This window comes from Fundulus heteroclitus, chromosome 15 (genome assembly GCF_011125445.2).
Source record: "Fundulus heteroclitus isolate FHET01 chromosome 15, MU-UCD_Fhet_4.1, whole genome shotgun sequence".
NCBI lineage: Eukaryota > Metazoa > Chordata > Actinopteri > Cyprinodontiformes > Fundulidae > Fundulus > Fundulus heteroclitus.
This window is the reverse complement of record NC_046375.1, coordinates 16997945-17070033: the sequence shown is the minus strand read 5'-3', so window position 1 is coordinate 17070033 and position 72089 is coordinate 16997945. Positions and strand designations below refer to the sequence as shown.

Here is a 72089-nt window from a genome sequence, read left to right as displayed (position 1 = left end):
GAGAGCACAAACACACAGTTGCGGACATCCATTCCAGTCTTCGTGTATTCATGCACAAGACACTCAAATCACTGTTTCTCACAGTCTCATCTTGCTGTTGTTTGACTTACTCCGTGGCTTCTGACCCCAGTTTGGCTAAGTTGAATGGACTCTTGGACCCGGCTGCTGCTCCGACTAGTCCATCTCCGGAGCAATCCTGCAAGACCCCGATGTTTACTTGTATGTTTGTACATCTTGACCCACAGAGTCATTTTTTTCCAGTTTAGAAAAAACATACATGATTTTCAAAAGTATTTTGAAAAATAAAATGTGTCATGTGCATTTGTGTTAAGCTCTTTTTACTCTGATACACATAAATCAAATCCAGTGCAACAAAAGGTACTCAGACGGCAACCAATCCATAAATAGAGTCCATGTGTGCCATAAAAAGCAGTCAAGGTGCCAATGGCAGCTCTGAAGGAATGAATATGTTGACAGGACATTGTCATGTACCACACAAATCTGCTCTTTATGAAAGGCTGGCAAGAATAAAGCCAAAAGAAATTCCATTTACAGTGTGTCAAAAGCCGAGCAGGAGACACTGCAAACAGGAACACAAATGTACTTTGCTCAGATGAGACTAAAACAAAACTTTTCTACTTTTATATAAAAAGCTATGTAACATTTCACATTAACCTGAACACACAATCTCCATTTCAATCTGAAAAACTCACACAGAAAGAAGAGACAATTAGAAAAATTTATTGATACAATATTTTAAGACTTTGGCGCTCAGACCTCGGCAGGAAACATTCACGCTGAATTATACTTCAATATGCATAAGCAGGTGTATGAGAATAGGAATGATCCCCCAGGCCTGAAACTGGTGGTGGAGTAGAGATAGAAGAAGTTTGTTCAGTCCATATGATGATCTGTTTGAGCTAGATGTCCAATTTGATAAACACGGGTTTGCATGACTGTCCATGATGAGCAAGCTTGAAGCGACTGTGGAGAGGAAAAACTCCCCTTTGGGAAGAAACCTCTGGCAGAACCAGGCTCAGCATGGCGGTCTCTGCCGGACCGATTGAGATATGACAGCGAATTCTGTAGAGTCCAGGAGGAATTACACTCTAATAGGAACAAGGTTGTAGGAGCACATAGGGAAGCCAGATGGAGCTGCTATGACGGTGGAGAAGGGGATGGAGGTGGGTTGAATCCGGTCATCAGAGTCCAGATCAGACATCGCACAGCGACTGCTTGCTTGCTGGGTAGAAGTTGAGCTGGATTTAAAGTTCTTTTAAGACGGATCCAGGACACTGATTGGCTTTGAGGAGGAGCAGTTCAAAGCTGATTGGCTTGCGTCGGAGGCGAATGAGTCCCTGATTGATGGAGGTAAGCAATGAGTTTCTTCAGTCTGAATTTCCGCATTTAGCTCCATTATGAAACATGGTAGTGGCAGCATCATTCTATGATGATATCCTTCAGCAGAGCCAGGTAAGCTGGTCCGAGTTGATGAGAATATGGATGGAGCCATGCACAAGGCATTCCTGAAAGGAGACCTGTAGATGCTGCAGAATATTTGAGACAGGGGAGGATGTTCAACTTCCAGCAGGACAAGGACTATAAACCAGGTGCTACCAGACTTTTAAGCAGAGTCGGGGAGTAATAAGCCACATTTACTCAGTTACATTTACTTAATAACTTTGTGAAAACATACTTCAAGTAGTTTTACAGCACCATTCCTTTTACTTCTACTTGAATGGTTTTATTTTGCTACTCTTGTATAAAATTCACATTCACCCTGTCCACCTGTAATTACTTCACTAAATGATGAACAAGCAAAATTCAATACTTGAGCAGTCCTTTTAGCAAATACTTTGTTTACTCTTACCTTGATCAGGTTTTTTGGATGACTACTTTTTATTTCTGTGTGTGAAAATGTGTTGAAGTAAAGCTACTCTTACTTGAGTTAAATTTTTGGCTACTCTAACCATCTCTACTTTTAAAGCCCCCCCCCCCCCCATATTGGCTTTTCATAACCATAGTTAAACAGATAAAAAAGAAGCTACTAATTGATGTGTATTGTGAAGAGTAATGTTTTTGAATATAATGCTAATACAAAAATACTAGTTTTAGTATTTTTTTATGAACTATTTACAATCTCTGTATTTCCACAGCTGAAAGAAACTAGTGATACTATGAAATTTTTTTTTCTTCCGTCATTATTTGTCTCCTTAGGTTGCAAAATGTAATAACCGTCTTACATTATTTTCAATAAAAAATTATAGTTTGATGTTTTCTTTTCTTTTTTCTAAAAAAAAAAAAAAACTAAACAAATTTGGCTGTTTTAACTATACAGGAAAACAGTTTTTAGTTGTAGGTTTTTAAAACCAAAGTGTATATCTTTTGTCAAAGGGTCATGCAGCTTTTACTGTTATAGACAAATTTTACTTAGCAGGTCCAAGGGCAAAGATAAGTTAAGAAATACCTTTATTGTTCCACAACGGGGAAATTTGGGCGCGACAGTGGTAAAAAACACATAGACTAAATCAAACCCTAAATCCGTGATGAAAAAACAAGCTAATCTAATCTAAAAGTTAGTTCAAAAGCAACAGAGAATGAATTTATCAAAAAGATATAAATAAAAGTAAAAATATGGCTCTTTGGAGTGTATAGCCTGATGGTCCCTGTATAAACATACTGCTATACAACTACATTGCTACGGTTTAAATCAAAGCCTATGTATTTTTTTTAGAATGGCCAAGCTTAAATTAAGATGACAATCTGTGTCAAGACTAATATCAGTCAAATACATTGTCAAATTTCATGTCAGACAGTGAAAAACTCACCTGTTTTAATACAATAAATGTAATATCTGATCTCAATAGTACATGCACACTTTTCCTGATTTTTCTTTGAAAAATTACTTTTGATAGCTATGCATGTGTTTTCTTCAATTTCACAATTATGCACTACTTTGTCTTGGCATATCACATATGATCCCCATAAAAATATGTTAAATTTGAGGTTGTGATATCTGAAAATGTGAACAAGTTTCGCAAAGCTGTAGCCTTCTGTATTCTTGCACCTTCTTATCTCTTTTCTAAAAATGTTATTTATCTAGCACTGTTTCCAAAAGCTGCAAAAAACTCTTCCTCAGCTAACCCCGCACGTCAAGGTTCTCAAATTAAAGAGGCACAACGGCGCATTTCTAGTGCTTAAAGTTAAACTGTGTTAATGGGTTTGCGGTTCTCTCTTGCACATTGCTCTGAAGGCTTCAATCCCTCTCTGTCAATTCCTCGTGAAGCCTTTAAAGATGTGGAAAGATTTTCTTCTTTTTCAGCTTTTTCTGCTGACGACAGCCTGAAAGGCGGCAGGAGGTGGGACAGGTATGTGTTATAGGACAATAGCAAGCAAATCCCCCCACTGAAACCACTCTCTAGCTGCGAGTACATACCTGCACAGAGAAGATAATCAGCTTTTTGTAGATGGGCTAATGTCCTTACACTGGCTGGGAGGGGGGCATATATTCAAAGACTCTCTCTCCGTCTTAACACGGGATAACACTAGAGCTGTTGTTCGCCCCAGTAAATCATTCTCTCTGCTTAAACTCATCAAGAGGCCCCTATGAGGACAAATTAAATGGAAACTAATTCGGACAGGTAACAGAGATGCTATAAAACACCATCCTGATCTCAGAAAAAATATGAAAACTATATCCATCCATCCATTTTCTAACACATATATCCCTTGTGGGGTCACGAGGGGTTCTGGTGCCTATCTCCAGCTGTCAATGGGCGAGAGGCCCTGGACAGGTCAGCAATATATTGCAAGGCATGAAAATTATATTGTAGTTAAACATCACTAACTGTAAATAAATAAAGGAACATATTAAAACGATGCGCATATTAAATGACATTGTCAGTCCTGAAGGTGAAAGAGGCTAAGACTCTAATTGCAAAAAAAGTCTCAGCGTCAGCAGCGAAAGTGACATGCTGAGGCCGAGGCTTGGGACAGGGCATTAGATTATGCAGACCTGGATCCGATCCACTCAGCAGGCAAACATGTGTTCCCGTAGGCCAGGGCTCCGCTGGTAGTAACGTCTTAGCATAAACGTGCCCTCCACCTGCTGTTTGCGATTCAGTCAAAGCTAACGAAGTTGGCAAACGGCTCTATGACGCCTGCTGACGCTCGTCTGTGACGTCCTGTGGAGGGGAAATCCTTCCCGCTCAGCTGTCACTAGCTGGCAGTGAAAGTCATGCCCCAATGGGATTTCACGGGCACTCGAGAGCGTTGACCTATTGTAGACTTTTCCGCTTTCTAATTGCAACCAAGGAAACCGAATCTACGAATAAAAACAGTCAAACAGATGGAAAAAAGAAAACAATAGACTTCAAATGAAACAACTCTTTTCTGATATTTTTGCATTTAATGATCAAGTCAATCAACCTGACACTTGAACAACTGTCAGATCGTCATTGTCCCATCCAAATGGCATCACTGCCGAAATCACTAAGAAACAATCTCTTAAGAGCAAAGTAAAACCACACGAAACACATGAGCCCACTCACACACACAATCTCACACATGATAAAATGTACCTTTACACAATAAAACCTGTGCTGCTCTTCATGAGCCGAAATGCATACACACGCAGCGAAACACGTATATACATCACACAGCTTTGAATCTTCCTGCTACACCAGCCCTGACATGTTCTGTATAAAAGTAGAGATCGCAACTTATGATTATTATTATCAATTAACAATTATTATTATCATAACAAAATATGAGTTTTGACATGTTTGTGAAAATTTGCAGGCTTTTTTTCCCTGACTGTGCGCACCTTTTTTTTTTCCTCTCTAGTGTCCCAACAATCCAGCACAAGACATAAGCCAGTTATATTGTCCATTAAAACTCCAAGTCCCTGTGCATGCTGTTTCTTTTTCCCCGTTTACAAAGATTCTCTTTGTCATTCAAAGCGCTTAAATTGTGATATCACTATGTCTTTTTCAGAGCATTAATATGTTGTTAGGCCTTTTTTTAAACAAATTTTCACCTCAGTTCATCTGATGTATCAGGGGAAAAACTGGTGTCAGGAGATAATAAGGATTTCCTGGAGACAAGATGCAAACAGGTGAATTTATTTAGCCATATCCATCATTTAGCACCTGCTTTCAGTAAATTAACAGCAGGTGTTTTGGTAGCTAGTCTTATATAGCCGGTCACATTTTTGCAGGAACTGGTTTGCAGTTTAGCTAACTTCTTCTTCTTTGTCTGTTTTAATAATTTCAAACTTGTAGACACTTCCTTGCGAAGCCTGGAAATGTTTGAATATGACTGCTTGTTGCACTGTTTACTAAGCTGCTTTGTTCCTCCAATCATAAAATTATAAAAAAAGTGATTTATCGTGATAATGATAAACAATGATGCTGTTAGCAAACCCTATAAATAGATATGATCATAAAAATTTTAGCTTTGGACTATATTCCCCGTTGGTTCCTAAAGAGAGAAAACAATATATCAATGTTTAATAATATGTCTTAATATCATCATTGTGTGCTAACAGCAGTATTCTAATGTAACAATTGTACTGAATTTGCCTATTTAATAATGGGCAGGTTTTATTTTAAAACAGTATTTGTGCCTGTGAGACTGACCGTATGCAGTGATAGATGTATCGGAAAAAACAGACTGTGATGGGTTTCGAAATACTTTTTATCATGAGTTATTAGCGTTATTGCAAAAACAAATAACCCATATCATGGTGAAACTTTAGTTTCATATCACATATCACTAATTTCCACACATTTTAAACATGATCAAATTCATAGTTGAATCCATATTTGCTCTTTGAATTACCAAATATGTAAGGATGCTGGTTATAAAGTTGCCAATGAAATTCAGGTAAAGCATCATTGGCTAAAAGGAATTAGATGCATGTGGCTGAATAAATGCATTTATTTGCACTTAGCAGTCTCCAAAAGAACATTTTTACATCCCAACTCTAGTTTTTCCGCTGATTAAGATGAATCATAGTTTTTAAGTATTTTCCATGTCTAGATTGTTCCTGAAGCCCTGATATACTGAGATGTACAAGAGCAAAATTGTAAAATTCTTACAGCCATTTAATGTTAAAAAAATAGTTAAAAAAATCAAAAGGATTAATACGTTTATCTGAATTCATACTGTTTTACAACTTCCCAGAGTATTTTCTGTGTAATATGGATTCGCCTTATTTGCTTTATCTCCAGATAAAAACAGCATGTTAGGAAATGGCATTAGTTACTTTTTGATATTTTGCTTGATTGCTTTTTAAAAAAAAAAAAAAAAAACAACCTTTGGTCTTCCTGGTGTACATTTCCACTTGTAAACATGTTTTTTTTTATTTGCTTTTTTCTTTAAAAAAATCAACATGGTGACTTATTTATTCAAATACATTCTCATTATAAAGTATCAATAAGAGAAGTGCACTGATGAAACTGTTAACAAATGGGCATGTAATACTTCTTGTAACATTTCGTGTCCCTTTTCGTGGCCATTCAATCATCTCATTTGCATTTAAATGCACTGATCCCATTTATTTTGGAATTTAAATGCTTATTAGATTCTCCTAATAATTGCCATCTTGCATCCAAGCCCCTTTCTAAAATCAATATTTTTATTGAAACTATTTTACAAATATTTTTGATACAACTCACCCCCCCCCCCCCATCCCCATTAAGCAAGTTCTACAGAAAATGAGATCATGCTGTTACTTCCTCTTTCGTAATCACAATGCAACCACGCTGCAGAAGTGCTGATAAGCGCAGTATTTGACAAGTCACTGTTTAATAAAAGGGGTTGCTCCACGTACTACTACTACTACCTCAGTGCAGGAGACCTTACATAGCATTGGAGCATTTTTCATTTCTACAAATACATTCAGCATCATGTTAAAAATACCAATGCAGTGCAACGATAATTAATCCCAAAAACAAATTTTCATTTTAGGCTTGGTGTAGGCACTTGAACATTATTCCTGTACAGAAATAAAACATGCATTGTTGTGTCTTCATTTATTTTATTTTTACTGTTTGGAGTTAAAAAAAAAACAAAACTCGAGTATTAAAGCAGATCTTTGGATTTGTAAACAGTATTCAGTTCCTCTTTTTTTTTTGCATTGTCTGTGAATATACTCACACACACACACACACAAACACACACAATCACAAGCACACCCAAACAAGGACAGAGCAGAAGAAACCACGTGAATGAATCTGCATCTTCACCACCGTTCTCTGGCGCTTTTCGTTTCAGTATTGTGAATGTTCTGGTTTGTAACGATCAAATGTGCATGTAAGTTCTTTTACGCTGTGGAAAATGTAGAAAATGATTTTATCTAGGACGGCGTTGTGGCTCATCAGATGTTTGATCTACCAAACCCACAAACCAATCAGTTTTATCTTCTCTCTTTGCACCAAACACAGGAAGCAGCTTCTTTCAAGCTCAGCTCCTTGATCAAATCTCCTTCTCCTTATTATTTCTTTCATTTCTCAACTTCTCTCAACTTTCCTGAACTTCCCATCTCAAACAAGGGTCAAGAAGATGCATTTTTTTTTGTGTGTGCGCAAGACATGAGTTCCACAAAAGTACATGGGCATACAGAAAGTTTAGTTACAGGGCATCCAGGCAGCATACCATGAATTTTGCAAAGGAGCAAAGTACTGCTGGGGATGTGAAGGTGGACAAGAGTAGACAGGCTGAACCTGTGCCACATAATAGTTGCTGAAGTTGCCATCTGACACGTAAGGAGCTGGCTGGTAAAAGCAGGTGACATTTGCAGCGTTGAGGATGGCGTTCTGCTCGGCTAACACTCGAAGTGCCAGCGACGAAATGAGGCTGAGCGTCTGACGTCTCTCGTGTCCCATCAAGCACACCGTGCTCTCCTGCACGACATTGTACAGCGTGGCCAAATAGTCATACTTCCTCTCCTCCAGGTCAACGAAGTGGTTCTGCAGGTAGGATTCCAGCTTCCTCCGCTGCTCGCCCACGTCGGGGAAATCTATGAAGAAGCGGGAGCACATGTACCGCTGCAGCAGTTTCATCTCGCTGTCCGACGCCGCGCTAAAACCGCGTACCAGCAGGTGGCAGTACTTGAGCAAGCCACCGCCGCGGATCTCCTCCGGGCTCCGGGTGCAGATGAGCCGCTTGCGCAGGTGGTCTAGGGCGGTGGGGAAATCTCCGTAGACGCTTTCGCCGATGATCGTCGGGTGGAAGGTGTCGGCCATGGGGTGTTCGGAGCACTCGTAGAAGAGGAGCAGGGAGTCCAGGCGGATCTGGAAAGAGTCCACGCTGAACTCAAACTGCCGGCGAAGAGAGTCCACGAACTTCAGCTCCACGTTTTTGCCGTGGTTGTTGGAGAGTGAGATAAGACTCCAGCGGTCTGAGGCATTGCAAACCTTCACCATCTTCTGCACATAAGCTTCCTAGAAACAAATAGATTGGGATAAATCAACTGTTATCAGAAAGATAATACTGATCAGGGTATTGTATGGGTCACTGAGGTCACAGTTGTAAAGAAGGTGGCAATGCGAAGCAGCATAATTCTTCAGATAAGGTATCAAGTTGTACGTATATTCATGGAAATCTTTATATATTTGCATATTAATATTAGGGATAGACTGGTTACCAAAATAACTAAGGTTTGAAAAAGTTATAGTTTGAAACATTCCTATGGTTTAAAGTAATTTTTATGACTGGATGGTGTTTTCTTTTCTGGAGAATACACCCCCCCCCCCTCCACTGCTAGTCAGAAGCATGAAAGAAGGCTACTACCAAATTACATTTGTCTCTCAATTACAAGCAAGACAAGCCTGGCTGTTTCAGGTTACAGAAATTAAAGTAGAAATGTTTTTTTTAAATACACTTTTCAGGCTGAGAGAGGTATGATTGCTTAGTGGAGCATCAAAAAGCTATAACATTCTGCATGCTTACATGAAAAGCACAAGTAAAATTATTGGGTGTTTTAGTCTCATTATTTTAGGTTTGTGTATTACAACTACAAATGTAATAACACATGTTATTATGCTGTAATCGGAGCGATTGTTGCAGTTCATAATAAAATGATTCTACGACCTTGCACTTCGTTCTTTTTTTGTAGACTGTATTGTAAGCTGAGAATCTCATACAGACCCATGCCTGCTTATCTATTACACGTATACCCACATAAACACATATACAAACACACGCACATACACCCACACTAAAAAAATATAAAAAATCTTTGAAAGAGTTTTCAACTGTTTCTCTCTGTTGTGTGCGGAAAAAGCTTCCATAAAGCTTTCTTGAAATACTTGACAACCATGCATCCTCCAACAATCTATCCCAGAGGCCTACTAACCCTTCTTCCTCTCTTTTACTCCCCTTCACAGCTGCAATGTAGTTTCAGCTATTGCACCAGTTGTCCAGACATGTTTTTTTACCCTAGTTACAATTACACCACATCTGATTCATAGAGGCATGGTTATACTTCTGATTTAAGTAGAAACTGGATGAACTTTTGGTTGGTTGCAGCTTCAGCAACCCCACATTAATTATGTTTGTACAGATAAAAACCTTAGTCATGATGTTTTGATGATCACATCTGTTGATGGGCCATTAGTAGCCTGGGCAGTCCTTGGTATCCAGGTAACTGAGAGCCAAATGAATAATGTAGCCCACACTCCTATTGGATTAGAGAGAATCCTGTCTGAACTAGAAACCAACGCCTATCTAAAACGCAGGATTCTTGTTTAGGCCAAAATCATCCCTACTTTAGTAAGGCCTACTGAAATGCAGTTAAGGAGTATTTAGTCAAAAAGTTTAGGTTCTACGGGATCTTTGGGTGGATTTAAAAACCTGAAAAATGTTGGCATCTCAGCTCTGCTTTGCCAGAGCTTCTGTGTAATTACTTACCTTTAAGGTCAGAGGCGTGATCTTCTCCTTATTTACACCTGCAGGCAGGAAATCTAGAAGAGAGTCCAGAACCAACTCTTTCACCAGCTGAAACTCCAACTCGCCCTTCAGGTCCGCGCAGAATATTAAGTCCAGATCCTTCCAGCCCAGACCGCTATCCTCATGCAAGACGTAGCTGGCTGCGGATCCGTTTAGGCGCACCTCCCGGACGTGTATCCGCTTCTCCTCCATGCGACTACGCACCACATTCACGATGTCCCGCGGCTTCACTTCCAGAGTGGGGAAGCTCCACCGGCCGTGGATGGGTATGGAGCCAGTGAGGATGGCGTCCAGCCGTTGCACTTGCTCCCAGTTAAGCACGCTGAGGCTGACGCTGTCTGCGTCCGTGCAGCTGTTGCCCGCAGCGCACTCGACGCTTTCGTCCATGCCGACGATGAAGACGATAAGAGGTAGACTGCCGGGTGTGAGCGGTGAAAGGTAGTTCCAGTCTCCGCTGGAAGTGTGGCATCAGAGAGCCTCGGAGCTGAGGTCGATCATAACAAACGCATGGCAGAAAGAAGTAGCAGGGCGACGGTGTCCTACTTTTTTTCTTGAAGTCTTCACAGCAGACAGATTCGGGGAGCCAGTCCCCATTAGCAGCCTGAACTCTCCACAATAGAGAAAATAATAATTACTGTTATTTCTGCATTCCTTATCAGCCTTTCCCGTCCATCTCACCGAAAAAATCCCCGCGCTGAAGTTTTACTTCTCTCCTGAGCGTCTCTCACTTTACGCACAGATTACTGAACGTCCGTGATGCGCAGCTGAAACTTTACGCATAGTTTTTTTTTTTTTTTTTATCTGGCTTCCAAAGCACACTTACATTCAGCAAGCAGTGCGGGGCTGCTTGTCCTTTACATTTTGTCCCTTTTTGCTGTTCGGTGGTCCTGCGTAATGCCCCAGAGGTCCCGCTGGCCGCGCAGCTGCTGGGGGAGGCTGCGAAAGAGTGCTTCCCGTCTGCGGAGCGCCGAGGCGGGCCGCGGTGATTGACAGCTCACACCTACTAATGGCTTTCCACGGCTCGGCTGTGAGATCGAAGATCGAGGCGTGTCTGAGAAATGGGCACCCGAGATGTAGTGACGCAGGGCCGCGGGCTTCAAAAAAAGAGAACAAAAAAGCAACAACACTTTTCTAACTTGAACAATTTTCAGTCACTTCCCATGCCACTCCTTCACTTATAAACATAAGTTCAAAACAACTCGCATGCATTCGATATTCTTCTATATTGTGCGTCATAATTACGGAAACCGTTTCACTGATAGTTTCAATTCTCTCTTATTGCGTTTAATAATGTTTAAGGAAGAAAACAACTCATGTTGCATCCGTTTGAATGCAAACACATTTTTGATAATACTTCGGGGTCATGAATAACAAGCACCAAAAAGAGCAATTTTCCTTTTACACTTTTTGTTAAATTAATCCTTAAGAGGCTGAGTCAGCTCGTACACGCACTCTAGTGGTCATTAAAGCGGGGCTTTTCAAACTTTTTAGAACACATATCACTAGGCTTTTCAAGTACCACTATGCTGGCAGACATGTTAAAAAGGCAGGACTTTGGACGTTTTTTGTGTTATGGCATAAACAGAAACAAACTAGACACAAAAGTCCAGGTGCTTACAGATGCAGTTCTATACAGAAAACACCTATTATTAGCTTTCGCTGCCACTTTATACATCTCATATAAAATAATACTGCATATTTTCAGTGATGTTATTACGGCATTGGTTGTTTGTACCTACTACCTACCTACCTACTTTATCAGTTGATTTTGCTGTTATTTTTACATCTCTCTCTGCAGGTGTAAAAGTAGATTCTGAGGATGTTATGTTGTTCTCTCCTTTTCCTCTACTCTATTTTTGTCAGCCTTTAACCATAAGCATTTTGTCTCACCTTTTTCTCTTCCATTCTTTTCTCTTCTACCTCCCCGTTCATGTGTCCATTGAACATGAAATAATTCCAGAATAAAATCTAATAAAGCTTTTTGCATATATAAGTCAAGCAGAGCACTGCAGCAATAGCACTTTATTGGGCTCTGTTTGGGGTTAGGACAGCAATTCTTAATGCTACGCTGTCAGACAGGACACGTAAAAAAAAAAAAAAAAAAAAAGAAGTTGAGAGGATCAAACGCAGTCAAGATTCCTTTTTGAATGCTCACAGTACCATAACACGACATCTGGTAGTGAACATGATGCTACAGTCCACGAACAAATGACAAAGAAACACATTTGCATTGTCTTGCAATACTAATTGTTGTTAGCTTGGTCATGCAGTTAGCATAATTCACAATTTTAAAACTTAGAATGGAGGCACAGTTAGGTTGGTTTGACGTTACCATAATTTAAGAATCAAGAATATTTTCTTTGTCACCGCGGCAAAATTTTTCTTTGGCCACTCCGGTTCACATTACACATAATAAAGGCAAAAACTAACAAATAAACTGGCAATGAACAAGGGTTACATGTTTTTTTTTTTTTTTTTTTAGCGTTCAGGAGAGCTACGGACAATTAATGTCACAGATAACTTAATTATCGACTTCAGCGATAACTGGACCACAGAGTAACAGGCCACCAGCACGTGTTCCAGGTTCCCAGTTGTCTGCTTCATTTTGATCAAATGATGATCAAAAAATGTCAGACCAAATAAACTGGTTTTGCCAAACAGCTCTACACAACAGTCGATTCGTTTTCATTTACCTTGCAAATAACTGGGAATTTTTCCCCAAGTACCACCAAAGTCTGGTCAACTACCACAGGTGGGCTTCTATGATAATTAAACCATGGATTTAGAGGAGTGTCTCGGCTGCTGAACAGTACTTTCTAAAATAAAAACCTGCAGCAAAATTGTGTGAGCCCCCTCCTTACATTCTTCTGATGTAATAATTACTTCTAAAAAGAACACAAGAGATTGTAGATTTTAAATAACTTCTCTGATGTTGCAGGTCTGAGCAGCTCATTGATATGTAGGCATGTGAGCCAAAGTCTATGCGGGTTGGTTGTCATGCAGAATCCATCAGTGCAGAGCTTGGTGAGTATATTTGCGTCACTGCAGACGAGCCCATTAACCAGCTTATTGCGGATTACCCTCTATGTGCAGTGACACAAAGTTCATGCAGAAATGGATATGAACACAGACGCATGCACGCCCATGTTTAAAGTATAAAGAATTGTTGTTTGTATTCGGTGCATGCATAAATCCTAAATGAAATAAATTTCCATAAATGTCTGTTTCCTGAATATGTCACTAAATGCCAGGTCTGATAAAAGTTCATCCACTCAGCATATTAGCCATAATGCCATGATTCAGATGTATAATCCACAAGAAGCATGTAGGTCAGGTTTACTGTAGCTAATTTTGTTTCAATTGCATTTGTTTATTCAGTGAAGTGTAAGGCAGCTGTTTTCACTTCTTTGTTGTACCTGTAATTCTGGTCAGTGAGTTCCGATTAAGCAGAAACCACATCAAAATGATGCACTTCTGCACAATGCAAACATTAATCACTAGGTTCTATGCAGTTTTGCTTCAGAATTATTACGCACACAGTGCATCTCTTTTGGTCAGCAGCGGACAGCAGGCCAGTCACAAGTAACACTCTCTCCATTCACCTACTGGCTCAGTGTCAGGCTTAGTGCCTGACTACTTACCATGAAGCAGATTCCTTCCTGACCTCTGACTCTCCAAGTAGATGACACCAGCTTGGTTCTTGATGTCTGACGACATCAGAGGATTGAAGGGGGATTTTCGGGCAGACCCTTTGTCAGACTGCCAAACTAAGTACAGCGAGACAATATAAAGATATGCGTTTGTCTTTCAGTGTATGTTGAGGCTGAATAAGAATTGGTTGGTTATTGACTCTGCCTTTTGCTCTTAGTTTTCAGAATCTTAGTTTGTTCCTCTTTTGCCAAAACGCCGTTTCCTCCCACTATCCTTTCCAAGTAGGATTTATTATCCATTGCCTTCTCATCCCTGTTTTCTCTATGACTACACGTGGAAGTTCATTAAAAGATTATAGTGAACTCATTAGGCAAACATGCTTCAACTATCTTTCCTACAGCCTTTCCTCATCTCACTTACTTAACACCTTCTACTTTTATCTGGATTTCAATTAGTGTGCTATGTATACGTGCCAACATGGAATCACAGTTTTTAGTATTGAAGTAATTTTAATCCACAGCTGAACAAAGTTGTAAATGTCTGACATTAGGAAATTTTTCTTCACTTCCTCTGAGAGTTCTGCTGATGCTACATGCAGGCATACAAAAAAAAAAAAGAACTAAAGATCAACATTGTGAAATTCTGTCGAATGAAAATGCTGCGGCATGTTACTGTAAAAACTGTGGGCATCTAGGTGTAACAAGATAACATGCAGAGCTGAACAGCCTCATGAACTACTCCAAGCAGCAAAATATTTTTTCTACTATGTAATACTGCACTAAAATACTTTTTTGTTGCCAATAGCTGGTAACAAATTTGTATATCTTTCAGCAGTGATCATTGTTTATCATTCATGACCAAGTCTGTTTGCTAGATTTAGATGTCTTCTGGCGGTCTATGTGTTTTTTCTAAACAGACCGATGTGGCAAAAGAAGGGTTAAAGTCAATTAACTGTATAGGAACGTTCTTGAAGAGCAGTGATGTTTGAAACAGAACCAAACAAAGCATTGTGCACCAATGATGGGTTCTGCATGGTGCACATGTGCTCCGTCCTTTGCTGGGTTGATTTCTAACTCATGAAAAGCTGGAGGCAGCTAAATGACTGCACATTTCTGTTAAGGAAGCTCTGATACATTCAGTATAAGAAATTAAAGTACACTACTTTGGTTTTTATCTCTCTTAATACAATGAAGCTACTACATTAGGCTGAGGAATACCTGGTGTCATATATGGCATCACATTATACAATAATCACATAGTTTATCAGAGACCGTACAGAGAGAAGAATAAATGTGGAGTTTTCCTGAAGGTGGGATTGACAGACAGTACCAGAACTCCTTGATTAGAAACTATAACAATGGAAAACACAGCCTTTCCAGTTTAAGGTGAAAATTTCATAGAAGGAACTTGTTATGTACAGTGGATTGTAAATAGTGAAATTAGCTAACTGTTCACAGGGTACATGATGAAATGCATCTTACAGGGGAGCAAGATTTGACTGATGCAACCAAATACACCAGTCTCAAGGCCATACTTTTTAGAGTTAGGTTATTCAGTACTTTCACTTGAAACTAGTCAAAATAACAACACTGATAGAAGAAGAAGCACTTAGATAGAAGCAAGTTTGAATTCATGGTAGAATTGTATTCCATTATGCACTGACATGACAAATTTAGTTGAGGTGTTAAATACACAGCTGCAAACAATTTTGGCATAAGTTAGATATCACATTCAGGTTAAACTTAGAGAGCTCCAGGGTGTCAAGAACGGTTTAAACTATTTTGTGCTGGGTGATAATGTCTTGTTGCTAAAGTCTTTCTGTTTGGTTAGCAAGATTATTGGGTATAATTCAAATCAGTCTCTTTCAGTGGACCTCTCCAGAGAAGGTGGTTTACATCAAAAATAAACTGTACTCACTTTTGCTGCTGTCTGCAATGGCAGATAACATTGGAGAGCCGACATTTCCTTAGACTGGAAACAAAGCCAAGTACAGTCTGTTTTTATGTGAAATCAGACATCAAAGCCTAAGGAGCCAGACACCACAGAAACAGGCTGTTTCTGATCTTTCTCAGCTTTTTTAGGAAAGTTGATCCAAGACTGAGTAAAGTGGTTTCTTATGGCTTAAGGAAGCCATGAACTACACCGCACCAGAGAACCGGTATAAAATGGTCTGGAGTGGATACAAAAGAGAGCAAGACCAATCTGTTTGCTACTGTCCCTGCAACAACTCATTACCACTGGTTGGATGTCACCCAGTCACCAGAGTGGGGCAAATGTTTGACAGAGAGAACACGGAAAGTTAGTTTGGGATGAACCAATTTGGGATTGTTAAACTCTAATGTGTTTTTACGGTTTTAGTGGTTAAGATCTGGAGTTAACAGGCTAAGTTACGTTCTAGGGCCTTTTAAACCTAAAGTTAATCTGTTTTAGGTTGTAAATCAAAGTTATAACAAACTTTATTTCCATGAGTGCTTTTAAACACTGATGGGTCAATAATGTTTGTGTTTTCCGGTCCACTCATTACAAATAATATGACTAAAGGTCAGTTTAAGGAAGCTCTAATGTTCACTAGCTTTGGCAGTTACAGCCTTGGTACTAAACAAGTTAAACGTAACTATGGTTTGTTTGTACATAATAATTATTTCCGATATCATTCAGAACACATAAATGTTGTTCTGAATTGGTTAAAGGTAAAGTGGATGATCTCTTTTGGCTTTGAGTTCTGGGGGTATCACCTTATCTATTGGTTGTCCCACATGCCAATCATTGTGACATTTCCACTTTGTTGTTGTGCACGTGGACTTCTAGTGTTTATATATCCAGTTAGCTTCGCTCTTAGCCATTCATTGTAGCTTTATAGCTCTCACATACACTTTGAAAATGGCAGAGAGTCGTAAGAAGCAAACTGCCTTAAAAGGTTACGAGAAGAAGCGAACAGCCTCAGAAGGAAGAAAAAATACGAGAGTGTATAGGGGAGTCTTTTTTCATGTGATCCCACTGAGTAATGGAAGAACAGGTAAGATGATCGTGTGCATGTGCACAGTTATTCAAAATGGGACTTGGCCTGTTTCTTACCTACATTTCCGGAAAAGTCGTCCACTCTACCTTTGAGCTAATTTAACCTTATTCCAATCAGTTTTAAGATTAACCTTTGTTCTCTAAATTAAAGGTCCTTACTTAACCAGGGTGATGGTTTTCAATAATATTTATTTGTAATGTTACATATTTCTAAAATGGTAAATGGCTTGTATAGCACGTTAACTAGTCCGATGATCCCAAAGTGCTTTACACTACAATCATTCATTCACCCATTCACGCACACATTCACACCCTGGCAGTGGTGAGCTTTGTTAGTGGACACAGCTGCCCTGAGGCAGATTGACAGAGGCAAGGCTGCCATACATCAACGCCACCGGGCCATCTGACCACCACCAGCAGGCAATTTGGGTGATGTGTCTTGCCCAAGGACACAACAACCGAGACGGTCGGAGTGGGGGATCAAACCGGCAACCCACCAATTGTAGGACGAACCCCCTAACTCCTGTGTCACTTTCGACCCAGGACTGGTCATAAAAGAAAATGAAAACCATGCATAATCTTTGTACAACTACACATATATTTACTAATTTATGTTGGTGTATCAAATACAATTCTAATATCGTACATAGACGTTTGTGATTGTAATGTGCTTAAAAGAAAAAAAAAGTTTGAGGAGATTGAATATTTTTACAGGGAATTTCCAGTTTCACCGTTGGAAAGTACAGATCAGGGAACTTGATGTAGTTTTTGTCCATCCACAAGTTCTATGAAGCAGCATTTGGTTAGTTTGTCATATTTGCAAATGTAGCAAGTGCAATGGTAAATGGACTGAAGCGCTTTTCCAGTCATACTGACCACTCTGACTCACCCAATCGCACTCACTGATGCGCACACATTCATACAACGATACACAGACTCTGTCTTCAGACAAATATCCACATAGAGAGACCTCAGCAGTATTTCCAATCAGTTTTAACCCCGGCCTCAGTAAGTAGCCTTTTTTGACCTCTGTCAACCTTGAAGAAGACGCTCAGTAAGGTAAGCCCCCATCTAAACTCCTTCCACAGCCACTAATGAGATTCACTGAGATGCACAGCACTGCAAGCCTCGCTTTAGAGCCCCTAGAAAGTGTACAATACACTAAAATTGCTACTATGTTGTAGATGTAAAGAATTATTTTCTAAAATTATCATATACTACGGAAATCAGCAGTTTCTTATCAAACTTTCAGAATGAGAAAGCTAAACTGCTGCAAGATGTTGCTCAAGCAAAGATAAAAAGTATTAATTTTAAAGGCATATAACACATGAATATGGACAATCCATCCTGTCACATCTATCTTGACACAGTGTCTGCAAATGCAAAAGTAATTTATCGAAACCCACTCAGCTTTCCAACTCAGTATTTCCGCCAATTGTTCATACTTTCTTTTGCTTTCTTGTCTTGTCATGAAGGACGGCGGCAAACTCAAGTGACAAAATAAACAAGAAGTTCTTCCCTCTATCAGTGGCTCAGCTTCCTGTTTGAGTCTGTGGTTGGTTACCACAGAGATGATTGTCTCTTCCCCATGTTCATAGACACATAAGCGCACACATAACCTAAATGTAGATCTAAACTGATGACACAAAAAATGCATTCCTGACCCTGAGGGATGTAAGCTAATTTAAAACAGATTTGATAGGTTTAAAATCTAGCTCCATATGTTGCCATATAGATTTATTCCTGTAGGTTTAGGTTCTTACTTATATTCTTGCATTCTGTTATCCATGTACTTTAGCTTACTCTCTAGATAAGTTTTATTATATTTTCTGCTTGGTTTATAGTTTGTTTTCCTTTGTGTCTACTTTAGTTCCCCATGCTTATTATTCCACTTCCTTTAGTTCCTCTGCTCAGCATGCTACCACCTGTTCCACATTCCCCTGAAATGCTTCCTTGGATCCAATGTCATTATCCACTCCTCCCTCAGTATATTACCTTGTTGGTTTTCATTGCTCTTCCCATGATCCCTTCATTAAATATCTGTACTTTGAGCATCTCACATCTAAATCAGTTATCTGAAAATTAATAGTATGGCAAAGCTGCAATCCTACCAAGACATGGGTGTTACCAGCTGACAGCCAGGCAAGGGTGTATTAATCTTACAAATAGCCAAGAGGACCGAGATAACTGTTGACTGATTGGGTAAGGCGTAACTTGTCATTTCCTGTTTTTGCTGCTGCACTCAGTGGATCTGTTCGGTGTTTCAGACTCTCTTGATTTTGACCTGAATTATTTTTACAGTGACATCTCTGACTTATTCTAACACACAAGCATGTTAAAAAGAAAGCAAGACAGTGACAATTGACACTGCTACTGTTAGAGCCAGTAGACCGTCCTGCCTCACACTAAAGTGACAGCTCGGTGTGGTTGAAGACAAACCCAATCTACAAGGTCAGGGTTACTCAACCTCTTTCTTTTTGCACCTTAGCTGGACATTGCTGACTCACTTGGCTTCATCACAGACATATATACATGAACGCCTCATTGAGTGTTGAATCTTATGTCAACATTGCTGCTATATGCAATGTAGTATAGTGGAGTGATTTGGAGAAGATGCTTCATTCATGTGCTGCATGGAATTGTTCCAACCAATTCACAGTACAAACCAGCTCTAGTGGCATTACCTTTCACAGGTAAGAATGAACATATACTTATGATTGTATTTATTCACTATGACATCATTATAACATTGTATGTCGGTGTGTTCCATTGCTTCTCCTTGTTTACTTATGGCATGCATGTGCAATATTGTGCTTCCGGACACGTGGACTTATTATGGTAAATATACACAAAAGTGCTTTGTTGACAAACAAATAGAGCAAAAACAATGTTTAAAACGCAGAAATAAAATATAATGAGCCAACAGGGCATGGTAATTTAATCAGAAAACTGTTGTATGCAACCAGAATGAGCTACTTGCATAGATATTTGTAAAGTCATAGTATGTGACTAGGCCCCTTTAAGGAATAAACTAAAGAGGATACAGGAAAACTTTATTGGTCCAAATACCCAAGGATCATGACAATATCAGAAACTCAGTTAAAATGCTTCAAAAGATCCAAGACACAGCAACAAGAGTTCTGATGAAAATTAGAGTGCTCATACTTTTAACTTCCCTTCATTGGCTCCCTGTCAAATCCAGAATAAAATTTAGAAGTCTCCTCCTCACGTATAAAAGTCTTAATAATCAATCTCCATCATCCATCAGAGATCTGATTGTTCCATATGTTCCCAACAGAGCACTTCGCTCTTAGACTGCAGATGCACTGGTGGTTCTAGAGTCTTTAAAAGTAGAATGGGAGGCAGATCTTTTAGTTATCTTAGTTTTAGTCAGTGAGGCAGACACTACATGTAAGACTAGGCGTTAAACTTTTCCCTTTGATAAAGCTTATAGTTAGAGTGGCTTAGGTTATCCTGAGCTATCTCTGTAGTAATCCTGCTTGAAGCTTAGGCTGTTGAAGGATATAATGACCACTTTCCCTCGCCCCACTCCATCTGCTAGATTACTCTCCAATTTTGAAATATTTGTAGCTGTTTCAGCTCATAATTTTATGTTCTATCTATTTTTTTCTCTTGATATTAGCTACATCTGGCCTGGAATTCTGTTGAGCTGTGACAACCTCCTGGAGGAGGACATCAACTGAGCTGCTGCTGCCATCAACATCATATTCTCCTTTTACAGATGATACATATCACCCTGTCTTTCATTGCCTCCATCCTAGATATATTGGCTGAGCCTTTATTTTGACTTACTATATGTGTAAGTTTATTTCATGCATGTAGGAAACCTCCCCTTTAACAGGAAGAAACCTCCTACAAAACCACATTAAGTGTAAACAGATATTTGCTTTGACCATCTGGGGATTTGACAAGACATAATATACAAAAGCAGTAATCCAGAAATGCTTTCAATGTGAAAGAAAAGTAATAAGGTAATGTCAGTATTAACTCCTTTAGTGTGTTTATCTAGAAGAGAAACAAAGCTAATAGGGATATAAGTTCTGAACCTGTTTCAAGTGTAGAGGATGCTCAGTATTAGGGATTTGCTGCAAAGTCAACAAACAAACAATGCAAACTACGGTGCACTGTTACCACATGCTCTCTCAGGGGGAGTGAATGCTGCAAGTCAATGTCTAGATGCAATCTGCTGGGTTTTCTTATATAGAAAACCCAGCAGATTGCATCTCATCAAGATGCTTTACAGAGTCAGTTTGATAGAATTGACTCTTTAAAGCGCCTTGAGATGACGTGTTGTGAATTGGTGCTATATAGTTTAAGTGACCTGAACTGAACTCTGGATGAGCTGCAGAGATCCACAGCTCAGGTGGAAGAATCTATTGAGGGGCCAGCTTTTAGTCATGCACTCCACAAATCTGGCCTTTATGGAAGAGTGGCAAAGAAAGCCACTGTTTGCAGAAATTTGTGAGGAGTCCTTTTTGTATGTTTGCAACAAGTCATGGAAACAAGTGAGGGAAGTTACTCTGGTCAGATGGGACCAAAATGTATCTTTGTGGGCAGCCTTGTGGGGAGCTGCGCAGTGGATAGCACTGTCGCCATGCAGGAAGAAGGTCATGCAGCAAGAAGGTCCTGGGTTTGAGTCTTACCCTTGCCCTGGTTCTTTCTGCATAGAGTTTGCATATTCTCCCTGTGCATGCATGGGTTCTCTCCAGGTGCTCTGGCTTCCTCCCACAGTCCAGAAACATGACTGTTAGGTTGATTGGTCTCTCTAAATTCTCCTTAGGTGTGAGTGTGTGGATTTGATTCCAGCATCCTGCAGTTACTTGTTGAGGTAACCCTGGGTAAGGTACTTAACTCCAAGTTGTCTTCCAATCTGCAATTGAGGGAATGTGGCTATAGTGTAAAGTCCTTTAAGTGGTTGATATCACTAAAAAAAGCACGATAGAAATTCGGTCCTTTTACCATTTCACATGTTTGGCCGAAAGCTAAGAATACATGAATACATCATACCAACTGTGAAACATGGTGGTGGCAGTATCATGCTATGATAATGCTTTTCTACAGCAGCGACATAGGAGCTTGTCAGAGTTAATCAGACGCAGGATGGAGCCAGATATAAGACAATCTTAGCAGAAAATCAGTTAGAGCCTGCAAACGATATGGAACTGGGGTCAGTGTGCACCTTCCAGCAGGAAAACAACCCTAAAAACACATTCAGAACTACAAAAGAATGGTTTAGATGTAAACATACTCACATGTTTGAATGGGCTAATCAGTCTGAGGCAAAACACCAAACACAGGAAGGTTCAAGTTTATACACCCCTAACTAGACAACAGTAGTTGGCTAACAAGACTTCAGAGTCTGCAATGAGGACTGGGTATTTCCAGAATATAAGATATGATGTTTGACAGAAGCTAACACATTTGTAGAGATGAAAAGGGCAAGTCTTTTTCTTTTATTTTTAATTTGTTCCTCCCAGAACTCTTTGCTGATTGATGGGGTCAAACTGCAGAAAGGCCTTCTTAAGGGGCCTTCTTATGGCTTTATTTCAATGATCTTGCCACACTTCCATAGAGAGAAATGATGCTGTTTTGTTCATTACTGCTGATCAACAAACCTCTGAGGCAACAGATGGATTGTTACTGAGATGAAATCACACAGAGGTGGACTATGTGCATTAGGTGGCTTTGGAAAGCATTGGCTTTCACTGGAATTTATTTAAGGGGTATTAAAAATTAGATAAATGAGGGCACGAATATGAATGCATGGCATTCAGATTGTTATTAGTAAAAAAATATATGACGGCTGTTGTTGTAATGTGGCCATTTTGAACAGCTTCTCTAGGATGTTAGTTTTTGTACTTCTAATAACGATTTTGGAAAATACCTGGCTCCTTGTGCATTCTCCAGAGAAAATGTTGTCTGAACAAGTAGTACTTCTACAGTAAATTAACTCCACCTTCATCTCAGTATCCTTCCCGTTCCCAGGGAAGCCCCTCAGAAGTTTAGCCACACCATCTCAGTGTGAAGGTACCACAGCGCCATCTGCTGGATCTTTAAAACCAGAACAGTGCCAGTAAGGAGGCTGAAAATCTCCTGCAAACTCTGCAGGCGGCGCTCTTGTGTCGACGATGTCATTTCACTGTAGCTCAGTTTGCATCCCGTTTCCCACACTTCATGCATGCAAAGTAATGTTAACACGTCTATTTGTACAGCTGTGTTAGGGTAAACAGTGTTTTTTTTTCAGGGGGGGCAAGTTGGGTCCTTTCATCTCTCAATGCAGTTTATCACGATCTTGTAGGATTCTGAATAAAGCAAATGTAGTAATTAAATGCAGGCAGCTATGACGTGATCTACATTTTTCAGTCTTGCATCTACAGCTTTTTTTTCGACGTTTTGCTGATATCAAGGTAAATTAGTTGTGGGAAAGTTCCATGTGTCATGCGTGTGAGACGGGGGCTTCTTTTCAGCAGCCTGTTTGCTCTTGAGACCTGTGTCAGCAATATTACGGTGTGAACTCTATCCTTTCCTCTCTGCGTGGCGGATGACTCAGATGATTGGTTGCAATTGGTGCAAAACGTGGATGCTTAAACTAGGCTTTAATCTAACTCTGCAGAGAAGATTTATGGCAACAGACAGCGCAGAAGTGGAAGCAAATGTCTTATACACATCTGTCACAGCCAAGAGCCAGATTTCAAACATCTGTGCGTTTATGCGATTTGTGTCTTTATTTCTCTAGTTCCAATTGAGTTTGTTTACTCTGCAAACAAAGTTAAAAATTTCAGTTCATTTTTGCGCTCCCTTTTGACACATCTATTGCCTGTTTTCTACAACAGCAGGTAAAAACATTCATCTCTGACTTTAGTCGAATTAGATCTTCTTTGGGCTATGCACAGGGACAATGTGACACTCGTGAGAGTCCCAGTCTGCGTGCACGATGCTCCACAGGCACAAGGAGGAGTTTAGTGGTGAGATCTTGAAAGAAATCCACCCACTTCGGTTTAGAGGAGCCTAGTGTGAACTGCAGCTGCAGGTGATGTGGCAGACATTTTGGGGCTGTGGTCAGTCATTTGGCACTTAGCTCTATCATGAAAGGTTAGGGTGGAGCCAAATTCCTCTGCTGGTCTGTCTTGGCCTTCAAGTGGACAGTTATTTAGAGTGAAAAGAGGTTCCCTTATGGCCAGCGGTGGGCAGGAGAGAGATTGTACTTGAAAGATGAAAAGAGAGAAAATAAACGTCTTATGGATCCCTGAAGTTTTTATGACTGGAAGGCTACATACATTCAGAAAGAAACATCTTTTTGGCATTTTGGCTTCCATTGCCGGCTGGTAGGATGGGTTATGCAAAACTATCAGGAAAAGTATTTCAAGCTTGTCACATTCTAATAACAAACTTTAATTGGGGGTATCAGTTGGGAATTTGAAGAGGAAAGTGTTGCTTAGTGAATTACTTCCAGTTTAAAAAAAATGGATGCTTCGACTTCCTTCTTTCAGCTTTTCCTTTTCAGGGGTCGGCAAGGCAAGTCATCTCTTTCCATCTAAACCTATCATTTGCATCTTCGTCTCTCACACCAATACCTTCATGTCCTCTTTCACTTCATCCATCAATCTCGTCTCCTGCCTGGAAGTTCCTTCTTCTGATGTCACAATCCCTCGTCTGTACATGTCCGAACCATCTCAGTCTTGCCTCTCTGGCTTTATCTCCAAAACATCTAACGTAAGCTGTCCCTCTGATTTACTCATTCCTGATCCTATCCATCATCACAAAGAAAACCTCAACATCTTCCTCTCGGCTTCCTCCAGCTTTGCACTTGTCTCTTCTTCAGTGCCACTGTCTATAAACCAAACATCACTGGTCTCATCACTGGTTTGTACACCTTTCCTTTCATTCTTGCTGATATTCTTTCATCTCACTACACACTTGACATATTTCTTCACCCGTTCCAACCTGCTTGGGCACTTTTCTTTACCTCTTTTCCACCCTCACCGTTTCTTTGGACTGTTGACCCCAAATCCTCCACCTTCTTTTATCTCTGCTCCATGTAGCCTCATGGCTCGACTTGGTTCCACACACACACACACACACACACACACACACACACACACACACACACACACACACACACACACACACACACACACACACACACACACACGCACACACACACACACACACACACACACACATTCTTGCTACAACTAGCCTTCATTCCTCCCCTTTCCACACCAAACCTCAATCTCTTTCAAGTTTCCTCCACCTGCTCCCTGCTCTCATTGCAGATCACAATGTATTCTGCAAACATCATTTTCTCTTCCCCTTTTCTTGCTTTGCACCAATTTTCAGATGCATCCTTTTGTCCATCCCATTTTACTTGTGTCTAATCAGGCAAAAAGGTATTTAATGAAATCAATAAAAAAATACATTTACATTCAAAGCACCTGAAGATTAATATTTGAAAAGCTACGTAACACACAAAACCTCAGAGTGTTTACTGCAGATACCCAGATTTCACATCCTCCATACTTTCTCGGTTCCATTCACATCTGACCTATGGAGCAACTACATTGTTATGGTAATTAATAAGAATGATTCCACATTCTCCGTAACTACACTGAATGTAACGGTCAGTACTTGACAATTAAGCAGAAGAACTAAGAATTACAAAACAAGGAGTACGACATGACTATCTAACCAAAAAATACAACCAAACTGATGCAACTACAAAACCAAAGTTACTTACAAAACTCTAAAGCCCAGAGATTGTGACATGAAGGGCTTGTTAAAGGTCATGGCAGATTAACAAAGAAAGGTACAGTAGTTGTATTCACTTCTCTTTAAACATGTCACCAGACCAAGCCGAGGGCAGGACCAGTCTTTGGAGCATAAATTATGGTAATCATTATGTTTTATTATTATTGTTTTTGAGTAAAGTTTTGCAAGACCCAAATCTTGTATTTTTCACTTGCCCCAGCCAAAATGACGTTTTAAGACTCAGAAACTGAGAAAGATATCTAACTAGGCCTTCCTTTCTAAAACATTAGAGAAGGTGGTTTATTGACAATTACAGGAGCATCTATAGCTTCATGTGTTAAATGATAGATTTCAATCTGGCTTTAAATCATCTCACAACACAGAACAAGCAATTCTTAGACTTTTCAATGATCTGCTTTTAACTGCAGAAACAGGAGACTGCTGTTTTAATCCTTCTTGACTTGTTCACCCCCTTTGACACAGTGGACCATGAGATTTTATGTTGCTTGCAGAAGTTTGTAGGTGTTAAGGGCACAGCTCTGCAATGGTCTAAGTCTGAAGCTTGGTTTATACTCGACATTGAACAGGGACTGAGGGTGCTTGTATCAAAAGAGATGCTGTTGCGCTGTGTTTAAAGAAAGGAGGTCCCTGCTCCAATGTAAACTTTAGTCAGCAAATAGTGTCCATTTTATTGAATTGTCCTCCTTAGAATTATAGTCAATTTTTTAAGAACTTTGGGCTTTCCTTCTTAGTTAAATAGGCTTGGTAATTTATTTGCTTTAGTATTAGTTTAGTACATTATTAATAAGTGGGAAATGATAAGCATCTATATAATTTAGTAAACTGCTGTTTTAGACTTTTTGTGACAAATATCACAACATTTTTTAGATGTTTCATACTCAAGGAGGGCAAAATAATTCAGATTAAATTGACTTTTTTGCTTTTGATAACCAAGTGAAATTGGTTGGTTTATAGACATTAATGTTGTACAATGAGACGGATATTTGCTGCAAGATTACAGTGTTTTTTCAGAGCAAGTTTGATTTGGGTTAAAAATATAGCAAAATGTTTCTCCCAGATGGATTAAATAATATGGAGTCTTAATTCTAAATTTTTTCTTATGATGAGTGACCCTATGACTTTATGTGAATCATAAAGTGTGTGTATTTACATGCAAAAAGCATCCGAAACATGGTATTCTCAAGGGGTTATCTCAGCAGTTTCCTATAACCATCTGTGTTTCATGCTCAATGCCACCATTTCAACTGCATGCATGGTTGGAAATATTCTCTCTTGGACTTAATGCAAACTATTTATGAGTCCGCATTCTTTGCCATTGCCTCGTAAATATTTTCTGTGTGTATCTAATGAGAGCTTATCCTGTTTGTAGCAACGACAAGAGGGACTAAGAGATTTGTTGTAGCCAGAGTAAAGCATGTTGGTCTAAGACTATAAATGTAAGAAGTGCATATTGTATTACTATTGTTTAGTTTTACTTGCATTACTCGTTTGAAATGTTATTGTAATTTTTTTTATATACCAAATAGTCATCTGCAAAATCATGAAAACAATACCCAGAAAGCACCAACAACTTGGTTCCTTTATATTATAAAGCCAATTTTTAGAAACTACTGTGGGAATGTGCATGGTTGTGTTCATGAAAAATAGATTAAGATCAACAGCTGCATAATATTTAAAATCACAGAGAAAAGGGGTTTGCCTGTCAGACTGAAAATGAATGTAGATGGCACACTCTATTGTAATATTCCGAGTTTAGTTCTGGTTTATGTTATTAGTTTTAGTTTCCCCCCTCTCTCCTGTCTTTGATTGTCTGGTTGTTTTTGAGTTCTATCTTGTCTGGATCCTCATTTAGTTGGTGTAATGTTTTGGTTTATCTTGTTAGTGTCATTAGCTTTCATTTCAGCTCATGTCTGTTTAGTCTTGTTTTCTACCTTAGGTTTTTTTTTGTCTATCAGTCAGTGTGCTCCTCTTATCACCTCCACCTGTTTTTGTTAATTAGCCCCGCCCTGCTCTCCTGTTCTGTCGCCTATTTAAGCCCGCCTTTGTTTTCTGTTGGTTGCCGGAATATCTCTTCTTGTCCCTGTTCGCAACCTCTCGGTAAGAGCCTTGCAGCCTCAGTTATTTTTTATTTATCTCGTCCGTTTGCCAATCTTTCTTAGCCGTTACCTGCCCTTATGTTTCCTGAGTTTGTTTAGTTTCTGTCTGGTTCTATTGGTCTGCCCGAAGACTGCTTTTTGTCCCTTGGATCCTGTTAATAAAGACTTTTTTAGCATCAGCTCCGTGTTCGGCTAACATTGGATTCAACCCTAGCAAATCATCACATCTATTACAAATAGCACATTTACATTTTTGTGCATATCCGCAAGTGACCCTAGATTTTGAAGATTTATTATTAACATGAACAAACTGGAATCTATCAGACAGATAAGATTTAAACCAGCCTAATGCTTTCCCCTTAATCCCTACAGTGTGTTCAAGTCTTTCTAGAAGAATATTGTGATCAACTGTATGAAATGCAAATGCAGCACTGAGATCTAACATGACAAGTATAGACACAAGTCCATTATCTGAGGCCATCAGAATATCATTAGTGACCTTCACCAGAGCTGTTTTGGTGCTATGATGAGCTCTGAAGCCTGGCTGAAACTCTTCAAATATGTCATTACTATTGTAAATGTTGACATAGTTCATTAGCAACTACTTTCTCAATAATTCTAGATAGGAAAAGAAGATTAGATATAGGTCTGTGATATATTAAGTCATCTTGATCAAGAGAAGGTTTCTTAAGTAAAGGTTTAATAACAGCTACTTTCAAAAGCCTGTGGTACATATCCAATTACTAAGGATAGATTAATCATGTCTAAAATAGGGCCATTGATCAAAGAATGTAGCTCTAAATTAAACCAGGGAGCCAGCTTCCTGTGAATAATCACCTTCTTTTTCAAGCGAGCTACATTGTCTAATGGAGACGCAATGAGGAAGTCACACCGTTAACAAAAGCGTCTATTTGTGAATGGGAAGAAACAACATTGCTGCCATCTACAGGGCATTTCTGCAATACTGAGGATATTAAATGGGGGACAGACTCCTTAAAGTTTGATACAGCAATATCCGATAAAGATCTACTATAATGGAACCCTCTTTTGGAGGTGGAGAACTCAGTTAAATTGAACTCAAAGGTTATTAAAAATGGTCAAATAGGACAGGGCTGTAAGGAAATACTGTTAATAGGTTTGCACATGCTACATTCTGCTAAATCTTAAGGGGGTCACATAATTGTTTTTAGTCAAAGTCGTCTTGAGAGTGAGATCTCCAATAATACTTTTAATGAAACACCCTAAAAATTGTGAATTATTTGGTTAACTGGTTCACAGCCTATATACAATGAACAGGGTATCAATATATAATATATCAAGATTCAAGATCCTTCACCTTTGATTCTGTGGTGGCATCAGCCATCTGGTGTGGTTTGTTGAAGCAGCAGTTTATCTGTAGCTGAGAGAAAGCAGCTGGATAAGCTCATTAGGAGGACCAGCTCTGTCCTGGACCCAGTACAGGTGGTGGGAGACAAAAGCACTGTAACTGAGGTAAGCACTGATGGACAATGTCTTCCACTCCATTCATGGAGCTGTTGCAGAGCTGGAGAGCTCTTTCTGTGAGAGACTGCTGCATCGCAGATGCTCAAAGAAGCCCTTCTGCAGGTCATTCCTCCCAGCTGCTGTTCGTCTATATAATCTCTGCTGCTCACAACAGACTCAATAACTGTTTACATACATGCTAATGGTCACACGGGTTCTGATCTGATCATGAATTGCTTACACAGTCTCTCAGATGCTACGGTGCACTTGCAAACACCTAGCTGCTCCATATTGCTGCTCTACTGTCATGCATATTGCATACTATTGTTCTCCTATTGTTCTGTACATAGCCTGGTGTTTTCCCAAAGTTTAACTGGAATATTTCAACTTTTTACCTCAGTATGTCATATTATCAATATTTTTTTTATACCAGAGCAATATTTGCTCTGGTATGTATTTCTACTTTTATTTTTGACATTTCTGATAAAGCTCATCCTCTGTTGCTTTAGAACTAACTTTACATTAGATTAGCTGTTTTTGTCATTATTATCATTTGTGTGTAATTTCCCCAGTTGTGGGACAATGAATGAAAATTATCTTATCTTTATCGTATATTTTATATGGCAGTGAGAGGTAAAATAAGCAATAAATGGGCCACCTTTTAACAGGCAGATGTGAAAATTGAAAACAGACAAACCTTATCACTGTGATGGAAAAATTCCATCTGTCCTGCTTCACTTCACTAAAAGTTCATCACAGGATCATGGGTCCTCAGATCTGTCCAACAGATAAACATATGGTTCTCACATTTCAAACACACAAAGCCAAGTGATAGATGGAATAAACAAACAGCAGCACAAGCAAATGCTCGTTGCCCTCACAGAGAGACTACAAACACCCATATGAGGACCGCAGTTGCACTGGACCATGACATACCACAAACACCCACGTGTGCCTCTAAAGGCCTTTTGGAAAACTTAAGTGACCAGTTCTCTTAATCAATTCCTCTTTTATCATTACAGCTAAAAAAACGCCAAAGAACATGCATGGCTGTTGAAGTCACACAAACATCCAGCTCCACAGACACATCTGTTTTAATTTCAAATACAATAAGAAAAAGATCCCTCTCTTTCCATTAGTGTTAACACGAGGCAGTCGAGAAACACGTCACCCTACTTATCACTATTTATCCTTTATTTTGCTGAAATATACAGTGCCACGGATGTATTCTAAAGTAAATGCATTTTTGTTTTGTTTTTAAAGCTCTTTGTATAAAGCAGTTTCATTTATGGCAATTTGGCTATACAGTGGTATGGGCACAAACATAGGACTAAAATGTTTTCTGCTTGTATATCTATTTGATTAGTTGGGCAATAAATAAATGAAATAAAATAAAATCCTTAGTAAATTCAAGTTTGTAAAACTGCAGAAAGTTGTACAAACTCAAAGCCTTATTTTAGACAAAAGTATTTTGATTCATGATAAGGCTTTAGTTATTATTTACTTGTCTATATTGACTTGAGGGATCACATTTCTCCAATTTTAGCTTCCCTTCATTGGCTTCCTGTTAAATCAAGAATATTATTTAAAATTCTCCTTCCCACGTATAAAGCCCTTAATAATCAAGCTCCATCATATTTCAGAGCTCGGATTACCCCGTATGTTCATAACAGAGCACTTCGCTCTCAGACTGCAGGTCTGCTGGTGGTTCCTAGAGTCTCTAAAAGTAGAATGGGAGGCAGATCCTTTAGCTATCAGGCTCCTCTCCTGTGGAACCAACTCCCAGTTTTGGTCCGTGAAACTTTCCGTTTTGACAAAGCTTAGAGTTAGAGTGGCTTATGTTACCCTGAGCTATCTCTATAGTTATGCTGCTATAGGCTTAGACTACTGGAGGACATCAGGGTATATTTTTCTCACTCTACTGAGTTCTACTGTTCTCTAATTTGCGTTGCTTGTCGTCATTTCAGCTTTTAACTTTTTATTCTCTCTCTTTTTTTCTTCATAGTAGGTACACCTGGTCTTGCGTTCTGTTAGCTGTGACATCATCCAGGGAAGACAGATCACCCGCTATTAAAATCTAATTTAGAACAGATTACTGTATCAATGTGTGCTTCTGTGCTTGCTGCTTGTTTGTCTCTCTTGTTGTGTCTCTGCTCAGTTTTCTCTAACCCACAGTTTGCCAAGGCAGATGACAGTTAATACTGAGCCTGGTTCTGCTGAAGGTTTTCCTTCCACTGTCGCTTCATGCTTGCTTGGTATGAGGGATTCGTGCAAAGCCATGGACAATGCAGACGACTCTCTCTGTGGCTCTACACTCTTTCAGGAGGAGTGAATGCTGCTTGTCAAGACTTGATGCAATCTACTGGGTTCCCTTAGATAGGAAATATTTTGACCAATCTGTATAATCTGACCCAAACTGTATAATCTGATTGAATTTGACTTTGGAAAGTGCTTTGAGATGACATGCTTCATGAATTGGCGCTATATAAATAAAATTTAATTGAATTGTATAAGTATTCATAAAAAAAAAACCTGAACCTTTTGATATTTTATGTTATATCCAACAGGTTCAACAGATTTCTTTTCTGATTGTATGTGATTCACCAACACAAAGTAGTGCTTAATGTGTGAATGTTTTTTTTTTTACTGTATGATTCTGTCTGCTCCTTCGCTCTCTTTCAGCACCAGGATAATTACATCATTCCACACACCTGTGAGCCCCAAGCAACAGCGCAATCAAGTTAACCAGCTGCACCTGTTTATCTACCTTACATATTTGGTTCCCACAGTCTCCTGCTGCCATATTACTGAAAGCCTTTAGTGAGTACATGTCCAGCGGTATGTGTCGGCATTGCCTAGATCATGACCAAGTTCTTCTTCTCTGAATTTCCTCTTCTTGTCTTGCCCCTGTCGGACACCTCCGTGGCTTTCTGTTTTCCTAGGGTCTATTTCACAAAGCAAATTTAATGAAAACTCTAAGTTTGTTAACTATGAAATCTCAGAGTTTTTGAGGTTTCTCTGTCTCCACCCTCCTTAAAGCCAATCATGCTATTTCATTTCCTGATTCAGTCAGAGTTCTGTCGTAGTTCTGTGCAACGAGTAAAAAATTCATTCAGTAGGTCTATTAGACACATCAGGTGTCAAAAACACAAATATGACATGTCCATTTGACAAGGATCCAATCGATGAAGGAGCGGCATTAATTCACAGAGAATTAAATATCCTTCGGGAGAGGGTTATCAGACCATGTGTAGATGTTCTTTCATATCCAGATAGTTATCTTTATGAGTGCTATCGTTTTACCTTACAATCACATAGATCCACAACCATATCCGTCCTTACATTTGCAGCATTACACATCAGAGTCATGCTCTCACATCCCGGCAGGTTTTGTGTGTAGTGTTGTTTCTTTGCAAATATTACTTTTTTGTATAAAGTGGGAGATGCTGAACATCTGAGTAAGGTGACAGTGTGCAGAGCAGTAACAAGGGTGTGCCTTGAAACGGCTTTTACCCTGCCTTATTAATTTCCCAAGGAATAAACCCATCCATCTTTTAGGACAAGTGACTTTTAAAATTAGGGATTAAACTGAAGAAAATGGGTAAAGAAAGTAGTCTGATATTTATTTCCATGACTGTAGATAGGCTGAGACATCCAACACTACATGCGTCTTGGAAGGTAGGCTCAAGATGAGCTCCCTCCAGGGATTCCCTCTGCTAGCCTTCCTACATTTTGTCTTAGGGACAGCTCCTCTGCCTCCATTAGTGGTGGAAGTGGTGAACCATCACCCGTTTTTACTGCCGTCTGCCTTCTTTCTGTTGGCTGAGAAAACGTCTGCGTTAGTTTAATTAAGTTTCATTATTTAACAGAACTTGATATTGATGAGAGCACGTTGATGTGTGTGATAACAGCATTACCAAAAAATTGCACAGTCAAACAGCTACTTAGTATTCACTGAGTAATGCAAAACATAATCAAAATGAGGAGGTACCCTATGAGATGATGCACAAGTCTTACCTACATGTCATGAAAACCAGACTGTTACGCTAGTTCAGGACATGACAGCCTGCATTAGTTCGGGAAGTGATGGACTGCATTTCCTATGATGCAATGTGGTCAAAATGGCCACCAACTCCCATCATGCAACACGGCCCAAAATGGCCGCCGACCCTAACGACAGACCCTGATAACGTTACTTTGGAGGGTTTTGTAAGCGATGGACGCGAAAGTTGTCGAAGCAAACTCCATTCCCTGCTCTGCCAATGCAGGAGGTCGACTAAAAAAACAAGAAGTACTTTCAAACCCACTTCGATCAAAGACTGAGAGCTGTTTATCTCCCGATGATCGTAAAGGGACCACGCTTTTGTTTTGGCTTAACAAAGCGTCCAAAAGCCCAGAGAGAGAGGAAGGGACTTCTCCTCCCGTTTCCCCGCTGTCCGACGCACAGCTCGCTGAGGTGAACCAGATCCGCGAACTCGAAGCGCCCCCAGACCCCAGCCGGTGCAACGTCAGCGTAAAGAAAGATTTCCCCCTTTTTTTTATTTCTCTTTCACCCATAAGGTGATAGTGTTTAATTGTGCCTGGGCAGATGTTAGGATTTTAGTTTAATGCTTGTTTACTCCAAGACAGAGTTTGTTTAACTGCTGGATATTTTCCAATGTATATGCATGCATTTTGTAAGTGATTTTGGCTGTGTTGATTTGTGGTTCATAAGTGACCCCGCCACGGGTCGCTTTTTCCATTCTTTTCCCCGTTTGTCTTCTTTCCTTTCTTCTTATCAGCAGGTTAAATCTTTTTGTTAAACCTCAGTTCGCGGTCTCCCCCTTAAATTTCTCATTCAGGCCGCCTACCTCCTCAAGGCACCACCCCACGTTTAGCGTAAGCTAAACGTGGTGAGTGATGCGTGAGGAGGACCTCCTCCTCACGCATCACTCAAGGTTTTTGGTCATGCGTCATCCATAGTCGGCATCTTGGGAAGGTGCAGCATAGCTAAGCTGTAGCTAGCTTTTCGGAAAACATTGAAGCGTCCAGCTGGATTCTCAAAGCTGTTTGTCTTTCAATGCTGATGCGTCAGTGCCGACGTCTTGAATGTGATGTTTAAACAACTGAGTGAACTAAGATTTGCTACCTCTTATTTTAATCCATTTTTGACCTTTATTTTCACATATATTTTGCATGTTTAGTTTAGTAGTGAGTAGAGCTTCCAAGGTTGTGGAGTCAGAATAATTACTGTAACAGGGAATTGCTTTTGGTTCAATAAAGATAACGTGTGGAATAATTAAGGTTTGTTTATTTCGATCCAGAGTTGCATGGTCTTTCAGAATACAGAGTTACCTCTTTCGAGTTAACATCTGACATTAATACAGAGACACAATCATTGGATGGTGATAAGGAGTAAGAGTTTAAACTCTAATTGCAGTTAAAATTTGAGATATCAACGCTGCTGGATAAATCTCATCGGCCAGAAACCGATCAGGCCTCCTGTTCCAGCATAAATGAGTCCATAACAGCTAATTAATAAATGCATTAGTGTTATAAATTATTACAAGCTTATAGCCTGGTATAACCACTATTTGAGCCATATTTTGTTATAGCTACTATTTGAGTTTGAATGACCTATTATTAAAAGTATAATACCAAATTATGATTAATAATAATAATCATATTCAAACAGCTTCTGGCATAACAAGACACATAATTGCTTTTAAAAGGTTTATTTAAACCAGGAAACCTGGATGCACGCAGAGAACCCCTGCAGGAGCAAGCAGGAACAACATAGCAGTGACGTGAGCTGGCTTATGGACTTGATTGGAATCCAGGGTTGGCTTGTTGGTTGTGGTTCAGATATCTGAAGCTTTGTAGAAGGGAAAGGCATGGCAGGGAACGTGGTTATCAGGATTGGAAGAACCGCTGGATGTCTACTGCCAAAACGCTTTCAATAGCCTGTTGCTGTTTTGCTGCTTGTGGAGAGCTGATAAAATGCAGAGAACAGGTGTGTGATACTTGCTTGATTGCAGGAGCCATTGAGGCAGGCTCTCAGTTGTGATCCATAAGCTTGACTGCAGCAGGGCAGGGGGGCATGGTAGTGCTGCACAGGTGCAGACCATGACAACACACTACCATGTGCAATGAAACATTTTGAGTAATTTTAAAATGAATTTGTACTATTTAGGGCTACACAGTGGCACTGTTGTTAGCACCCATCAAGAAGCAGGGTTCAAATGTAAGTTATACTTCTGTATGAGAGTGTATCCATGGTTGTGACTGTGATAGACTCAAGACTTATTCAGGGTCAGCACAATCAGTAAGATGGTGCTGATTGTACGCCATCTTACCCCAAGATGGCCTACACCCTTACTGCTGGATAGGCACCAGACCCAAAGTGATCTTGCATGGACAAGCAGGGATAAATTGTTTTTTTTTTATTTTACAAGGTAAATATTTGCATTCATCTTTTTTGTATATTGTACTTCTATTCAACAGAAACACTAACCTGACAGAAAGAAACCAAGTGTTTTCTGCTCTTACAAAAATTGTTATTTGTACAGCAATATTTGTACAATGTTGTAATGCCAAGAACAGAGCATGTGGAAAGTCAGCCGAACATGTTTTAAAAGGTTTAATAAAATCAGCTGTCTAGTGGGAAACAGTAAGCTGCCAGGAGCGCTCACGGGAACCACTGCAAAGGAAAGGGACAGCTGTGGAGAACTGAAACAGAGAACTCAGAACAAAAGCTATTAACCTCAGAGTCCCGGAGGGTACATTGGCTCTGATCAGTTGTTCCTGGTGCTCCGTCTGGGTCCAGATAGGGACGGTAGAAAAGGCAGAGGCATCACAAAAGTTGGAACTGATTGCTTCAATTTCAGGAAAAGGAAAAAGGGAGTCTATAGTCCATGCAAGGGTCACACACAGAAGACAGGCAAAGGCAGAACTATCTAGAGCTGGGGTGTCAAACATACGGCCCGCGGGCTGGATCCGGCCCGCCAAACAATTTAGTCCGGCCCAGTGGCTAAATGCATTATCATTATTAAAAAATAGTGTCCTGTCTGACAATGTCGCAATAAGAATTGTTGTCTTAATGCCAAAAAGAGCTCATCAGATTTGACTTTCACAAGTGGAGCAGTACTGCTTTTGCCATAGTGCTCCGCTTGATTTATGAATATGAATAGTTTTATTATCATTCATGCGGGGATTATCTCAAATGATATGGACACTACAATGGGAAAGTGGGAGAGCAAAGGAAGAACAAGAAGAAAAAAGAAAAGGTGAAAGAAAGAGGAGATAAAAGGAAGAGAATGATAAAGCAATTATTGAAAAAAAAACATGTACTTCGTTTAATTGAAAATCTGCAGTTCTTATATTGTCCACGAGGGACAATATAGTGTGTTTTATTTAGCAGATTAAGCTTCAGGTGTGGAAAAATTTAAATCATTTGTTAATTTTTATCTATATGATGTATTTTGTCATTTAGGACAGTGTTTTTAAGTTCCAAAAAATGTGAATAAATGTTTTTTAACATTGTGCAATCACTGTGATCAGTTCTTATGGATAATGCACAAGTAACTGAGTAACTGAGTAAAAGTATTGTTGAAATTGCACATACTTTTCTTAAAAACACTGAGGTTATTCATAATATATTGTGTAAAAGTGAAATTAATTTAATATAAAAATCAACAACAAGTCCACACTTATTAGTTCTATTTAATCTTGCAATGAGTTTACTCATGTGACCCTCTTGAGATCAGATTAAGCTGTTTGCGGCCCCGAAACCAAAATGAGTTTGACACCCCTGATCTAGAGGATTGGGAAAAAGTGCTTGGTCCATGAAACGCAGCAATAGTTTGATGTCCAGAATTCAAAAACCAAGGCAGGGCAGTGATTCAGATCGATGCTGAGAGCAACTCTGAGTAAGGAGACAACATACATTTTTATTGTTGGAATGTCCTTTATTTACACCCACATCATTATTTGGATTTGTTTGTTATGTTTACTACTTCATCAAGACACAAGTCAAGAGTATTTTATTGTCACCGCGTGTTACCGTAGCAAAATTTCTCTTTGGCCACTCCGGTTCACAATACATACATTACACATAATGAATGCAAACTGACAAACAAACAGCAAAGGAACAAAGGTTACAGTGGGTTTTTTTTGTAGCGTTCAGGAGAGTCACAGATGAAGATAATGAGGTGGACGGTGCTGATTGTACATACAATGATGATTTCAGGCTTCGTTTACAGCAGTGTGCATTTAGATATTCTGACATGACAGTGTAGGCAGTAACATTAAGGTGATTGTAACATATGACGGGTTAGTAACAGTGGGGTGATTTTAAGCTGTTGGACTGCAGTCTCCCATCAGGGGGCGATTGCCCTCACAGCTCTTGGGAAGAAGCTATTTCTAAGTTTATTTGTTCTGGCTTTGAGGCTTCTGAAGCGTTTAGCTGATGGGAGAGAGGCAGGTGGGATCAGTGGAGATGTCTCTGGACTCGTTCTGCATAAATTGAGTCTAGATCCTCCAGACGGCATCCCACAATCCCCTGCACTGTACTCACCACCCATGTTAAGTTCTCTCTCTCCTGGTCTGTGCAGCTCCCATACCATACAGTTATACTGATACATAAAACACTCTCTATGGTAGCTCTATATATTTTCTTCAGCAGTTCAAAGGGAAGTCCAGACCTTTTCAGTTTCCTGAGGAAGAAAAGCCATTGTTGGGCCTTCTTCACCAGGTGGGAGGTGTTCGCAGTCCAGTAGAGTCCCCTGTATGCAGAGAGGAGCGTGTTCAGGCCTTCTGGACCTCCTTGGTCTTACTGGTGTTCAGGATCAGGTTGTTCCTGGAGCACCACTGTGTGTCATGATTTAGGTTTTGTTTATTTTTGCATTTTGACTTTTTGTGGACTTTTCTCACTTAGCCTGTCACCTCTCAGCCACCAGCCACAACCTATCAGATCAGTCTACCTCCAGTCAGCACCCTGCTCTAGATCATCTCCACCTGTTGCTACTAATTAGTTACTCAGCTCACCTGTTCACCAGCCTATTTACACCTACCTCTGTCATCTCATCCCTGCCAGAATGTCTCACTTCTCCTCGTACTTCTCTCGTCCTCGTTTTCCGCCCCGGTGTAATGGGTCCTTGGCTACTGGACACTTTCTGATCAACCTGCTGGACTCCTCAGTTAAGTCGCCTGTAGTGATGGGTGGATGAGGCGTCATGAAGCGTTTCGACACGTTGCCAAACTGTATTGCTACTGTGTCGATACTGTGTCACTGAATATTGACACCTGCTGGACCTTAAAAATCCCTACAGCAAACTTAGTTGACAGAGTTAACTGACACTGATTTGATGACCTAGTATACACAATAATACAATTTAAGTTATTGTATGTTGCATTGTATTTCATGTTTTCATTTAAATTTAAAGTATCTTTGATTTTTTTTGGTTACACTTTATTTGAAGGGGTCTACATAACACTGACATTACACTGTCATAAACATGACATAACACCTGTTATGAACATAAATGACTCTGTATGAATGTTTAGGACTGTTGTCATTCATTGTCATTCAGTAAATTATGACACTATTAAAGCAAAGTTGACATTGTTTAAAATGTCTTTGTTATGACAACTTGACATTACAGAGACATGGTTAAGTTTAGGGCTCAATTTTGGATGAGTTTAAATTTAGGGCTTGATTTGGGATTAGGTTCAATTTATGTCTTGATTTGGGATTAGGTTAATTTAAAGGTTTAGGGTTTTGTTAAGTTAAGGGCTTGTCATAACAAAGCCCTTAACTTAACTTTAAGCCTTTTGATTGTGTCTGGCTGAATATCGAGGTCACCTGCAGAAATCATTACACTGTGTGAGATTGCTGACCGCAACCCTGTAATGGAACTCATCATTGTTGGAGATGAGACCTACTACAGTGGTGTCGTCCGCAAACTTCACCACTGTGTTTGTGGAGTGGATAGCAGAACAGTCCTGGGTGAAAGGGCAGGAATGCTGCAGGGCTGAGGATACAGCCCTGCAACATTCCTGTGTTGAGGATCAGAAAATGTGTTTCCTTATCCCCGCCACCTGGGACCTGTTGGTGAGAAAGTCACTGATCCAGACGAAGACTTATTTGAGAAAGATTAAATAACTTAAAAACATGCAAATTGCACAACAGTATTATGCATATATTCTTATGCTATTTTTCCAATTCTTCTAACATTTTTAGTACTGACAGCATTTTCAGCTCTTTGTACATTTCTTCCCTTTCTATTCATGATCAATTTATTTATCCTCAATAAGATTATGCTACTACAGCACAAGTTGTTGGGATGCTGAAACTAATTAATTTCCCTCTTTGGGGATGATGAAGTTATCATATCTACATTTTAGTAATTGTACAAAAAAAGTAAAAAACAAAGCAACTGGACTTGTTTTCCGTAGTTGAAGACATTTCACTTCCTCTCCAGGAAGCTTTCTCAATTCAAAAGGTCTAGAGTAATGATGAGTACCAAGCTTTATACTACTGCCCAAACAAAGGCCCTTTAATGGCTTAGATAACATGCAAATTCAACCGAAACAGGTCTTCCCGGAGAAGAAGCAAAACGTCTTCAACTACGGAAAACAAGTTCAGTTGCTTTGTTTTTTACTTTTTTAGGTATGACCATGATCTAAATGACTGAGAATCTTCCCCAGCATATCATTAGTAAAGTTTATGTGTTCATTTCCTCCACCTGTTTAGGTGGTGGATCAGCCGAACTGCTCTGTTTCCATCATCTCCCTTGCTTAAGACACTCTTAAGCTCTCTAAAGGTCCTCCTCACTACTCCTAACATTGTTTCTCTCTAAGCCTTAAGAGCTCTCTTAAGGCTTAGAGTGCTTTGCGAATGTTTTTAATCTTACCAAGGTAAAATTCTTATGGTGCGTTCACTCAGAGCCGCACCTGGTTCAGCGAGTACCACCACCTGTAGCTGTGTCTGGATGACAGTCACTTCCTGCGCTACTTCCATCTGTCTGGGATCGAGCATGAGGAGGTGGGAGTAGGTGGTGTAATGAACAACCAAACATTTTGAATTATCCACTTCATCTTGGACTACAAAAATGCTCAGGGAAATGAAAATGGCATATTCATGAAATTGTTTATCTGAAGGTCCATGACCTTGTTTAGCTGTTATGCTGCAAATACTGTGGCAATATTGTTAAAGAAATAGAAAACAGCAAAAATTGGACAGCTTGAGAAATATGATCCAAAAAGAATATACAGATAATTAAACAAGACCTGCAAAGACTAAAGTAAAATTGTTGGCATATGTCCACTTTGACTGATATTCCCTTCAGCTAGCCTGTGTTGGATGAAAAGAAGAAATGTAGGACAGAAGCAAATTGCAAAAAGCACAATTTTTATGTAATATACGCCTTTTTTTAAAACCTTAAAGGGAATCTGTGTTTATTTATCTTTTTTATTCAGGGTCATGTCAATGTGTTTTTTAACAAAAAACAAAAAACACTTGTTTTTATTAATGTCATAATGTATCTTGGTCTGCACAAAGATGTAGAAAATAAGAAAAACTCATTGTTTCCTAAGAAGGATCCATAGAAAACCGTTTGAGGAATAAACAGTCACATTGTTAATTTTATTCAATCACTCACAAAAGTATTGACAATTCAGATTGTCTTTTTATTAACTGTGTTGTCCAGACAGAGTGCATTACATAAATATGTTTGAGTTTAACCCAGCTGTTCACAGAGCTTGAAGTTTAACTCACCCGGCTAGAAAAAGCAGAACCCTGCACCAGACAAAGTTTGAAAAATGCCACCAAAGTGGGCCGTGCCAAGAGACCAGGCGGGGCAGCGATAAGTCTGTGGAACATGGAATGGTCAAAGCTGTTACAAATGCTAAACACAATCTATCGATGCTCATTATTCGTACTCCTGAGTCTCAATCACTACATGGGTGTATGACTGAGATGCTTTTACGGAACGCTGACCTTGGGCTATGATGACGAAAACATTTACCATTGATAAAAGCAAGTACTGTTTGAACAAACAGGGAACTTGAACTACAATAGCCACCTTTCAACCTTAAGTGGGCAGCACTAAGACAGCTATAAGACAAATATTGCAGAACTAAACAAGTTCCTATGAAAATGTAAAAACAAAACTGCACAGTAACATTAAAATAGCACTTTAAGGTTCAGTTTATACAGCTTATCTGCAAAAAAAGTAGATTTTGCTGTGAATTACACTTTAAGAAGTAAATGCAAATATTTGCCTTTGATTCTCAACTAGTTTTAGAATCAAACTAGTTGAGATCTAAAAAATACTAAGTTTTTAGACTCACATGGGTTTAACTTTAGTACACATTTCAGTTCATTGATTCAAGTACTAAATGAAGTGTTGTAGCCCTGCCCCTCAGGGTCTCTTGGAACTGCCCACTCTGGTAGCATTTTTCAAACATTGACTGGAGGGCAGGGTTGTGCTTTTACAGTGGAGTGAGTTACAGTTTAAGAAAAAGCGCACAAAAACTCCAACAACTGAAATACTCTTAATAAAAATATGTTGGAAATACAAACAACAGAGAATGGACAGATATGGCTCAGTGAATACATGATGATGGTGCAGCACACTGTTTCTGATTCTATTCGGTGCTTAACAGCATAGGCAGATGCTAGTCCTGGTTCCTGGGTGAAGTCCAGCACAGATGTATTCCTCATGACTGGTCCTTTTGCCTGACTAGATTGTAAATAAATTCAGTGCAACAAAATAAATAGATTTAAGAAATGCATTAGCATATAAAACATACTTTCTGCTTCATTATTGTCAAATATTTAACAAAGGTTTATAGGCATCCAGTTCAAATTATTATACAGACCATTTGAGATGTTTTAGTTTCACAATTTTAACCAACAGAGAAACAAACAAAGCCATTTCTACCTAAAGCACAGAAGTTGTACTGAAATCTGGGGTTCGGAGATTTCTGGAATCCTGCTCCAGAGGCTCCTTTTTCTGACAAACAATGCAAACTTTTTCAGAGGTAAAGGCATAGAGGAGTGGATTGATGCAGCTATTTAAAAATGATAGAGATCCAGTGATGTTCCACATGATTTTACAAACATTTAACAGAAAGTTGTTTCTGAGACAAATAGCTGCCAGGCCCAGCACATTAATTGTATAATATGGAACCCACAGAACAAAAAAGCAGACGATGATACTGGTTACCAGTCGAGTTGTTTGTCGATTGTTGAAAAAGGCTCCCTGACTGACCTTTGTGTGGAGCCTAATGTATGCAAACGCAACCAGAGATAGGCAGGCAAACCCCACCAAGGTCTCTGTCAGGAGCACCACTGCTTTTTCTGCATCAGAAGAATATTCTGGTTGACAACGTGTCAGTTTCTGATCTGTTTTCAGCTGTCGAAACACCAAACTTGGGATAGACAGGATGACAGAAACCACCCAGAGCAGAACCAGCAGCATTCTTTTGTGTACCTGATTGAAGACCTTACGGTGGACCACCACAACATAGCGCTGGACACTCACTGCAGTCACAGTCAGCATGCTGCAATAAACACTGCAGTACACAAGGGTTGCTAAAAGCTTACAGGTCCCCACGCTGAAGGTCCAACTGTGGAGTAAAGTGTAAATCCAAGGTGGAAGGGTCAGCAGGCAGAGGAGGTCAGAAATGGCCAGATTCAGCATCAAACTCCGGCTCAGGCTGGACATCTTCTGCCACTTAGGCTTGAGAAGAATCACAGCAATGTTTCCAGGAACTCCCAGAATAAAGCAGAGGGACAACACCACTGCGGTGACGAGACCTCTCAGGTTCCATGATGGAGGAGAAACTTGTCCTGGAGAAGAGAAGTTTGGAGGAACCGCAGTGAAATTAAGTTGATCCATCCTGCACCTGGCTAGGAAAGTTGTGTTCTGTGCGACGGATGCTGGTAAATGGGGTATGGAGCACAAGCAAAAGGAAGTGGGTTCTCAAAGAGGAACTTAAAATACATTATCATGCTTATGCTCGCCTGCATCTCTGTGTGCTGTGTCTATACGTGGATATACAAATCTATAAAGGGTAACAAAGATAAAAAATATATAAATTTTTGCTTCAATAAATGCTTTGAACTACAAATTTCACATATGAAACTGACATTGTTTATTATGCAAATCGAGACAAAAGATTGCAAATATAATGACTGTGATAATAATCATGAGCATGTCATGTTTGGTTTTTCCATGACTCTGACAGGGGCAACAAACACGGAGGCAGGTAAAGTAACAGGTTTATTGAAATGGGAGGGCTTTACTGAAAACAGAAGGTAAAGGAGGTTAGACACCAACCACAAGCAGGCAGGCTGTTTGGCTGCTTTGGTTGGTCGCTTACTGAGGGAAGGTGAAGCTGGGTCCAGGAGGTGAGCGAGCAGGAATACAGAGAGCTGTGGCTGACAGTCTGAGTGGTGGCTTGACAATGTTGTTGCTCTGGTGAACATAGGAGAGTGGACGGGCTCAGCCAAGGAGCCATCACCATCACAACCTGATCCTAGTTGTGATGGAGTTTGGCTGGAGTTCCAGGAAGGGTTGCACGGACCAGGCTGAGAACTTGAGTTTTTCTGATAAGCAGGAAGATGTAGAAGGGCCAGTGGTTTGGAAGAGGGTTTCTGTAAAAAGACAACATGGATCAGTCACAGGCTTAACAAGGCAAGGCAAGAGTAGAGCCACCGCTCTCAGTAAGGTTACCGCTTAGGTGACCAAATGCTCTGACACCTTCCTTTTGACTCCACCCTCCTTTTAAGCTCCCCCTTAATTGCAGGTTATAGAAAATGCCTTTGGCTGCAGCCTGTCTGTCGTACTCTGCAAGAAAAAGGACAGAACAACAACCAAACCAACAGAGTTCTGTATACAGGTCTGTCAACCTGACAAAGTCCATTTTCCACCGGCCATATTCAATTTCCCCTGCTCGGCACCGCCCTGCTTAGCTTTAATCAACGTGCTGGCTTTCAACTGGCCTTGAAATACTGGAAGAGGGAAAACCCTCCTGAGGTCAAGTCTGCTTATCAGGTTCTCCAGATGCGTCTGTCTGTGTTTGATGCCTCGTCTTCACCAAGACGAGGCATCAAACCTGCACCAGCATTGTTGCCCTCAAAGACCCCTGCATCAGCTTTGTCAGTATTTAAGAACCTTGCACCACTGGCCTCCAAGGATCCTTCTGCACTGTCAGTTTCCAAGGTTACTCCTGCACCACCGGCCCCCTTGATTCCTCCTGGCCAGCCTGCCTCCAAGGTTCCTACTGCGCCACCAGCTTCAAAGGTTACTCCTGCACCACCGGTCTCCAATCTTAGTCCTGCACAAGTGGCCTCCAAGTTTCCTACTGCACTCCCGGCCTCCATGATTCCTCCTAGACCGCCAGCCTCCAAGGATCCTCCTGCATACTGCATAGATGGACATATTTTAGCAATGATGCCGCAGTAGGTCACATGATCATTCGTTTCATTCATCCTGCTTGACAGACACTCCCTCAGTGTAAAGAGCTTTCTCAGCATGAAAATGGGATACAGATTTCTGTGAGAACCCTTACTACATACCATCTTATTCATGTTACTCTTGCTTTTTTCCATTTGTTTCTTTTCATCTAAAGATCTGATGGCGCTTGTCTGGAAGTAGTCGCCTATACATAAATATTTTGTTTTAATAATACCAGACATTTGGTGGATTGGATTTTCGGCTGTTTACAGGTAGGAACACCAACCTTTTTATTTCTTGCACCTCGTCACTATATCGACGCTTCATTAAAGTATTGAGAAGGTATCATAATATTATTTTTAGTCAAATAAGAACACCACAGTTTTTTTTTTTTTTTTTGTTTCTCTATTCTTGACAACATTTGGGGTTTTAGACAGGCCCACTTTCTTTTACACTGTGTGGATCTGACAGTAAATTCTACAACATCACAACACGATTCTTACTAAATGAATTAAAAATACCTTTCGTGGAAACGTGAGGTAGATTTATTTTACCGCAACCTCGATTGGTCTCGTTTCCTCTTTATGTACAGCAGGCCACTGGCGCCATCTGCAGGTCAAAGCGATTATTGCGATTTTGGAACCTGAACTCATTAACTCATTAATTAAATTACTTTTTTTGAATTGACAAAAGTAAAAGGCTTAACAGAAAGAAAGAAAAGTCCCAGCTAAATCCTAAAGAGTATGTGGCTGCAAATGTGTTCATTATTATTACAACTTTCAAGATACTTTGTGGGGAGTTTCTGTGCCAGACCAGAACAATACAGCATTTAGTTGGTAAATCAAAAGGATCAAACATGCTTAAAACATTTTGACACCTATAGCCAGGATTCTGCTGGACAGGTGTCAAGGTGTTTCCAGACAGAATTGAATGAAAGTCTGGCTTTCTCCGATTTAAGCCTGTTTGCCGTTGCGATGACACAAATAACTGGGAATTAGTCTGCAAGGTTGCTTGAAATCGAAAAGGATGTTTTTCAATTTATTTTAAAAATGAAACAAAGAAGTGTGATCTAAATTTCTATTTACGCCCCCTCCTCCAAAAAATAAAATAAAAATACTTTGTATAAGCCAATTTAGCTTCAGTTACAGCTACAAGGTTTTTGCAGTATGTCTTTACCACCTGATTAGATTCTGGCCTTTGGGTTGGGTTCTGACTTTGATTGGGCTGTTCTAACTCATGAATATGCATTAAATCTGACCAGTGCACATATCCATGCTGAAGAAAAGCACGCTCAGACCATGGTGCTGCCACCACCATGCTTTGCAGGGTAGTTGCTGAGTTCAAAATGATGTGCAGTCTTCTGAAGCCTGTCATTGCACTGGATTTTTTTTTAATTATTATTTTATGTATCAAAGTTTATAGGTTTCGGAGTTAAAGCAGCAGGTGAAAAGAAATTCAAGAACTAGTCAATATTGTTAAAATTTTAGCAGTCCACATCTATTTTTGAAGGTGCTTTTAAGGAGATATCAAATACAATCAGAAAGGAGTCTGACTTTGAAAATAAAGCCTGTTAATGACCAGTTTAGTGAAAAAAACACTCACAAATCAACAGCAAAAAAATGAAAAAAATAAAAATAGAAACAGGAATGCGACATCAGACAAAACAAGCAATGAATGAGAGATATGAGAACAGAGACAGGGGCCATCTCAAGGAATCAATGGCTGAACAGAAACACAGACAGGAATGACAGAAAACAGGAAGTAAACAGAAAAGAAAAGAATGCACTTACTACCAAAATAAAGCAGGAACCATAACTGAGAAATCTGAAAAAGATCTCAATGCATCAGCAGCAGCATAATGTGGTGCGACATTGGCACAGGAGCTAGGGAGTTTGTCCTGTAAACGGTGGGTTGCCAGTTCTCTGACCGTCTCAGTCACTGTGTCCCTGGGTAAGTTGGCAAGTTGGGCTCTCCCTGGGGAAGATATGTCACCTGCTTCTGCTGACCTGGTGGTCAGAGGGCCCAGTGGCGACGATGTATAATAGCCTCGCTTCTGACTTCTGTCAGTCGGCCCCAGGGCAGCTTTGGCTACAAATGCAGCTCACAACTGTCAGCGTGTGAATGACTGAATGATTGAATGTAATGTTGGAGTCCTCTGGACTTGATAAGGCACTATACAAGTACAGGTCGTTTACCATTAAAGTACAAGAAATCACAAAGTAAACCATGTAGCAGTTAGCTTCTGCTTTGCAGTTATATTACAGTTGTTTTGGCCTGGCACATAAAAACTCAGTAAAGTAACCTACCGACGTTGAAGTTTGTAGTTGTAATGTGACAAAATCGATAAATATAAAGAATTACATTGTTTTAATGTTGATTAATGTACACAGTTCCCTTTTAAATAAATAAATGAAAAAATGAATGAATGAATAAAAAAGTTCCTTTTATATCAGGCACCCAAATGTATTAACAGAATAGACCATTTCAATTTTAAAATGATTTTTTAGGATATGTCTTGCACTGAGGATATTTATGCTGCTTATCATGAACATTTTTCAAACTTTTTATTGTACATTTAAGAGAATGATGTCGTTCTCCAGGTCGGTGGTATTAAAACTCTTTTTTTTTTTTTTTTTTCAGTGTGATGGGCCTTAAACAGGCCATGTGTGTGCTGCTCTGGGCAGCCGCCATCACAGTTTCTGAGGTTTTTGGTGACAATGAAGAGAGCAGTTCACACACGTGGACTCAGCAGAGCCTGCCAAAGTTGAAGGTTACACAAAAAGCTTTTCTGAATGCCAGTTCATTTAGTGGATTGGCAAAGGACAAAGAGGAAGCAAGAAGCAACTCACTCTGTGGAATAAAGTGTCAGAGCAGTCTGCCAGCAGTCCGCCAGAATGAACAAGAAAGGATTCTTGGATATGAGACATTATATGAAAACGGCACACGAACACGGACAGATGTCAGCTTGCAGTGGATGAACAAGACCTCAGGGGGAGCTGCTGCGAGAACGCCGGTTCAGACTCGCAGGAAACGGGAAGTCTATGGAGTGGATGGACGCTTTGTGATCTCAGATTCAAACTTTATCACTAAGTACCCATTCTCCACCGCGGCCCGCCTTTCCACTGGTTGCTCCGGAGTCCTAGTGTCTCCAAAACATGTGTTAACAGCAGCACATTGTATCCATGACGGCAGGGACTATCTGGGGAGTACAAGGAGCCTTAAGGTCGGGCTGCTACAGCTCAAACGTGAAGGAAGAAGATCGAGAAGAAAGAGGGGAAGGAGACGAAGGGGTGGAAGGAAACAGGATAAGATAGATTTGAGGGGAGGAGAGGTGGAAGGTGAGGAAAGGAACAGCGTTGGGGGGTTAAGAAAGAGAAGGGGAGGTGAAAGGCGAGGGCGCAGATTAAGAAAAAGGGGTAATGATGGAGAAGCTATTGCTAGAAAAAAGCAGTTTGATCCAAAAGGTAGGAAGGAACAGAGTTTTAGTCGTGTCCGGCGCCACGTAGGACAAGGGAAGCAGGTTGTCTTTCGCTGGTCCCAAGTTAAGCAAACCCAAATCCCTCAAGGATGGATCCACACCAATTCCTCTGTGTCTCTGGACTATGATTACGCCCTCCTGGAGCTGAAACACCCCGTCGAGCAAAAACACATGGAGCTTGGGGTGGCGCCACCTTTGCTACCTCGGACACGGATTCACTTCTCAGGGTACGACACAGACAAAAGCCTGTCAGGGTGGAGCGGAGATGAGAAGGTGGTTTATCGCTTCTGCTCAGTGATGAAGGAGTCCGATGATCTGATGTATCAGCACTGCGACGCTCAGCCTGGCGCTATGGGCGCAGGCGTTTATATCCGTCTGAGGAAGAAACCCAAACACAGAGGAGGGAAATGGAACTGGCAGAGGAGGGTAATCGGGGTATTTTCAGGCCATAAGTGGGTGGAGTTGGATCGGGGCGAGCAGATGGACTTCAATGTTGCAGTAAGGATCACACCTCACAAATATGCCCAGATTTGCCACTGGATTCATGGAGATTCAGGTTTTTGTAATGAGGTTTAGCTCGATGGTGATGAATTGATTTGAGACAAAGATGTCTTCAATGTCTCAGACATGCAGAGATCAGGGATGAGGTATCAAGTGTTAGTTGGACAATGTATAGAGTCCTTGGAAATTTTTTGTAGTGGTAAACAAAGAATACCTGTGATCTTGAATATAAAAAAAGGACAACGTTTCTTAACACAGCATTTCACTTTGTTCTGACAGCCTGGTTTTACTCGTTATATTATCAAGCTTTTTTCAACGGGTACTACAATATATATTAACAACTATCTGAGTGCCAGATAGAACATTTTTTTTATACTACAAAGTCTGTCTATGTTGTTCAATGTTCACAGATTGCAATACAATTTGTGAGTTTCTAATGTAATAAATATACCTGCAGCAAGACGGTAATGCTTCCGCTTATGTTCATAATGTCTGACAAGAAAAAGTCACAGGATTTAGCATAGTTTCAAGCTCAGTATACCTATTTTCTTTTTAACATTGGAGGATTTATTTAGCTTTCTATTAATTCCATGAAAATATCTTCTTTTTGTTAATGTCTGTTACCTGTCCATCCACTATTGCTTTCACTTATATGCAAAGTTTTAGTTATTGCTGTTATTGCACTTTGAATTAAAGCAAATATTTGGCATACATTAAACACCTGTACCTTGTTTTTTCTGAGTAGACAGTTTGCTCTGTTACCTGTTATGAAGTGTTATTTACAAATGATAATGGTTTTATTTTATCTATTAGGACAAAACCAATAGGAGTACAACAAAGAGGCTCCACTATTAATTGAAAACTTCCTTTGCACAATTCAGTATTTGAAACACGCTGAATAAATTGATTACAAACCTTTATTGGAATAAACCAACACAGAACTGCATTTTGAGATTTTTTGGAATTTTTTACTGCATAAACCAGAAATACACGGTTCATCAAGTGTTTAATTGAGTCACATTCACTTTTAGTTTGTTCACCTTGAGTTTGTTGTTACCACTCCTCTATAGGGATTTGCACCATAATGGATAGATAACTGGGTTTAAGGAACTGACAAAGGTTATTTAACTAGATCCAGTTAATCCTCACAAGACCTTGAAAAGGGGCCTACTGTAGGCCTACCTGTGAATATGTGTCCAAACTTATGGTGGTTTATAATAAATTCTCAAAGTTTCATTGTTTGTCTTTGTTTGACTGCATGCAGTGTCTGATTCGGTCACAGTGGGCAATTTCAGCTCAGCTCTTGTCTCAGCTTGGCCTGGTGAGGATAAGAGACCGCTCCGCGCCGTGTTGCGTCAGCTTTCCTGCAAAAGCGGATAAAAATAAACAGAGCTGTTTTGGAATTCTTTACTTCAGCGGCTGGTTGTGCAGAAATGAGAGTGCAAATTTAGCTTCAATCTAGTTGGCAGATTTCTGAACTCAATTGGGTCCTCCACTCTGCAGAGGACAATGAGAATCTCCCCCTTTTGTCGCTCCATTGAAGCGAGGGGAGATGAGTTTCACAGAAGGCACCTTTTACTCACATTGTGAGTGTCATAGTTATGGTACTGTTTAGTTTTGTTTTGGACTTATGAGGACCTTTATTTTTACCCTGTCACTATTCAGCCACCAGCAGTTAACCAAACAGTTCATTCCACTTCCAGTTACCCCCCCCCCCCCCCCCCCCCATGCTATTGATCAGCTCCACCTGTTGCAGCTTTTACTCAGCTTGTGAGTGTCATAGTTATGGTTCTGTTTAGTTTGGTTTTGGACTTATGAGGACCTTTATTTTTACCCTGTCACTATTCAGCCACCAGCAGTTAACCAAAAAGTTCATTCCACTTCCAGTCACCCCCCTGCTTTTGATCAGCTCCACCTGTTGCAGTTAATTAGTTTTCAGTCCCGGTCACCTGTTCATTCATCTACTTATACTCATCTCAGTCCACTCCACAGTGCCAGATCATTACCAACATCTGGTGAGTTAAATCCAGCGTGTTTATGTCTGCCAGCCGGCCTGTGCTCAGTATCTGTTTTCTTGTTTCATGAGTCTTTCCTCGCCCATGTCAGAACTGATGGCCTGCTGGTACCGGACCTGTTTATATGCCTTGACTCTGTTAGGATATCAACAAGGTCAAGTGGAACGAGCTGTTTATCCCAGAACTGCATGGCACACTTAGATGGCACTGACCCAAATGATTGGCACATATCTATCAGATACCACCCTGGAGGTGACGCAGCTTCCCTGCTGATGTCACAGTTTGGATGTGTACCGCCCTTGTATGGGTGTGTCCCGAGATCCCTTTATAATGTTTGTGTGATGAGCACTCGAGGCCTCCTGCCGATCAGGGGCCCATCAGCGCTGGTGTGACTGTAACTATTTCTCTGTCTTTACTTAGATAAAATATAACTAAAAGCATACTTGTCTGTTTTATGCATCCTACATTCAAGGTAATAAGTAAGTGGGGGTCGCCTGACTGGGTAAAACGAACTGGGTCCACCGAGGGTGTTTCACCGTAGACACGGCACGGTGAAACAGTAACAAATTGGTGTTTCCACCCGGACCCAAAAGGCGGCGTACCACCTTCCGTTTTCCGGCCAGGACGTCATTCCGGAAGAAAAACACACAGCGTGCGGCCGCACAAAAGGTAAGGAGATTTCATTCATCTCCTAGTGTCTTTTTCTTCCTGGAGGGCCGACTTTTTGTATTCCTAAAGGCAGAGAAAGGTTTGAGGATAATTGTTTGCAAACGTGTCGATAATCGATAAGAACTTGGGATTTGCGTGCGGTCACAGAGGTGAGAGTCCGGGAAGCCTTGGCCAGGCTTCTGAAAATATTGTGAACCTTGAGAATTTGGGGTTTAGAGGTCCTCGTGTTAGACACAGAGGAAAACACGTGTTCCTCTGTGTGTAACATAAAAGCCGCCATTCTGACAAGACACGCCATTACGCGTGGCTTCTAAAACATCGTGTAGCCTAGAAAATGTGGGTTTAGAGTCCCGTATTTTCCGCAAGGACGAAAAAAAAAAAAAAAAAAAAAAAATCTTCGTTTTTGCGGTAATATAAAAGCGGCCTTTTTCGAAAAACGAGCGCGTATGAGATTGAGAACAAGACCTGGCAAATACACAATAGTATGAATGCGGAGGTTTGACGGAGGGTGGCTCTGTTAAAACCCCGATTACAGACAAATATAGAAAATCAGCCAGTGAGTTCAAGATATCTAGTTTGAGAAGCCGAGAACCTGTCGTAGAGACAGCAATGCCGAGATATACCCGTGAGCTGGACGCACACACAACCAGCAAGACCGAAGGTACGTACAGAGTTAACTAAAAGATTGGCCAGAGAGTGTGAGTGTGAGTGTGTGTGTGTGTGTGTGTGTGTGTGTGAGACACGTTATTGTCATTGAGCCGTGGAAGTGAAGTGAAGGGTAAGGGCCTTCTCATCCTGAGTACACTGGCTCATTGAAATTGCCGTGTAAAAACACAATAATAAGGCATATAGGAACATAATAAGTTTTGGTGTCTGAGAGATAAAAAATAAGCTCTCATTGGACCGGGGTCAGGACGCTGTCCCAGCAGGTTGGCCAAGACGTGTGAGTGCTGGAATGGCTGAGAATCAGGCAGAAAATGAGCTCCAGGGGTGTTCTTTAGGAACACTGCTGGAGACAGGAAAAGGGAGCATAATGGCAAGCTTTCCACACAGAGATGCTGAAAACCATTTAAAACAATTTGAGGAGTGGTGTGAAAAAATGAGGAGAGACGGGGTTTTTGGTGATACAGAAGGGTCACCACCAGAGGCACAAATGTGCACTTACTATTTGCAGATGTTAAAAAATAGATTAGCCCTAGCACAAGTAGATACGGGTGATGCAGGTGAGTTTGCTCGAGAAAAATACCAAAAAGAGGAAATCAAAATAGCAGGCTTGATAAAACTAACTGAACTGTATTTCAGCATGTGCTTCTCAGGCCTCGACAAACAACAAGAGAGTGAAAATCTGCAGGGGGTAAGGGAATCATCTTCTTTCAAACAAGAAGGTAAGTACACAACTATGCAAAACAATCTGCATGGTGATAAGGGAGAACTGTTATCCAAGGCCAGGAGTGTGGTGACTTCATCAGACCCTTCGGTGCAGGTGCCTGGTACGGTGTTATGTGGGGGACAGATAAGCTGTGACGTAAGACCCAGATGTAACCTGCATTCTAGCGAAACTGATCTTTCTTTACCTGCAACAAAACAAAGTGTGCAACTGCCATTGTTTCAGACTCACAGTGCTACAGGACAGGTGAATGCAGCTGTTTACAGCCCTCTTTCATGTGCTGACAACGTTCATCTGAGGCACATGTTCCCTGATCCCAGAAAAGGGGCGCACCTTTGGATCAAAGCATTCGTGGAGACTTTAAGCGGGTATGTATTGGCTATTGGTGATGTGAGGACTGGCTTATCAGCATACCTGGAACCACAAGAGGTACATGCGGTTGAAGTCTCTGCTGGAACTGACGTACTAGGAACAGCTGCTCCTTTGGCCCCAGTGGCACGGCAACTTTGGAGCACATTGAGGGCATTTTTATCCAGTAAGTACGGATTCTGGCCTTTTTAAATGACACTACACGTTGGGCAGAGGAGACGGCTTCAGCATATGTGAACAGAATGTTGAAAGTTTGCGCGCAAGCTGTCTGTCTGATATTGTTGCCTTCGTCATGTCTTGTACAATATATTGTGTCTGTTGAAATGAGATTATTGAGTCAGAGTGAGTGGGGGAGAGACTGCTTGGATCCGCGGATATTGAGTGTGTCTGTGTGTGTGTGTGCAAATGGGTCTTTGTGTGTAAGTGAGGTTACAGATAAATGTATTTGTGTTTTGGTTTGTTTTGGGGGTTTTTGGCGCAGGGGGGTGTTCAAAGTGCAACCAGTTGGTCGGGGCAGTTGGATTAATAAGAAAAAGAAAAGCGAAAGTTTTTAATAAAATAAAAAAATAAAAAGGAAACGGAAACGGAACTAAAAGGGCGTTGCACCGGGGAAGCGTTTACTTGGGGACCGACTGGGACTTCCGTTGTGGATAAAATTGTTCGTAACTATTAAATGCAAAGTATAACTTTCAAAAAGGGGTAAGCGTCCAGGTGTCTGCGAGACACAGAGTTGTATCCTTGCGGGGCTGAAGAGTAAAACCGTGTTTGGACGAAACATTCGGGGGTCGTAGCCAGCGCAAGCTCTCCACTTTTAAACTAAGCGGGAACTTAACATGTTGAAAATACATCTTTCGGCGTTGCTATAGACGTTTAAAAACTATGAAAAACATAGAACTATTTAAGACAGTCAGAAAAAGCAGGCCTGCACGTGTTTGTCTGTCTGAATGTCATCTTTGTATGTAAATGTATGTATTTGTGTATCGTATGTAACTAAACGTTCGTCTGTGTGATGTTCATGGTTTCAGAATGTTCATTTGTTTTGGGAGAACTGCAGCTCCGTAATTCAAATGACGTTTTTAATCATGAACTACGTTAACTAAAAGCTGAAGAAAGGTAAAGAGAGATTTCAATAACAGTTTGTTTTCTTCCCACATTAAACATCCGGCCAAATTAAATTGTTACACTGAGAGATGTTAACGTGTCTTAAACAGAAAATATCCCAGGGCTGTAGGAACTACTTGGGACTAGGGATAAAGGTTTTTGTTGTTGTTTGGAGCTTAAATATGCAGTACAGCAACCAGAGGCGTTAGGGCTGTATTCAGTTATGCTATTAGATTGCGTTTGGCTTGTGTTTGTCAATGAATTCATGACAGCTGAAATAATAACAGAGTAAAAGTTTTTATATTGTAATTTTGGAACATTAATAAAATGGCAAACAGCATATGGGGAGCATATGGGAGAATGTTTGGGAGAAAAGGATTTTACAGCTGCCTAAAAAGAAGAATTTAAGAGCACTAAGATATACATGATTTTTTATTTAAATAGATGAGACAAACTGTGCTTTAAACAAACTGTATGGGACTAAATATGGTTGCTTTTCTAAGGGTTCTGTATTAATTTATTTTATTTCTTTTTACTGGGGATTTGAATGCAGCTAATGAGAAATTTTGAGAAGTGTTAAGGTATCACAAGGCCACATTAAGCATGTCATCGGTTACAAAAGCATCTGATGTTATTAGTTATGCTGAGCTGAGGCAAGCCTCAGAGGGTCAGTTTAATCTGAAACAGGACAATAGATATGATAAACAAATCTGACCATGATGTAAACATCTGAATGTTATGGCAAGGCTGGGTCTGTGTGTTCTGGCCTGGGGGCACGAAAACTATGTCAGAGGGAAAAATAAAATAAAGCCAGCTTCTCAATGTGCTGAATTACGGGGAAAACTCTTATCATGTATAGAAAAACACCAGAAGCTCAAAACACTGAAAAGAGAAAATGGTTGCTTTAAAGTTTCACCCTTGACCATTTAAGATTGAAAAGCATTAATAACTAAGTTTGCATGATCGAAAGAGCTAGAAAGAAATCAAAAGAATGCTATAAGATATTGGAACACACATAATGCACTCCTGGGGAGACTTTTTACTTTCGGGTTTTTATTGTTTTGTGCATTTTTGATTATTTCTTTGTTAAATGATTCCTTTGCTTTAATTTTTACATCACCAGCGGCAAAAAAGTGACAACATTTAAGGTTGTTTGGCAGATAATTTAAGAAAAGGAGAAGTTTTAATACAAAACGCTGAAAGAAAAGGAACAAGGGATTCCTACCTCCCCTGGACCAACCAAGAACTTAGACACATCACATTAAGAACCAAGACACTAAAAAGACCGAGACACTAAAAAGACCAGGTTTTCTTTTGTCATCTAATACACTAACAGAATTGTTTTTCTCTGAGTTACTTCTTTCAGATGATGTGAGATGAAACTGTAAAGCCACTTTGTTCCGACAGAAGACTCTGGAAAGTGAGCTCTTTCAGGCCGTATGGTAAGAAGTCATGATCTAAAATGGACGTGCAGGGATTGACAAAAGTGACTAAATTATGCTAAGTTTAACAAACTTATGACAGGTAATATTGAGACCTTCTTGGCAAGGCAAGGCAAATTTAGTTATAAAGTACAATTCAGTATTCAGTATCCTTCTAGCGGTAAGAAGGTGGCTTTGGAAATTGTTCATGTACCCCTTCCCACTGCTGCCCTCTACTGACTCACATTAACATTTCTATCCTGTTTTCTGCTTTTTTCTTGCAAGGAAACCTGGTCATGGTGAAACAGTAATAACTCGCTCCCGGATTGTGTTCTGGACATTACTTGGATTTCTGATTAACTAGCTTGACCCTGGACTGTTTCCTGACTACGGACTTGGATTATTGTTTTCTCCATCCTGCCTGCTTCAGTAGTTCTGGTTTCTACCCATTCCTTCACCTTCCAATAAACTGTGAGCACACAAGGGTGGCTGGCCCTAGCCACCCTCTCCTTGAGAGTCCTTGGCCAGAAGGGGAGATCAGTGAGCTGGAGGCTGGCTCCATAGCAGGGAACCCTGCTTAGAGAGTCTGTCTTTGCGTGGATGTGTGAAATTCCTTTGCTTACAACCCATTTTGATTTCTCCTCAGGTTACATGTTCTTCCCAATTGAATCTGATTTATTTTTATTTTTTTCACGGCTCGATGGCACAACACAACTATCGTCCTAATATCAGTAGATTGAGTTGATATTCACTGGACAATACCTAACAGACTGAGACTTATTTGAGAAAAAAATGCACAACAGTATTATGCATATATTCTTATGCTATTTTTCCAATTCTTTTAACATTTTTATTATTGACAGCATTTTCTGTAAATAATATAGAAATGTCTGTGCTCTTTGTACTCTTTTTCCACTTTCTATTTATTTATCCTCAATATAATTATGCTACTACGGCACAACACGTTGGGCTGCTGAAACTAATTAATTTCCCACTTTGGGGATGATGAAGTTATCATATCTATATTTTAATAATTGTATCATTGGTAAAGACGTTTATGTGTTTATTTCCTGTACTGTTTGGGTGGTGGATAAGCCAAACAGCTCTCTGTTTCCACCATCTTCCCTGCTTAAGACACTCTTAGGCTCGCTAAAAGTCCTCATTGTTCTTACGATGTCATACATTGTTTCACCTTAAGAGTTCTCTTAAGGCTTAGGGTGCTTTGCAAATGTTTTTAATCTTACCAAGGTAAAATTCTTATGGTGCGTTCACTCAGAGCCGCACCTGGTTCAGCGAGTACCACCACCTGTAGCTGTGTATGGATGATAGTCACTTCCTGCACTACTTCCATTTGTCCGGGATCGAGCATGAGGAGTTGGGAGTAGGTGGTGTAATGAACAATCAAACATTTTGAATTATCCACTTCAGCTTGGACTACAAAAATGCTCAGAGAAATTAAAATGGCATATTCACGAAATTGTTTATCTGAAGGTCCATGACCTTGTTTAGCTGTTATGCTGCAAATACTGTGGCAATATTGTTAAAGAAATAGAAAACAGCAAAAACTGGACAGCTTTATAAATATGATCCAAAAATAATATAAAGATAATCAAACAACACCTGGAAAGACTGAAGTAAAATTGTTGGCATATGTCCCCTTTGACTGATATTCTCTTCAGCTAGCCTGTGTTGGATGAAAAGAAGAAATGTAGGACAGAAGCAAATTGCAAAATGCACTATTTTTATGTAATATAAGCCTTTTTTAAAACCTTAAAGTAATCTGTTTCCACCGGCCATATTCAATTTCCCCTGCCCTGCCCTGCTCGGCCCCGCCCCGCTTAGCTTTAATCAACGTGTTTGCTTTCAACTGGCCTTGAAATACTGGAAGAGGGAAAACCCTCCTGAGGTCAAGTCTGCTTATCAGGTTCTCCAGATGCGTCTGTCTGTGTTTCATGCCTCATCTTGGTGGAGACGAGGCATCAAACGTGCACCAGCATTGTTGCCCTCAAAGACCTCTGCATCGGCTTCGTCAGTATTTAAGAACCTTGCACCACCGGCCTCCAAGGATCCTTCTGCACTGTCAGTCTCTAAGGTTCCTACTGCGCCACCAGCTTCAAAGGTTACTCCTGCACCACCGGTCTCCAATCTTAGTCCTGCACAAGTGGCCTCCAAGGTTCCCACTGCACTCCCAGCCTCCATGATTCCTCCTAGACCGCCAGCCTCCAAGGATCCTCCTGCATACTGCATAGATGGACATATTTTAGCAATGATGCCGCAGTAGGTCACATGATCATTTGTTTCATTCATCCTCCTTGACAGACACTCCCTCAGAGTAAAGAGCTTTCTCAGCATGAAAATGGGATACACATTTCTGTGAGAACCCTTACTACATACCATCTTATTCATGTTACTCTTGCTTTTTTCCATTTGTTTCTTTTCATCTAAAGATCTGATGGCGCTTGTCTGGAAGTAGTCGCCTATACATAAATATTTTGTTTTAATAATACCAGACATTTGGTGGATTGGATTTTCGGCTGTTTACAGGTAGGAACACCAACCTTTTTATTTCTTGCACCTCGTCACTATATCGACGCTTCATTAAAGTATTGAGAGGGTATCATAATATTATTTTTAGTCAAATAAGAACACCACAGTTTTTTTTTTTTTTTGTTTCTCTATTCTTGACAACATTTGGGGTTTTAGACAGGCCCACTTTCTTTTACACTGTGTGGATCTGACAGTAAATTCTACAACATCACAACACGATTCTTACTAAATGAATTAAAAATACCTTTCGTGGAAACGTGAGGTAGATTTATTTTACCGCAACCTCGATTGGTCTCGTTTCCTCTTTATGTACAGCAGGCCACTGGCGCCATCTGCAGGTCAAAGCGATTATTGCGATTTTGGAACCTGAACTCATTAACTCATCAATTAAATTACTTTTTTTGAATTGACAAAAGTAAAAGGCTTAACAGAAAGAAAGAAAAGTCCCAGCTAAATCCTAAAGAGTATGTGGCTGCAAATGTGTTCATTATTATTACAACTTTCAAGATACTTTGTGGGGAGTTTCTGTGCCAGACCAGAACAAAACAGCATTTAGTTGGTAAATCAAAAGGATCAAACATGCTTAAAACATTTTGACACCTATAGCCAGGATTCTGCTGGACAGGTGTCAAGGTGTTTCCAGACAGAATTGAATGAAAGTCTGGCTTTCTCCGATTTAAGCCTGTTTGCCGTTGCGATGACACAAATAACTGGGAATTAGTCTGCAAGGTTGCTTGAAATCGAAAAGGATGTTTTTCAATTTATTTTAAAAATGAAACAAAGAAGTGTGATCTACATTTCTATTTACGCCCCCTCCTCCAAAAAAATAAAATAAAAATACTTTGTATAAGCCAATTTAACTTCAGTTACAGCTACAAGGTTTTTGCAGTATGTCTTTACCACCTGATTAGATTCTGGCCTTTGGGTTGGGTTCTGACTTTGATTGGGCTGTTCTAACTCATGAATATGCATTAAATCTGACCAGTGCACCTGTCCATGCTGAAGAAAAGCACGCTCAGACCATGATTCTGCCACCACCATGCTTTGCAGGGTAGTTGCTGAGTTCAGAATAATGTGCAGTCTTCTGAAGCCTGTCATTGCACTGGATTTTTTTTTAAATTATTATTTTATGTATCAGAGTTTATAGGTTTCGGAGTTAAAGCAGCAGGTGAAAAGAAATGAACTCATTAATTAATCAAATAAATTACTTTTTTTGAATCAACAAAAGGAAAAGGCTCAAGAGAAAGAGAAAAGTCCCAGCTAATAAATCCTGAAGAGTATGTCACTGCCAATGTGTTTATTATTATTGCAACTTTCAAGATACTTTGTGGGGATTTTCTGTGCCAGACCAGAACAAAACAGCATTTAGTTGGTAAATCAAAAGGATCAAACGCTTAAAGCTTAAAACGTTTTGACACCTCCCCAGGCGTCTTTCCAAGATCAAAAACTCCTGGACAGGTGTCAAAACGTTTTCAGAAAGGATTGTTTTCAGTCCCGGTCACCTGTTCATTCATCTACTTATACTCATCTCAGTCCACTCCAAGAAGAAATGTAGGACAGAAGCAAATTGCAAAATGCACTATTTTTATGTAATATAAGCCTTTTTTAAAACCTTAAAGTAATCTGTGTTTATTTATCTTTTTTATTCAGGGTCATGTCAATGTGTTTAACTTGTTTTTATTAATGTTATAATGTATTGTTATGCCATAAGCTGGTTGAATATGCTTAGTATTTATACCACTAATGTATTAGTTAATTTGCTGTTATGAACTCATTTATGCTGGAATAAATGATCAGGTCGGACTGTTAACCGACCAGGTTTATCCAGCAGGCTGTGAGAACCCCAATGTAACTGCAATTAGAGTTTAAATCCTTATTCCTTATCACCATCCAATGATATTGTCTCTGTATTAATATCAGATGTTAACTCCAAAGGAGGTTAGCTCTGATTTCTGAATAACCATGTAACTGTGAATTGGACTGAACACAAAACAATGTCTATTCCGCAGTCGTTGGTTTTATTGAGCCAAAAGCAATTCCCTGTTACAGTAATTCTCTGATTCAAACAACTTTGGAATTCTTACTCATTACTAAACTAAAACATGCAAAATATATATGTGGAAATAAAGAACAAAACAAAAATAAACAATGGATTAAAATGAGCGGTTAGCAGATCTTAACTTAACTCAAAGTTGTTTAACACCGCCCTCGAAACACCGGCATTTCACGTATCAGCATTGACAGACAGAACAGCTTCGGGAATCTCACTGGACGCTTTGATGTCTTACACAAAGCTAGTTCAGCTAAGCTACCTACAGTTCAGATACACGTCACCCTCCCAAGATGGCTGCTACGATGACGTATGAGGGGAGGTCCTAATGACGTAACCACGCTTACGCTGATGGGATCATGCCTCGCTTCGAGAGGGGGGGAGCTAACTGGGAGTTTAAAGCAAAGCCCGCGACTTGAGCTCGGACAAAGAAATTAAACTGATAAGAAGCGAAAAGAGAGAGAGGGGGGAAGCAGGGAAGAAGATGGAAAGGAATGAAGCAGTAACCCACGGCGGGGTTCTTGATGGATCACAAATCAACACAGCAAATCAATTGTAAAATGCATGCACATACAAAGAAAATGTTCAGCAAAATAATTCCAACTTCGTCGTGGAATAAAAGCATTAACCAACACCTACAAAGTTCTACCGCCTGCCCAGGCACTTCTAAACACCCTGTTGGTGAGACAGAAATAAAAGGGGAAAAACCCCGTTACTTTGAGTTGCCTCGGGGCTGGTCCGGAGCGCTCCGAGTAGTGCGGCTTTCTGGACGCGTCTTGACGAGCGCAGTTTTCCGCAGGCTGCAGCGGGACGGGGAAAAAGCTCCTTCGTTTCTTCCTCCGGGTTCAACAGTCGCTTTGTTGGCCAGACAAAGCGGGGTCCTCTTCGATCACTGGGAGATCCGGCGTCTCTCAGTCTTTTGATCAGAGGGAATTTAAAAGTACTTATTTAAGTCGACCTCCTGTTATAAAGAGCAGGGAATAACCGTTGCGTCGAAAAATCTCGGTCCAGCGAGCAATCGAACACGTGGCGTGGAATCACCCCAACGGAATCAGCTGTGCGTGTCTTCTCGGGTTGGCTAAAAGCCAGGGAAGAAGAGAGATTGTCGTGCGTGATCGGCTTTTATAGCCATCACCATAGCAACCTTATCTTGATCGGCGGCCATTTTGCCGTGTTGCGTGATGGGAGTTGGTGGCCATTTTGACCACATGAGTTGGTGGCCATTTTGACCACATTGCATCATGGGTAACGTAGTCCGTTACGTCCCGAATTGATGCCCGCTTTCTGTCACGTCTGAACTGGCACAACAGTATCTTGGTGTGCACAAAGATGTAGAAAATAAGAAAAACTCATTGTTTCCTAAGAAGGATCCATAGAAAACCATTTGAGGAATAAACAGTCACATTGTTAATCTTATTCAATCACTGACAAAAGTACTGACAATTCAGATTGACTTTTTATTAACAGTGTTGTCCAGACAGAATGCATTACATAAATATGTTTGAGTTTAACCCAGCTGTTCAAGAGGTTAACGTTTAACTAACCCTGCTAGAAAAAGCAGAACCCTGCCCCAGACAAAGTTTAAAAAATGCCACCAAAGTGGGCCGTGCCAAGAGACCCGGCGGTGCAGCGCTAAGTGTGTGCAACGTGGAATGGTCAAAGCTGTTACAAATGCTAAACACAATCTATCGATGCTCATTATTTACACTCCTGAGCCTCAATCACTACATGGGTGTATGACTGAGATGCTTTTACGGAACGCTGACCTCGGGCTATGATGACGAAAACATTTACCAATGATAAAAGCAAGTACTGTTTGAACAAACAGGGAACTTGAAATACGATAGCCACCTTTCAACCTTAAGAGGGCAGCACTAAGACAGTTATATGACAAATATTGCAGAACTAAACAAGTTCCTATGAAAATGTAAAAAACAAAACTGCACAGTAACATTAAAATAGCACTTTAAGGTTCAGTTTATACAGCTTATCTGCAAAAAAAGTAGATTTTGCTGTGAATTACACTTTAAGAAGTAAATGCAAATCTTTGCCTTTGATTCTCAACTAGTTTGAGAATCAAACTAGTTGAGATCTAAAAAAAGTTTTTAGACTCATATGGGTTTAACTTTAGTACACATTTCAGTTCATTGATTCAAGTACTAAATGAAGTGTTGTAGCCCTGCCCCTCAGGGTCTCTTGGAACTGCCCACTCTGGTAGCATTTTTCAAACATTGACTGGAGGGCAGGGTTGTGCTTTTACAGTGAAGTGAGTTACAGTTTAAGAAAAAGCGCACAAAAACTCCAACAACTGAAATACTCTTAATATAAATATGTTGGAAATATAAACAACAGAGAATGGACAGATATGGCTCAGTGAATACATGATGATGGTGCAGCACACTGTTTCTGATTCTATTCGGTGCTTAACAGCATAGGCAGATGCTAGTCCTGGTTCCTGGGTGAAGTCCAGCACAGATGTATTCCTCATGACTGGTCCTTTTGCCTGACTAGATCGTAAATAAATTCAGTGCAACAAAATAAATAGATTTAAGAAATGCATTAGCATATAAAACATACTTTCTGCTTCATTGTTGTCAAATAGTGAACAAAGGTTTATAGGCATCCAGTTCAAATTATTATATAGACCATTTGAGATGTTTTAGTTTCACAATTTTAACCAACAGAGAAACAAACAAAGCCATTTCTATTTAAAGCACAGAAGTTGTACTGAAATCTGGGGTTCGGAGATTTCTGGAATCCTGCTCCAGTGGCTCCTTTTTCTGGCAAACAATGCAAAGTTTTTCAGAGGTAAAGGCATAGAGGAGTGGATTGATGCAGCTATTTAAAAATGATAGAGATCCAGTGATGTTCCACATGATTTTACAAACATTTAATAGAAAGTTGTTTCTGAGACAAATAGCTGCCAGGCCCAGCATATTAATTGTATAATATGGAACCCACAGAACAAAAAAGCAGACGATGATACTGGTTACCAGTCGTGTTGTTTGTCGATTGTTGAAAAAGGCTCCCTGACTAACCTTTTTGTGGAGCCTAATGTATGCAAACGCAACCAGAGATAGGCAGGCAAACCCCACCAAGGTCTCTGACAGGAGCACCACTGCTTTTTCTGTATCAGAAGAATATTCTGGTTGACAACGTGTCAGTTTCTGATCTGTTTTCAGCTGTCGAAACACCAAACTTGGGATAGACAGGATGACAGAAACCACCCAGAGCAGAACCAGCAGCATTCTTTTGTGTACCTGATTGCAGACCTTACGGTGGACCACCACAACATAGCGCTGGACACTCACTGCAGTCACAGTCAGCATGCTGCAATAAACACTGCAGTATGCAAGGGCTGCTAAAAGCTTACAGGTCCCCACGCTGAAGGTCCAACTGTGGAGTAAAGTGTAAATCCAAGGTGGAAGGGTCAGCAGGCAGAGGAGGTCAGAAATGGCCAGATTCAGCATCAAACTCCGGCTCAGGCTGGACATGTTCTGCCACTTAGGCTTGAGAAGAATCACACCAATGTTTCCAGGAACTCCCAGAATGAAGCAGAGGGACAACACCACTGCGGGGATGAGACCTCTCAGGTTCCATGATGGAGGAGAAACTTGTCCTGGAGAAGAGAAGTTTGGAGGAACCGCAGTGAAATTAAGTTGATCCATCCTGCACCTGGCTAGGAAAGTTGTGTTCTGTGCGACTGATGCTGGTAAATGGGGTATAGAGCACAAGCAAAAGGAAGTGGGTTCTCAAAGAGGAACTTAAAATACACTGAATATGCCTATGCTCGCATGCATCTCTGTGTGCTGTGTCTATATGTGTGAAATAGATGATTTAAATTTAGATGTATCTTTTATTTTCATGGTAAATTAAAAATGACTGACTAAAGTATTTTGCCATTAAACCAAAGAAAATAAAATTCAAATTAGTTTAATATTTTCTACATTTACTTGGATATACAAATCTATAAAGGGTAACAAAGATAAAAAATATATATATATATTTTTGCTTCAATAAATGCTTTGAACTACAAATTTCACATATGAAACTGACATTGTTTATTATGCAAATCGAGACAAAAGTTTGCAAATATAATGACTGTGATAATAATCATGAGCATGTCATGTTTGGTTTTTCCATGACTCTGACAGGGGCAACAAACACGGAGACAGGTAAACGGAGTGATAGGTTTATTGAAATGATGAGTGAGAGCAGGTGAAACTGGGAGGGCTTCACTGAAAACAGAAGGTAAAGGAGGTTAGACACCAACCACAAGCAGGCAGGCTGTTCGGCTGCTTTGGTTGGTGGCTTACTGTAGGAAGGTGAAGCTGGGTCCAAGAGGTGAGCGAGCAGAAATACAGAGAGCCGTGGCTACAGTCTGAGTGGTGGCTCGACATTTCATGTAATTTGTCTTAACATTCCAAACACATTTCTTACATCATATATCTGAAGTGTAGATAACAGCTTCTCCTTACCTACATCCTCTCAGACAACTAATTATTTCCCTAACAATAGTGAGTTGTCAATAATGTTTAAATGTGCAGTAAATCTTAATACATAAGGAGCATGGAGGACCCAATACTGTACTTTGCGTGAGATGGGTGACACCAAGGCTGAATTGTAACAGGAATGGTTGGCCATTTAATAATTTAAATGAGAACATATTAATATACTATTGGTATAACTAGTACGACTATTAAAGAACAGCAGATTAAACTTTAAGAAATGTAAAGGCCTATATTAAATACATTTTGCGACCACATCAACAGATTGAATAATTTCTTACTTTTTGGTGTACCAAATTACCCTTGTAATGATGTAATATTTTATGGGCTAAGCCCCTGATGATGATGAATGTCTAGTTCCACCTCTGGTTTGTACTAATTTAGTAATGGACAGTGTGGAAATCTATGTACAATAAAACCAATGTAAATAGTGTTCCTCTGTTTTATTTGTCTTTATCCTAATTCCAGAAGTAGAAATAGTCAGATAAATAACACTATTATTTTGTGGAATCCTAATCATGCTATCATAACTAAGCAAAAGTCTAAACAAAAAATAGGTTACGTTCACACTGCAGGTCTTAATGCATTAAACATGGATTATAATGCTGGCGCGCATGGAAATGAAACAACCCTGCCTGTGATTCTGAACGGTGACCACCAGACCAGCGACTCAGTGAACAAACAGTTCCCTGAGGAAAATGAGAATCCCTGGACCACTCTGGGTGCAAGACCAAAGGATCAACAAACTCCACACCTAGACAAATAAAACTGGCCGAGACTACAGAGAGATGTCCCAAGACAAGTGAAACAACAACGGGCTGTTCTCAAAACAAATGATAGGAGTAAGCCTGCTGGAAATTTTGGAATTCCATTACTAAACAGATTCGCTCCGCTCCAAAATTTGACCCAGGAGGATCTTGACATCAATCGGAGGTACGTCAACGATTTTCGTTCTAAGACATCAGAGAAAAGACATGCCACAGGGCGAGGACCCTGATATTATGCAATGGATCTGTAGGTGGGATTAAACATTTCTGTAACAAGAAAAAACACAGAGGTGTTGATTTACAAGGACAGGAACTGTGGCCTGGTGTCTGATATAACAGACATCCTTCCAAGGGTCTTGAAAGAACGCCCGACCTTGGAAAAACTCATAATACAAGCTGAAGCCCTGGGCAACGTCACCCGGATAAGAAAATCATAAGTATTGAAAGAGGATTACATTCGTCTGTTGAACTTAGTTGATGGCCTTAATGTCAAGGTTTTTCTCAGTGGCCCTCGTGTGCCCGTTAATTGCGGAGATGAGATTTTTTCCAGAATTCTGATGCTAAACAAATGGCTGGAAAAAACATGCAAACAAACAACAGTGAACTTCATTGACAACTTTAACATCTTTTGGGAGAGGAGACCTCTGTTCAGCGACAATGGTTTCCATTTAAATAGGTCAGGTGCAAAACGGCTGATTTCAAACATCTTTTATTCTGTGAACCATGTGCCATCAGCTTTGTTCCAAAACAAAGCTCAACCAGTTCCAAAACAAATGATAAGCCCAGTCCAGCACGAACAAGCCAAGATAAAGATGGCCAGAAAGATGACACAGAGAGAGGCTACGTCAGAGCTACAGGAAGATTCATCCCAGATCTCAGCAGGACAAAAAGAGGACAAAGAACCTCCATCGTCACGAACACCGGTCCAGACTGGATCCGCCTCCCCTTCTTCTCCACAAAGCCCAGAAGGTCCTTTTCTAGAATTTTCTCACAACATGAACAAAGTATTTAAGATTGGCCTACAGATGACATCCTCTCCACTTAGCCATGCTGCTGTGACTAAACTAGCATTTTCCAAAGGCCTCAGAGCCTCAGATCCTCCTCCTCTACGTATCACAGAACACTCTGATACTGAGGAACTCCAAATTACTTTGCTGTGATACAGATTGGGCCCTGGACGCACGTTTATCAGACATGACAGTTTCCAGCATCAGCCTGGGCTTTTTGCTGGAGATTATGGAATATCTGTGATGATGCGTTCCAGAAATAAGAAAAACAAAAGGATAAACAGGAACAAATACTTAAAAGTCGTAAACTGTCAGATGCAACCTGTCACAGAGACATCATCAACCACCAAGTCATATAAACTGGGTTTATTGAACATTAGATCTCTGTCAGGAAAATCCCTTTTAATTAATGACTTCATTATTGACAATAATCTTGATGTAATGTTTTTAACAGAAACATGGTTACATTAATCAAATGAAGAATTTATTCTGTTGGAGTCGACATCTCCAAACTACAATTTCCTTTGTGAGAGCAGACAGCAAAGGAAAGGTGGAGGAGTAGCAACATTGTTTAATGATTCACTAAAGTGTAAAAGGTTGTTTTTGGGAAAATTCAACTCTTTTGAACATTTGGCTCTCCAGGTAAAGAGCCCGGTACGAACTATGTTTCTCAATGTTTACAGGCCTCCTAAGTCCACATCAAACTTTTTTAATGATTTCAGTGACCTCCTGTCTGTGATATGTGTTGATTATGACTGTTTAATTATTGTGGGAGACTTCGACTTTCACGTTGACAACCCTGAAGACAGAGGTGCAAAAGAACTGTGTGACACACTTAGAAACTTTGGTTTAACTCAACATGTTAAACAGCCAACACACAAACAGGGACATATTTTAGACTTGATCATCACTAAAGGTCTAAAGATTTCTAAGGTCAATGTAACTGATGTTGCCCTTTCTGATCATTTTTCTGTTACCTTTGAAAGCATCATTTCCTGTGACTCGTTTAGCCAAAGGGACATCGTAAGAAAACGCACCTTTAAGGATAATGCCACAGAAACTTTTATTCAAGCTTACTCTCCTACTTCAACCGTGGGCTGCAACTCAGTAGATGAGCTAGTAGATAACGTTCATTCTAAAGTCTCAGACATCATTGACTGCATTGCTCCAGTTAAAGTGAAAGTTCTTTCCGGGAAGAAAAAATCTCCTTGGAGAAATGCTCCAGCAGTTAGAAGTGAAAAAAGGGAGTGTCGAAAAGCTGAACGCAGGTGGAGAAAGACTAAACTCCATGTTCATTATGACATCTATAAAGAGAAACTTTACAGATATAACTTACAATTGAAAAATGCAAGAGAATCTTTCTTCTCTGAGCTCATAAACAAGAACATTAATAATGCTCGTGTCTTATTTGCCACAGTCGACAGGTTAACAAATCCTCCTGTGTCCGTGACTTCCGAACTCCACTACACCAGGGCCTGCAATGAATTTGCTAACTTCTTTACTGAGAAAATCCTAAAAATTAGAGGATCACTTTGTACTACCATATCAACACCAGAACCAATGCTGTATTCAGCTGGAACTATTTCTGACAAAATGTCCCATTTCAGCCAAATAAACCACAAAAGCTTAGAGCAGATCATTCAGCATCTAAGTTCCTCTTCCTGCTGCCTTGATGTTTTACCCACAGTTTTCCTTAAGAATGTTTTACCTGTCATAGCGTCTGATTTGACTCAGATAATAAACACGTCCATTCTGTCAGGTGTTTCCCCCCAGTCTCTAAAAAATGCAATTATCAAACCACTGCTGTAAAAAAACAATTTAGACAAACTCCTACCCCAGAACTACAGGCCCATCTCAAACCTCCCCTTTAACAGTAAGATTATTGAAAAAGCTGTGTTTCAACAATTAAACACCTTCTTAACAACGACCAGCCGCTTTGACGTTTTCCAGTCTGGCTTCCGTGCTCACCACAGTACAGAGACCGCCCTTATCAAGGTGTTTAATGACATCCATATATATACAGACTGTGGAAGAACCACCATGCTGGTACTTTTGGATCTCAGTGCAGCATTTGATACTGTCGATCACTCCGTTCTGTTAGAACACCTGGAGAACTGGGTCGGCCTCTCTGGTACAGCTCTCAACTGGTTTGAATCCTACTTAAAGAACAGGGACTTTTTTGCATCAGTAGATAACTTTACATCAAAGATGACAAAAATCACATATGGGGTTCCCCAAGGGTCCATCCTAGGTCCCCTCCTCTTCAATATCTACATGCTCCCTCTAGCTCAGATCATAAGAAACAACAACATCAGCTACCATAACTATGCAGACGACACACAGCTCTACATCACCATGTCACCAGGTGACTATGAACCAGTTCAGGCACTGAGTAAAATGCCTAGAAGAAATCAATGCCTGGATGTGTCAAAACATTCTTCAATTGAATAAAAACAAAACTGAAGTAATAATCTTTGAACAAATAGAGGAGAGATCAAAAGTTAGCTCACAGCTTCAGTCGCTTCAGCTAAAAACCACTGATCAGGCCCGAAATCTGGGTGTAATGATGGACTCAGACCTGAACCTCCAAAAGCATCTAAAGACAATTACAAAGTCAGCTTTCTATCACCTGAGGAACATTTCCAGGATTAAAGGACTAATGTCTCAGAAGGATCTGGAAAGACTAATCCATGCGTTTATATTTAGTAGAATTGATTACTGCAACGGTGTTTTCACAGGTCTGTCTAAAAAGTGGATCAGACAGCTGCAGCTGATCCAGAAAGCTGCTGCCCGCGTCTTCACTAAGACTAAGAAAGTAGAGCACATAACTCCAGTTCTAAAGTCATTACACTGGCTCCCTGTATCTCAGAGAATAGACTTTAAAATCACATTTGAAAAAATCCAATCTGTGTTGTTCAGACTGTCATAAAAAGATCAGATACAGGTCGCACATGGGCAAAAAAATCGGAATTGGGTCACTTCAGGCTGCAGTGTGAATGTAGCCATAGTTGTTTAGGTGGCATCTAGTGTTCTTATACTGTATATTATGTACAAGAAATTACACCTGCTATTTATACCTGAACTGCCTCGAAGGGTCAACAAAAAATGAAAGCAATAATAGCAACGAAATATTGGTAAAAGGGAAACCTTCACCTTTTCTTTTTCAGACGGTTGTGGCTAAGAATCAGAATTTTTAATAGCCTTCAGTCTTTGCTTTTCCATCTTTCCAGCAGTCTTCAGAACTCCTGTCTGTCACAGAGTATTTAGTTTTATAAAAAAGATTAGGTTTTTGTTGATCAAATGTATTATACTTCAGAATTAAATGCTATTTTCAGATGCTAACTTTGGTTACTTACATTTTTCAAGTTCAACAAATCAAAACTCTCTCTCCTGCTTCTTTACAGAACTGCACTCAGCAGCTTTCACCTATTTTAGTGCAGATAATATATAGTTTCTTAACTGGGACTAGTTTAGTAGCCTGATATTAATTGTGGTAACCGCAGTATCCCAGTATGAATCAAAACTTAAATCTTGCGCTCCACGCACACACACACGCAATAGAAAACAGGCAATCAGGATGAGGGAAGGCAGAATTTAAGGCAGCAAAACCAATGAAAGTGGAGTTAAACAGCACATAGCACAGTCCGGTGTGCTGCAGATTTAAAGGCACAGGAAAGAAAAAGCAGGCAGTGGAGCTGTGCACAGCAGCGTTGAAATGCCATTGTGGAAACGCCGAGCGCTTCAAACAGAGGTGATCCGGGCAAACACCAGGAATACTCGGAATCAGTAATTTTTTAGGGGTGCTGAGCTAAGATTGCTGAGCTAAAATTTAGCTTGAGCACCCCTAAAAATGGCCTAAATACGCCACTGGCAGGAACCATAACTGAAAAATCTGAAATAGACCTCAATGCATCAGCAGCAGCATAATGTGGTGCGACATTGGCACAGGAGCTAGGGAGTTTTTCCTGTATACGGTGGGTTGCCAGTTCTCCGACCGTCTCTGACACTGGGTCCCTGGGCAAGTTGGGCTTTCCCTGCTTCTGCTGACTTGGTGGTCAGAGGGCCCCAGTGGCGGGGATGTATGACAGCCTCACTTCTGACTTCTGTCAGTCTGCCCAGGGCAGCCCGTCCGTCCCTCCGTCCGTCTTCTTCCGCTTATCCGGGGTCGGGTCGCGGGGGTAGCAGCTTCAGTAGGGAGGTCCAGACGTCCCTCTCCCCGGCCACTTGGGCCAGCTCCTCCGGAGGAATCCCAAGGTAATTCCAGGCCAGCCGGGAGACATACTCCCTCCAGTGTCCTGGGTCTTCCCCTGGGCCTCCTCCCGGTGGGACGTGCCCGGAACACCTCACCAGGGAGGCGTCCAGGAGGCATCCTGACCAGATGCCCAAGCCACCTCAACTAGCTCCTCTCGACGTGGAGGAGCAGCGGCTCTACTCTGAGTCCTCCCCGGATGACTGAGCTCCTCACCCTATCTCTAAGGGAGAGCCCAGACACACTACGGAGAAAACTCATTTCAGCCGCTTGTATCCGGGATCTCGTTCTTTCGGTCACGACCCAAAGCTTGTGACCATAGATGAGGGTAGGAACATAGATCGACCAGTAAATCAAGAGCTTCGCCTTTTGGCTCAGTTCTCTCTTCACCACAACGGATCGGTACAGCGCCCGCTTCACAGCAGACGCTGCACCAATCCGCCTGTCGATCTCCCGCTCCATCTTCCCCTCATTCGTGGAAACGAGTCCAATTACTGCCGGCAATGCGGACCAGACTCTGACACCGGTCGTACAGAGACCTGACAGCCCTTATTAAAGGGTCCGGTACTCCATACTCCCGGAGTACCCCCCACAGGATCCCTCGGGGGACACGGTCAAATGCCTACTCCAGATCCACAAAACACATGTAGACTGGTTGGGCAAACTCCCATGCCCCCTCCAGAATCCTGCTGAGGGTATAGAGCTGGTCCAGTGTTAAACGACCAGGAAGAAAACCACACTACTCTTCCTGAATCCGAGATTCAACTATCCGACGGACCCTCCTTTCCAGAACCCCTGAAAAGACCTTACCAAGGAGGCTTAAGAGTGTGATTCCTCAATGGTTGGAACACACCGGGGAAAACCCCAACGTGCAGGCACCGAGATGAGGGGCAACATGTATGCCCACCCCAGCTCGGCGCCTCTCACCGAGGGCAACTCCAGAGTGGAAAAATGTCCAGCCTATCTCAAGGAGACTGGTTCCAGAGCCAGAGCGGTGCGTTGAGGTGAGTCCCACTATCTCTAGTCGGAACCTCTCAACCTCGTGCACGAGCTCAGGCTCCTTCCCCACCAGAGAGGTGACATTCCACGTCCCAAGAGCCAGCTTCTGCAGCTGAGGATCGGAACGCCAAGGTCCCCGCCCTCTACTGCTACCCGTTGCACAATGCACCCCGACCCTTTTGGCCCCTCCGACAGGTGGTGAGCACATCGGAAGGGGGACCCATGTCGCCTCTTCGGGCTGAGCCCGGCCGGGCTCCATGGGCAAAAGCCCGGCCACCAGACGCTCGCCAACGTGCCCCACCTCCAGGCCTGGCTCCAGAGTGGGACCCCGGTGACCCGCGTCCGGGCGAGGGAACACGACGTCCAATAATTCTATTCATCATAAGGGGTCTTTGGGCTGCGCTTTGTCTGGTCCCTCACCTAGGACCTGTCTGCTTTGGATGACCCTACTAGGGGCTTAAAGCCCCTGACAGCATAGCTCCTAGGATCATTGGGACACTCAAACCCCTCCACCACGGTAGGGTGGCAGTCCAGGGAGAGGGCCCAGGGCAGCTTTGGCTACAAATGTAGCTTACAACTGTCAGCAT

At 40.6% G+C, this 72089-nt stretch overlaps 4 protein-coding genes across 4 annotated transcripts; 1 reads left to right on the top strand and 3 right to left on the bottom strand.

Annotated features, from left to right (window-relative positions):
* Nucleotides 1–4388: 4388 nt before the first annotated feature.
* Nucleotides 4389–10950, bottom strand: LOC105930577 (terminal nucleotidyltransferase 5A). Its single transcript, XM_012868855.3, has 2 exons — nt 9916–10950; nt 4389–8447 (listed from the first exon to the last, which is right to left on the bottom strand). Exons 1-2 carry the CDS (start codon nt 10339–10341, stop codon nt 7632–7634), a joined length of 1242 nt encoding a protein of 413 aa, XP_012724309.1. The 5' UTR covers nt 10342–10950; the 3' UTR covers nt 4389–7631.
* A 30964-nt stretch (nt 10951–41914) lies between these two features.
* Nucleotides 41915–42874, bottom strand: LOC105930529 (leukotriene B4 receptor 1-like). Its single transcript, XM_012868781.3, has one exon. It carries the CDS (start codon nt 42872–42874, stop codon nt 41915–41917), a length of 960 nt encoding a protein of 319 aa, XP_012724235.2.
* A 4072-nt stretch (nt 42875–46946) lies between these two features.
* Nucleotides 46947–49072, top strand: LOC105930524 (serine protease 23-like). Its single transcript, XM_021319628.2, has one exon. It carries the CDS (start codon nt 47079–47081, stop codon nt 48486–48488), a length of 1410 nt encoding a protein of 469 aa, XP_021175303.2. The 5' UTR covers nt 46947–47078; the 3' UTR covers nt 48489–49072.
* Nucleotides 49073–62680: 13608 nt separating this feature from the next.
* On the bottom strand, nt 62681–63640 carry LOC118566196 (leukotriene B4 receptor 1-like). Its single transcript, XM_036147611.1, has one exon. The coding sequence runs from the start codon at nt 63638–63640 to the stop codon at nt 62681–62683; it is 960 nt and encodes a 319-aa protein (XP_036003504.1).
* Between the last annotated feature and the right edge of the window lie 8449 nt (nt 63641–72089).

Excerpts from the sequence above, each read along its gene's own strand:
- LOC105930577 (XM_012868855.3), bottom strand. The coding sequence starts at position 10,341 with ATGGACGAAAGCGTCGAGTGCGCTGCGGGCAACAGCTGCACGGACGCA. Across the intron at positions 8,448-9,915 it reads TCACGCCTCTGACCTTAAAG|GAAGCTTATGTGCAGAAGAT; the intron begins GTAAGTAATTAC and ends ATTTGTTTCTAG.
- LOC105930529 (XM_012868781.3), bottom strand. The coding sequence starts at position 42,874 with ATGGATCAACTTAATTTCACTGCGGTTCCTCCAAACTTCTCTTCTCCA.
- LOC105930524 (XM_021319628.2), top strand. The coding sequence starts at position 47,079 with ATGGGCCTTAAACAGGCCATGTGTGTGCTGCTCTGGGCAGCCGCCATC.
- LOC118566196 (XM_036147611.1), bottom strand. The coding sequence starts at position 63,640 with ATGGATCAACTTAATTTCACTGCGGTTCCTCCAAACTTCTCTTCTCCA.